Source organism: Barbatula barbatula, assembly GCF_947034865.1.
Source record: "Barbatula barbatula genome assembly, chromosome: 24".
NCBI lineage: Eukaryota > Metazoa > Chordata > Actinopteri > Cypriniformes > Nemacheilidae > Barbatula > Barbatula barbatula.
Window position 1 is genome coordinate 5,386,983 of NC_136787.1, and position 71,844 is coordinate 5,458,826.

The following is a 71,844-nucleotide window of genomic DNA, read 5'->3' on the forward strand; positions in this document are numbered from 1 at the left end:
AAAGATATTGAAACGGCAGATATAATAAAGTTTAACCCACCGTGTATAGCTACATGTAGTTTATCCGCAACAAATATAAAACAATGTTGTTCAAGCGTTATATCTTTTTCCAGGACTGCAGAAGAAACGAATTATTGCGTTTAATGGATGCTTGGATTTATTTATTAGTGTGTCTAGTAATTTCGCTTTTCAGTCGTCGTGTGTATATAAACAGTTTTGTTTACTTGTTGTTTTTCTATTCAGTAATCCTGCAGGTTTTGTTGAGATTAAACGGAGACTTCGGTGTGCGGATCGGCTGCGGGTGAGAGGAGGGGTCAGGGGGCGGGGTCAAGGGTGCCGGAGGAGGGGTGAGCGTTTAAAAGCCACAGCTCGTCCCGCTGTAAGGACATTCAGAACTGAGCGCATCGCAAGCATCTTCTCTATGATCCTGCGATTTTGATCCCCTTGAGACTTTTCTTGGCTAAATTTAAGACAACAATTTAAGATTCCAACATCAGAAAAAGCAAGGACCGCTTTAAACAACATGAGCAGCGACTACAGCCAAGATTACTACGAGGAGGCGGCCAACAGCACCATGTGTGACTTTGATGAATGGGAGCCGTCATATTCCTTGATTCCTATCCTCTACATGCTCATCTTCATCCTGGGCCTCACCGGCAACGGCGTGGTCATCTTCACCGTGTGGCGAGCCCAGAACAAGCGGAGAGCTGCGGATGTCTACATAGGAAACCTGGCTCTCGCTGATCTGACCTTCGTTGTGACCCTGCCCCTGTGGGCCGTGTACACTGCCCTGGGATACCACTGGCCCTTTGGCATCGCCCTCTGCAAGATCAGCAGCTATGTGGTTTTGCTCAACATGTACGCCAGCGTCTTCTGCCTCACCTGTTTGAGCCTGGATCGCTACATGGCCATCGTGCATTCCCTTACCAGCACGCAGCTGCGTACCAGAGGACACATGCAGGCATCACTTGCCACCATCTGGATCCTATCCGGCGTGCTGGCCGCACCCACGCTGCTCTTCCGCACCACTGTGTACGATGTTGAAACCAACCGCACCTCCTGTGCCATGGACTTCAGCCTGGTTGTGAGCCAACCGGGTCAGGAGGCGCTGTGGATTGCAGGCCTCAGCATCTCTTCCACAGCTCTCGGCTTTCTCATCCCTCTTCTGGCCATGATGGTCTGCTACGGTTTCATCGGCTGCACCATCACGCGTCACTTCAACAGCCTGCGCAAGGAAGACCAGCGCAAACGCCGGCTGCTGAAGATCATCACAACGCTGGTGGTGGTGTTCGCCGCCTGTTGGATGCCCTTCCACGTCTTGAAGACCATGGACGCCCTGTCTTATCTCAACCTGGCGCCCGATTCCTGCACCTTCCTCAACCTTCTCCTGTTGGCCCATCCATACGCCACCTGCCTGGCTTACGTCAACAGCTGCCTCAACCCGCTCCTCTACGCCTTTTTTGATCTGCGCTTCCGTTCCCAGTGTCTCTGCCTGCTGAACCTGAAGAAAGCCCTTCATGCCAGTCCGGCCAGCTCTCTTTCTTCACAGAAGACAGAGGCGCAGTCTCTGGCTACCAAGGTGTGAGGAGGCGGGTGGAGGGAAGAAGTCAACAACCCTCGAACTGTTACATCCTTTACATGAACTCAAAGGTAAATTGTTGGGGACAAATAGACATTCCTTTTATGTGACTTTGGGAACTCGAGGAACCGGCTTCCCCTGTCTTCCCCTGTCTTGGTACTGTGAACTGAGTCTGAAGAACCGGTGCCATGGATTTATCCTGGTGTCTCAAGCCGAGACTGGAGATCACGGAGGCACCTCAAAAAAAGCAGAACCCTCCGACAGCTGCACTCCAGACGTGCAGAACAGAGTTGAATGTATATGGGTGGGGGCTTTCTGACTGCCTTTGCCCCGCATGTGGGCGCATGGGTGCCCCTGGAGAGATTCATAGACTTGCGGGGTTGTGGGTGGTCCGTGGAAGGTATGGAGAGAAAATACAGCTCTTCTGACACTGCATGCATGATGTTTTTAACTATGCTCCTTGCCATCTTGTTTTTTGGTTATTTGTTTTTCGTCCTGTAAGCACTTGTTCAAGGGGCAGAGATAAGAACCCAGTTGGTCAGTCTGTCTTATCTAAGTCGTCAAATTAGGGGAGGAAGGGACGGGTGACTCACCCGAGAAGAAGTGTTGCAGCTTGATTAAAGACTTTCGGGGGGGACGAAAGCATGGAGGGGGGGCTCAGACAGACAGATGGCAGCCAACAAATGCTGTCGGGGAAGCGGGACGCCCAATTAATAGGTGGCAGCCTCGACAGATGAGATACCCTTGCTAGAATTTGCGTGTGAGTGAGCTAATGAAATGTGTGTAGTTGACTTTGATGAATTGTTTTTTATTTTTAAACATATTCTTGAGAAAAATAATACAACTGCTGTATGATGAATATATACAGTACTCTATGAATAAAATCAATCTTCTTTATCAAAAATATCTTCTGGTTTGCGCTTCATTTCTTAAAACCATTGCTTTCTGCTGGAATTTTTGCAACATTCCTTTACATGAAAGGTTTTCCTGTTAATGCCGGGCTGCCGTGGCTCTTATTGTCTGTTTAAAAATCAAAACTGGCAGGAAATGCATGTTGAAGGCTGAATTCCTTTTGTTCTTGGCTGACTCAAAGGGTTTGTGTTACTTAAACAGACACAGCACTAAGTTATGTGTTAATAGTATGTAAACACAAATATATACAAAAAAAGTAAAGCAAACTTTCAAAAAATAGATTTATTTAAAATTTAGATTCTTTATGCATGTATTATTCCAAATATAGAAATCAAAATAAATAAATATAAAATTATTTCAATATGACATGATTTAAAGAAAGACTATACTACATATACTGTATCTTTGTATAGATAATTTACAGTTTATTTGTCTTTGTCAAACCTTTACGATACAATCTGCATATAGGCCAAAAAACTGTTACATGTTTTTGGTACTTTGCCTGAAATTAGAATGACATTAATAGGCAAATATTCTTCATTTTCTAAACAGTAGTCTAATGATTAAGTCTTTCCTCTAATAAGCTTTATGAACATTATCATTGTCGGAGAGACTGTGCTAATCCAAATGGAATAAGGCCTAGTTCCAGTTTTTTTTATTAATCTTAATCTAAAAAACTAATTAAAAATAAAGTGTTTGTTATTAGTTGTCAGAAGTATCACAGTTGTGTTTAGTTCTTGTTTTGTTCTAAAGGCCTTTAATGTATCTATAGTTTTAACACAGTTATAGTGCAGTAACCATGCTTTTCTATTACCATAGGTTTACAATGTATAATTATGAATAAACTGTGGGGATTGTAGAAATAGGCCTATATTTGTGGTTATTATGGTTTTACTACAAATAAAACAAACAAACAAACATTTGGCTACTATAGAACCGTTTAAAGAGGCAAAGTGTGCCTTGAATTGTCATCATTTATTCCCCTTTATGCATATAAAACCTGTATATGACTCTTTGTTCGGTGGAACACAAAAGGCGATATTTTGAAAAATGTGTTTTTGTATTCACACAATGGAAGTCAATAGGGGTCAGTGTTGTTTGGTTCCCAACATTCTTTAAAACATCTTCCTTTGTGTTCTTCAGAAGAAAGAAAGTCAGACAGGTTTGGAATGACATGAGGACGAATAAACAATGAAAAATCTCTTTGGTTTTATTTAGCGAGTGCATGTTTTTTGGTGGATTGATATTGAGACCATTTGCATTACAAAAGTTTCATTACATATATCATGGAAATACGGTTATTGTATAGGACCATGCTTCACTTGTAGTTACTGTGGCTTTGCAAAAAAAAAGAATGAAACAGTTTATGTGGCAAGATACGTACCAAAGTATTTGCAAACATGTCCATTTTTATTTGTGTAGCATTCCACTGTATAAAGCAAAACACACTTATCTGAAGGTAACTTGGGGAATTAGAAACAAGACTTTGTCCAATGCAATATAAAGATTAACGTTAGCAAAACCCCACATCTGTAGAGCTGGAAAAACATGCAGCAGAATCAAATAGGAGGAACATAGGAGAGGAAAAGTGCCAGAATAGAGGATGTTTCTACTATGTAATAGATAATATATATATATATATATATATATATATATTTATATATATATATATATATATATATATAAATATATACATATATGTAGAAGTGGCCCATAGACAATGTACAAGTGTGTTTACGTGCATTTGCTAGCGTGTGTGTGGGCTTTGTGTTTATTTTGGCTTGTTTATTTGTTTTCTGTCAGTGTTATTTTACTCAGCGTCAGCAGATTTGCTTGTGTTGCACACATTTCAATAATGTTGTTCTTATTAATGCTCGTGAACATGTTTCCTTGCGACCAAAACCCTACAGCATTCGTATGAACCTGCATACCTCCCAATACCACCACATCTCCATGTGCCCAAACCACGAACACTAGCCACATCTTCCAACTTGATCTTTAATTCAAATTTACCACAGGAAAATAAATATTTCCAGACCGATGGATGATTCAATAAAGAAATCGGAAGAACATCAATAGAAGTTGGTCATGCACCGGACCTCCGTGGTTTTTTGGGGTCCGCCGCAAACACTGAACATGTTTCTTTGTCAACTTCATTTTTTTATATATTTCTTTGTGCTCTAACAGCTGCGGTATGTGGGCACAGATCACATGCTCGGCTCAAGATTGTCCGCAGGTGTCAAATTATACCTTAGGGTTTCAAAAAAGCCTGGACAATATTTCTAGAGACCTTTTCAAAGATGTCGTAAAGATTGAGAAGAGTAATTTAATCTCCCTGATGAATGTGATTTTCATGGTGTGAAGCTCACATGTGTTAAATGAGCCGCTTCTGTTCTTTCAAGTGAAACATTTACATGATGGAAAGAGGAAATCTGAGAGGCCTTTGTGTAGTCAGTAGAATGAAAAGAACATGAAATTTTGTTCATGAAATGCTTTGTGGAGCCTCTGGAGCTTTTGTGACTCCATTATATCCTTATTCAAATTGTCAAATGTCTGCATTCTTAAATATGATCTTAGGCTTTTCTAGAAAACGTGACTTGATCTACTTAACTTACTAAAAGTGTGAAAGTTTTGGTTTGTTTTGCACGTTCAGAAAGTATATTTCAGTCCGAGTGCACTTGTGGTTCTGCATTGCAACAAGGACTTCTGCAAAAGCTACAGCTGGTTAGACATACATTCATAAAGTCTTGCGTTTCTTAGAATTTTAAATATTGAACAAAAAGACCAAATACCAAGATTTTACAATTTGACTGTGCTCTATACAGCTACATCAGAATGAGGAAATGATTCATGTTATGGGAGGTATTGATGGATATACTGGATATACTACCTGAAGGTCACATGTTGGTGATTTCACACTTTTACCACTGAAGTTTCCGATTTCCGGATGCTTCCGCACACTGGAACAACCTTAAGCACTGGTACAGTTTTATAATATGTGACTGTAAAGAAATCAGAGATGTGTGAGATTATTTATGACGATGTGATCAGAATCGAAACTCTTGAAATGGACAGAGGAGAGAGAGTGGAGATGACGGTGGACATCTATGAAAGTTTGGATTTTGTAAGAAGTCATGAAAATACAGAGAGACAGCAAGCGCTTCAACACACAGGTACTGACACTCATTTCTCACTTGATTTATTGAAGTGAGAAAGAAAAGACAAATGTAATGTGATGTTGGTTATTTTCAGGAATTGTTTCAGTGAAAAACAGAAGACACAGATCAGTTCAAGTGTGTTTGTGGTTGTTGTGTGTTCTTCTGTTGACTGCTGTAATAGTGCTCTGTGTGTATTTCACCACGGACAGAAACCGCTTACTAACACACAACTATAACTTGACCAAAGAAAGAGAGAAATTATTTATAGAATACACTGAGAGACTGAATCAGAATAGAAACTTGACTGAAGAAGGAGAGGAAATGGAAAACAAGAGCTACAGACTGCAGCGTGCCCTTTCTGAACAAGGTAAACATGTGTCTACTTTTCTTTAAATAAACGGAGATAGAAAACGTACAGTAGCCTTTTTGCATGAAATTGTTTTTTTTTTTATCTAAACTTTTGTGTAAACAGATCAACGCTCTGATCACTTTAAATGGATTTACTACAACTTCAGCTTTTATTACATTTCATCTGAATGGAAGACTTGGAGTGACAGCAGAGACGACTGTAAACAGAGAGGAGCAGATCTGATGATTATAAACAGCAAAGAGGAACAAGTGAGAGAGATTTAGTTTGTTCATTCACGCATTTTTGAGTTTGTTTTGAACCACTCAGCGAAAAACAATTCATTCATATTTTTTGTTTTAATCTTAAAAAGTATTACTGATCTACCCCAACAGAGGTTTCTGGAAAATGGTGTGGCTGGTAACCGTTATTGGATTGGTCTGAGATATGAGGAGGGGCTGTGGAAGTGGGCAGATGGCGACATATTGACAACTGGGTAAGGGGTCGTTGAATGTAACTGATGATCAGCCATACAGTTTATCTACACTCAAACTAATCTACTAAATGAAAATCTAATGTGTCGTTGGTGTATGAGGTACTGGAAAGATGGACGTCGCAGCTGCAAGAATATTTGCTGTGCTTCTGCAACTTCATTAGGATGGACCGAGGATCGGTGTTTTCAAGTTAAAAAATGGATCTGCAAGAAAATTATTTTAAAATAGCTTGTTAATATATATCCAAACAGTGAAATAAATCCACCAAGGCTTTAAACAACACCATATGTGTTTAGAAAGTCTCAATATATTGTTATATTTGTATTAAAAAGCTTTACTTTGAAAGAATTTGTTTGTATTCGTCTACAATGTGTTTGTATTTGGGCAACTCCAGCTCCACATGACATTTCCAGCCTAAACTTGAAATATTAATACACGGTATTTAATCATTTAAAACGTACTGTGTTTTTGCCATTTGCCATGATCCAAGGTTTATTGAACCACCAGTTTATATTTTCATAAAACCTGAGAATAGCCATCAGAAAACATCAACGTTTATATTTATGAGGGAAATAAATGTGTATTATGGATGTGACAAAAAAGGACACTGATCCAAAAAACACAAAAACATGAATGGAACCCTTTAGTAAATCAGTTTGATAAAGAAAGATAACATTTGGATGGAATTACCGTGAATTAGATGTGTAGGCTGTTAAAGTATTTTTATACTTTTTTTGTTGACAACTGAAATCATTGTTTTGATCATCACACATATAGGCAAAAGTCAGATGATTTCACTTCCCAGAGAGGCTTTTGAAGGAAGTTTTTACTCCCTGCTGGTCAAATGAACAGCCGTAGACTAACACCCCTACTCTCCCTGTGACTTTACTGATAGAGACGAATCACATCTGATGTGTATTTCACTTTTTTCAATATAGCCTCTCAGCTTTAACCACAGCGCAGTTTAACTCAATTACCCCAGCTTTCATGTCCTTACTTCACCACATTTGCCAACAAACAATGAACTACACAAAAGCCAGTGCCCAAGTACTCACTTGTAGATATTATTTTTGAGTGGGGTGTCAGCGTTACAGGTTTGGTTTAGTGTCCCATTCAAAATGTATATACATTGTCTAATGATCTATTAGGGTCTAAATAAATGCATTCATGTAGCAAATGTTACAATCAAAGCAAAATGCCCCTAATGAACAAAAAAACTGATTGTAATGTAATGCACAGATGAAACAGATTTTCTCTTTGATAAGCACATGTCGCGCTGCAGAAACGGGTGTGAGCAGCACCATCAACTGATGCCTTGAGTAAACTAACGTTTCATTAACACAGCAAAGAACCGAGCTAACAGCGTCTCAAAACAACAGACTTTAAGGGAGATGAGCCATTAGTACACAATACACTCTTAGACTAATAAACATCACAATGTCACATGTTTGCCCTTGAGAAAAGCCTGGGAACCTAATGTTATTCATGAAACCGTCTTAAAAATAATTGTGATGTCTCTATAGCACAGCTGGCTGACACAGAATTCTGTGTTGTGTTCACAGTTGCCATTATTTAAGTCACATTCGCAGGCGTGACTTTTTTTCGACGTTCTATCTGCATATTGATACTGAGCTTCAAAGTTTTTGCTTTGCATTTGACATCGCAGATAGAACCCTTCATGTTTTCAAAACAAAAAAGCAAATGTACACAACGGTAAGAAAAGCCATCGCACAATGGTAATAAATTGACGCTGAAGGGGAATATGTGAATAACTACATTTAGACAAAAATGTTGGATAGAACCTTATCGTTTTAAACGTGATGATTTTCTTATTCCCTCTATTTTTGATGACCTACAAGGCCGGTGACACTGTTGAACCTTCAAGAATCTTCCTGACGCCTGTTATGTACAGTAAACAGTACAGCAAATATGGCTAAAAAGTAAGATTTGCAGTATTTCTTTAGATATTAATATTCAAAAGGAACGAAATTCATATATTTGTGTGCACACTTTTTTATTGGGGTTATGCTACTGGACACACAAGTTACCCCGAAGTTAACTTCCGGTCTGTGTTCGGTATAATTTGATAATTTACTTTATATTAACGTCAACTAACATTAATATTTGTTGGATATTCCTTGTTTTCAAACTACTTTCGTAAGCCTACTGGAAGTTAAGTTGTCCACATAACCTTTGTTTATGTTGTTGGCGCTAAAACTTTAAGCGTGTGTTTTGTTGGAACTTTATAATGTGACTTTAAAGATAAGTTTCTTGAGTTTTGTTCAAAGTCATTTGAATAAAAGTCTCTGCTAAATGAATGAACGTAACATGTAAATGCTCCACCACACCTGCATTACACGTCACACCCTAAGCTAGCATTGCTTCTGATGAATCTGAATAACAACAACGCCTGAATCATGCTTAAGCATTCATAGTATATTATTACCGGATATTTATGATAAGGACTGATAAAGCTAATGCAGTAGTTGTCAGAAGTGTTTGCTGAATGATGCTTTGTTGTGATTGTTGCTTTTTTGACAACGCCTAGATCATTCTTGACCAATCAGCATCCAGGGCTGGAACCATTCCTCATGCCATAAAAAAATCCCACCCTGAGAGAAAAGAGGGAAAGACCCAATCGAGACCCAATCCATTATAAATCAAGGCAACAAAGCAGTTCGGACAAAAATAGCTCTTGAGGAAACGTGTGAGGCGTTGCTGGGCCCGAACAATAGGAGTGAGGGTGGCTCAAGGAACAGCTTCAATCTGAAACCAGTGATGGATACAAAGCGGGAAAAATGGAGGGAAACAAGTGGTGACCCCCGAGGCGCTCGTGGAAGACTTGTGGCATCCTGCTGGAAACCCTGGTTCATACCTCCCAAACTCATCACATCATTTTGTAGAGCGAGACGGGGGGCGTCCGTGCACAAGATAGGGGTCACAGGGCGAGAGAAGGCTGGGGGGACAATGAAGAAGAGGAGTTCCTGTCCAGGGAAATCCTGTCTTTCAACGGCATCACATCGTGGTCGAGGGTTGTGTGTGTGTCGGGACCTCCTCAGATAAATCTGATAAAGCAGGCCACACCTGAGGTTTTATGATCGAACCCGAGGTCAAAGAGAGCATGCGTACGCCAGGAGCGGTCTATGGACACCTCAGCAGGGCTTTCACACACCGGAGGAAATCATCAAAGATTCTTCCTTTGCGAAACAAGACCAAACTGAACATCGTGGACACAGAAACACGTCGTCCGCATGCGAGATGCGATTCCACCGGATCCACCGGAGAGCTCATCCTAAGGGCACAAAGCATCCCTTCATGAGCTGCTCCATTCTGGCCATTGTGAGAGCTGCTTTTAGAGTCTTCTCAAGCTCTCTCTCTCTCTTCGGGCCTGTCACTGGAGCTAAATGAGTTCCCTGTCATCAGCTGAACTCACAGAAGGCTCAGCTGCGGCGGGCATTCAGAGGTGTCTGAGCTGACAGCTCTCTCCTCATCATAAACACTCGTGGTATGTGAATGAAACTTCAGCGTGTGAATAGGAAAACATCACCTGTCTGTCGGCCTTGTCTAAAAACAATGACACATTGAAATAGAGACATGGCTGCAGTCTAAGTGCCACGTAATGGGCATGAACAGATATTATAGAAGCACAAGCGTTAAACCTAGTCAAACAGCATATACACTGAATCACATGTGTTTATTAAAACACACATATTTGTTTTATTGAGAATGTTTTGGAGAAGTCAATATTTTGATAATAGTTACGCTCTATCTAACCACACACACACTGAATGCATTCAGGAAAAACACAATAAAATCCCCTTTAACTGCTTTTAAACAGTTGGATGCTGATGGCGTTAAACAAAACTAGATGCCACACACACTCTTCTAGACAGGTGTGTAAGAAACAACATCACACAAGTGACACTCACTGTTTGGACACTGTATTTTCTGCTAAAATAATACATTCACTGTGACTGGGTTGTTAACAGATCTGTCAGTTTGGTAGTTTGTAGATGGTTTCATCGGATGCACACGCCTGACTCAACGTTAACTTCCGGTGTGTTTGATGATCGGTCTGGCTGTATTAAATCTACAATTTGTTTAAAGGGGTCGTGTAACTATGTCCCTAGACAAGTAACGGATCTTCTCCTGGTAACCCAAAATAAAAGCGGCTAGACATCATTTTTAACTTGGTAGTTATTGTGATTTATTTGTTGTTTTTCTTTTGCTTGATTTCAGCAATAATTTAACGTAACGGAAGTTAAGTTTGGTCTACGAAAGCGTGCGCGTGCTGTAACGTTTATGTAGCTGCTTTGGAACAGTCTATAGACGGTTTCATCTTAACATCATAAACAAACGTTACAGCGCATGCGCCGTGACCCCAACTTAACTTCCGGTGCACATTCACAAACAATAGAGCGCCTGTAGATTATTTCCGATAACAAGCAAAAGAAACCGAGAAGAAGCGTAACTTGGCTAAACTTGTCTCTCCAATATTTTGATTTAGACTCCGATACCAAACTCACCGCTAGATGTCAATGTGCCATACGGTTTGTTTAAAAGCGCTCGAACTACAGGACCGATTCATTTATTAATTTAATAAAATGAACATGCAACAAAATTCAACAAATAATGGTACAATTATAATACAGTAAAATTATAATACAAATTAATATTAACATATTCATCAAATATAAATAGTTATATTAGACTAGCCAAACACAAACCGGAAGTTAACTGGGGGTCAGGCGCATTTGTTAAATACAAAATAAAGAATACTGGTACAAATTCATGATTTAATCCATACTTTTAATATTTCCATTAATTTGACATTTTGAACATTTGCAGAAATCAACCCACGAAATGTAAGTTCAGTAAACGTTGACGAGAAGCTAAAATAATTTGTTGTGAAACAACGACACCTGCTGGTTGACCTTTGAACACGCGATTTTCAAATAACCTCAAGGTTTCAGGTGTGTCTCCGCAAAATGATGTGATGTCTTTTTATGTGATTTAAAAATACTTAAATATGGAAAGACAAATACTTTTTTGCAAAACAATGTTCCTTTGTTGTGTGTTTTTCTTAATTACTTACATTTACATTTATGCAGACGCTTTTATCCAAAGAAACTTACTCAAGGCATACTTTTATTTTATAATACTTTATTTTATGTTTAAAATAAAAAAGCATGTACATGTAAGTTCGAGAAACTGTGTTACTTGAAAGTCTATCTAGTTACTTTTATAATGCTGATATTGATTTTTAATCATGGCAGGAGAGCCAGAAAGTTCAGTTGATTAGAATAAGAAAGCAGCTGCTGTGGCGTCATCAGCGATGTCATGCCGCCACCTAGTGGCGGAATGTGGTACTACCTGGAAAGTTCCTGAACCTGCTGGTCTCCCTTGAGCCATTGCCAATTGTTTTCAGAGAGAATCCTGGAGTCAAGGGGATTTCTTGAGAAGCACAAAACCTCTTCATCCTAATAATGTTTAAATGCATCTAGTGTCAAGGTATGGCATGTATATAAACAATTGCACACTGCTGTATAACCGAAGTTTCATATACAGCCAAAGAGGGCATTCGAATCTAAATACTGTACGCTGCAGGATGTATTACTGATATACTAAGTAAATGTTAGACAATACGAAAATGTATTATTTTAATTTTTGCATAAGATTTTCCAGTACATTCACATATATCTTTGTTTCATAAGGGCGACACTGATGCATGGAAGTCTCTTACTAGACGGTGTGTTTTAATAGTACCAGAAGTCAACCTACATGGGTAACATGCTAAATACCTTTCATTTCCTGTACTGGCCCGTCATATATCCGGTGATGATCAATGTCATTGAAGTTTCTGAGAGACACAATTTTGAAGTAGGTGCTTTAGTTTAACTGTAAGAGATCACAGATGTCTGAGAGTATTTATCAGAATGAGGGTCAACCTGAGACTCTGGACAGAGGAAAGAGAGAAGAGACGACTGTGGACTTGTATGAAAGTTCAGATTCTGTAAGAAATCAAGAGAGACAGCAAGCGCTTCAACACACAGGTACTGACATTTATTCATCACTTGATTTATTATATCCACTTATTTACATTATGTGATGTTTTTTCTTCCTGCTGTGTATCTTTTGGGATGTTTTTAAGAAAACAAAAAGGTCAAATTAAATCAAATATCTTTTAAGCTCAATATCGCAAATAAAACCTTCAAATTTTAAGGCTTCAAAATATAACATGATGGTTATTTTCAGGAAGTGTTTCAGTGAAGAACAGAAGACACAGATCAGTTCGAGTGTGTTTGTGGGTGTTGTGTGTTCTTCTGTTGACTGCAGTAATGGTGCTCTGTGTGTATTTCACCATGGACAGAAACCGGATGAGTCATGAACTCCAAGCTGCATTAGAAGGTAATTGTGTTTCTTTGTGTTTTAAAAGATAAAAAGAGATAGATAAGTCTTAAAAATTGATTACTTTTATGTCAAAAGAGCTGCTAATACGAGCACAGAATAGTAAAAATTTTTTTTGCAAATTCTAAGTGTCGGTAACAAGTTTTCTGACAAGAATGTTAAAAACTGAACTTTCAGTGTTTTGTGAGTGGTTTTGAAACAGACACAATGTTTCCATCGGCACCAAAACAACAAAGAGTTCAACGAAAATGAGTAGAAACATCACATCTTACAATTTAAGTCTATTATATGAAAATTTATTTGGGATGTTTTTAACAAATACATTAGAAACGTCAAAACATCACAAACGATTGTGTTTGCGTTTAGCCTAGTTTGGTAGTGACGTTGTAAATTGTGGCTGAGCTTTGCTTATTTTAGACTCATGTTTTTCCGTTCTGTTTGTGAAAAGTAGTTTTTTGGGTCACTCAAAGTTGTGGTGTATGCTGAACTCTTTGGTTAAATACCTTTGTAGATAATTTGATCACCAGACAATGTCCTTCACTATGCAGTGTGTTATATGAACAAGCACCTCTTGTGATACCACTCAGGTCCTCTGCATATATTTAGGGTTCAAATTTTGACTTTGAACAGAACATTACAAAAGTTTTTTGAACATAGGCCTTAGTTTAGTTTAATTATAGGGAGTAACTGGACGACAGATATTTAGGTAATATGTACAGTATGTATATTTATGTAAAACAATTGAATGTGTTTTATTTTAAATAATCTTTAAATAGATTTTGGTTAAAATTTGATGATATTGTGTGTAAAATAGTTACTTGGCCCTAATCATGCAATAGTGATGCTGTGAACAACACCAATGAAAAGTACAGTTGAGATGAACAGTTCTTCTGCTGTCTGCTGTAATGACTTTGTGTATATTTCTTCTTCTTAAGAAAATGAACATTTACTTACAAACACTAGCAAACTGATAGAGGAGAAATCTCAATGTCTACTGAACACCAGATATCTGTCTGAAGAAAGAGATCTGTTAATGAATGAAAGCACGGAACTGAAGGGATGGTTCACTGAACAAGGTAATCTCGTGTTTACTCTTCCTTGAACGTTAAAAACTATTTGTATTTGTATTTACAAACATGCACCAGTCTTATAAACGATAATCTACATTTTATTAGTTTGTTCCCTGGGAAACAAATGACTTTAGCGTTGGAGCCAAATGCCTAGTGGGCAGCGCTCCTAAAATAGACACTGTGACCCGAGTTTTCTGTTCCCCTTTCTCACCCTTTACTTTCCCGTTCTCTCCTCACACTGTTCTGTCCAGAAACAGCACAAAATGCCCATAAAATATGGCCCTAAAATGAAGAAAATTACAAGTCTAAACTGTTGTTTTAACAGATCAGCGCTCTGATCACTTTAAATGGATTTACTACAACTTCAGTTTTTATTATTTTGTATCTGAATGGAAGACTTGGAGTGACAGCAGAGAAGCCTGTAAACAGAGAGGAGCAGATCTGATGATTATAAACAGCAAAGAGGAACAAGTGAGAGAGAAATATTGAATGTGGTTGTGTTTATATGCATTAGTATACATTGGTGTTTGTATATATCACTGTTCAATGATGACAGGTGATCATACAGAAGATTACTAGCAGTAAATTTTGGATTGGTCTGAGTACAGAGGAAGGCGCGTGGAAATGGGTTGATGGAACTGCAGTAACAGCAAGGCGAGAGATCATTGAAATCTTCTAAGTAATGATCAGTTACATTAAAAGTTATTAAGATTATGATCCTTTGGTTTTTCAGTTACTGGATGAATGGATTCCCAAAATATTTTAGTCAAAACTGTGCTGTAACATCTTCATCATCATCTTCATCAGGATGGAGTGATTGTTTGTGTAAAGACAGATATGGCGGGATCTGTGAGAAGAGAATGTTCATCCAAAACTGAAAGTTTCAATTTCACTCACCCTCTTGCAATTTTAATCCTGGATGACTTTCTGTTTTCTGCAGAACACAAATAAAATATTGTGAAGAACGTTTGTAATCGAACAAAGGAAGCCATTCACTTGCATTGGTTTTGTGTCCATACAACAGAAGTGAATGATGAATGGAATCTACCAACATCTTTTGTGTTCTGCGGAAGAAAGAAAGTCAAGTTTTTAAATGACAATGATGAAAGAAGTTTTATTTTTGTGTGAAATGTCCCTTTAATCGTTGTTTGTTAACTAGTCAAGTTTGTATTGTTTTACACTGACGGATGAAATCAATAATATTCATTATTTCATTATAAAAGCCCCTTCAAGGAGTGAGATGATACATTACAGAGAAAGATATTTGGACGAACGCTTGTAAACCAACAGCTCTTGGACCCAACAGGCTAACGGTAGTCGAAAGTGTTCAACAGAACAAACAAAATATAAAGTAATTTTTCCTACTATGGTGGTCAATGGGGTCCAAGAAGTGTTTGGTTGCAAGCATTCGTCCAAATATCTTTCTCTGTGTCAAACAAAGAACTGTATACATTTTTACACTCAAGTAAATAATGACAGAATTTAAATGTTTGGGTGAACTATCCCTTTTATCAAAGTTATGGCCGGATCATTTAATAATTACAAAAATTTTAAATATCTCGTCCACATTTTCTGTCTTTGTGATATATATACAATTCATTTAGACATATAAATAATTAGTTCCTTCAACGTTTAATCCTATATAATAAAATAACATACAACCATAACACTGTTATTATGTTTGTGAGTTTTGTAGTTCAGTTATTTATATGATAAGATGATGGTGGACATCTATGATAGTTCAGATTCTGTAAGAAATCATGTCGCCACCCAGTGGATGAATGTGGTACTACTTGAAAAGTTCCTAAACTTCATGACCAGTCTGTATAAAGCAGCTGGACAAACTTCAGCACAAGATCTCTTGAGGACATTCAGCATATGTCAAAATCTGAGGAGATCCCGGTCGCCTGCATGGTGAAGAAAGAGGGACGTGACTTTGTGTTGACACTGAACACTAAAGACTTTTCTCCAGAAGAACTGTCAGTCAAACAGGTGGGAAGAAAGCTGCAGGTCAGTGGAAAGACAGAGAAGAAGCAGGAGGATGGGAAAGGCTGGTACTCTTACAGAATCCAAGAGTTCAGACGTGTGTTTGATCTGCCTGAAGGAGTGAATCCTGAGACAGTGAGCTGCTTCATGACTGATGGAAAGCTCTACATACAGACATCTGAAGCACCTGAGAGGATGAAGATCATTGACTGCAGTGAAACTGAACACAACACAGACAGAGACTGAAAACATTCACAACAACACCACTGAAGACTGAACCTAAGTTTAAATACAAAAATATGCAAATGAGAAACAAAGATAATTCTGTGCAGTTACCACAATTGTTGCAAAATAAAAGTACCTATTGTGAGATTCCGTCTTGTTTTGTGCTTTTTAATATATTTCAAATTGTATACAAACATTTCTGGCCAGCTGTATTGCCAGAAATACAATAACAAACGTTGACTGTAAAGTTAAACAATACTACATGTATTATATGTGGTTTGAAAACATAAAAATAAACCTTTCAATCAGTGCGATGAACACTTTTTTAAGGAATGAATGCTCAGTGCTCGCAAAAAAAATCCAGTTTTTTACCATGGCTGGGCAGAACAAACCCAACTGCTGGGTTAAATGATCTATAAATTCTGTATTTTAAGGAGGTTTAAAAGAGTGTTTTATGGTTTCAAAACAGTAACAGTGATTTATATGTGACCCTGGATCATAAAACCAGTCTTAAGTAGCAAGGGAACATTTTTAGTAAAAGCCAAAAATACATTGTGTGTGTCAAAATTATAGATTTGTCTGGATGGCCTGCTACAGTGCCTCGGATTAACTTCAAAGGCGATTTTCTCAATATTTAGATTTTTTGCTCCCTTTACTTCCAGAGTTTTACACTCTTGTATTTCCACCAGATATTATCTTAACAACCCATATATCAATAAAAAGCTTAACTATTCAGCTTTAAGTTGATGTAAAAATCTCAATTTCTGGTCACTTTATTAGGTTTTACACGGGACAGTCTTTGATGGAGAACAGTGGCCATTACAGTCATCGATAGTGACGTGGACGAGGAACTGAAATGATCACATGCTACCGCGTCATACAGGTAGCCTTCTATAAAGCCCAGGGGCTTCTAACTTTAAACAAGAGAAAGCAGCTCAGCAGTAAACAACTTCAAGGGAACTAGAGCGTTTAAACGTGGAAACTGCGTTTTCCTAAATAAACAAAATGAACCTATTTGTTATGAACTGTGACGGAGAACCCAATTGCAGGCAGCAAAACGGGGATGAAGGGGTTAACAAGGACTTTAATAATATAAAACAGAAAACAAAAACCCACGAGGGGGTATCAAGACAGTACACAATAACTTACACCATAAACTGAAAACTAAACACTCAACTGGAACTCAACTATAAAGACTAAACAAACACTCACAAAGACTAGCATAAACTTCAAAGATTCTGACACGACAAGGCTTAGGACAGGGTAACAAGTACAACGAACCAGCACAAGACAATGAACACGAGGATGTTTTAAAGGGAGACAGACAAAGGATAATTAACAAGGGCCAGGTGCGGGTACTGAAACACTCAGGGAAGGTTAACGAGGAAACGAGATGGCGGGAAACACTGCTGAGACACGAGAAAGCACATGGCTTTCTCACACAAAACCTAAGGCTATGCCATGACTCCGCTGCAAGACCAAGAATAAACATGACATGATAGCGGAATCATGACACTATTAGCTTGTCTCTTCCCGTTTCATCCTTTTAAATGTACACAGGGTAGATGGGAATCTAATGTATAAGGAATATCATTTTGGATGGATTCATAACTAATTGATTAAGAAGACATGGATCAAGTCCAGTAGTCTGAAACCAGCCACATCACACTAAATAACAATAAAAACAAGAAGTGTGCTCTAAGACTACCATTGCAGGAATATTTATTAGTAGACAGGGATTGTTACTTCATTTACAATTTATTAGTCACATACATCACTGCCCTTATGTTACTGTATTTATTATCGTTAATAGCAAACTTCAGTCGAGTTTCATTGAATTATTCTATTTAATTTATCTCATTCATTACATTATTCATTAATCATATGTATTCATTCATTTCTTTTATCATACACTTTGATTCATATTATTTGTTACATTTCATCCTTATTTTCAATATTGTTTGACCTCGTTGGGAGTTGTATTGTCTTGATATGAGTCTCCAATGGTCTCCATCTCAAGGTTCATAATAACATCAGGAGACAATATTTTCATACTGTTATCTGGCATGGTTAACAACACCTATTGAATCTGTTTCTAGTCAGACTAAGTTTGACAATCCTAGACTGAACATTACAGCACAACTGAGATGATTCAATTAATCATTTTTCAGTTTATTTAACATCACTTCGTCTCCTGCCTGCTGTTCTTCCCTTCAGCTCTTTATCTCCCTGGTAGCTATGTTTAGGTATCGACTCACAACGGAGTTGATATTCCCGGATTTAATAAATTCCTGAAGGATAGAGATCTAGTGAAACTGGACTCAAATTTATAAGATCGGCAAGCCATATTCCGCAGTGGGATCTATCACTAGCAACAAATTGTAAAAGACAAAAATTGAATATTAGTAAACAAAGATGCCAGAATTCTTTCCCTACATAACTTTAATTGTTGAAAAACATTTATAAAATAATATTTACACAGATCTATCAGCTAGCCTTTTTGTTTCAAAGGTCAGGGTTATGCAGGCAAGACACACGCAGATTTCTTCTATCATACATTTCCTTCATGAAAAACATCATGTCCTCCATTCTTTCAAATGTGAAAAGGAAGGGAGCCCGGATCTTGTCTTCATCCATTTCACCATTATAAAAAATGGTGTCAAAAAACAGATCCTTGTTATGGCCAACAAGGCATCATCCTCACTCATGCTTGTGATCTGTGGTAGGTGAACTTTCCCAGTAAATTGTGTTCGGTTCTCCTCCACCCAGTCACTGGCAAGCTGAATCCGTTTCATCACAGCAGAGTCCTATGTGCAAAAAGATAAGACATTTCAATAATAATGTCAATATTCAATTGCTGCTCAAACTCTTTTATGAAACAGGAAGGTAATTGCATAAATAAGTCAAACAATAGATAAACATATCTATGTACATACATGGATTCTCGTTGTTGGGGTGACCTCCATGACATCTGGCATAGTTGGGATGACCTCCATGAATTGGAGTGATCCGGTTGGATCACTTGTGTGTTGACAGAAACGTGACTTTAGAGAAAGTGTGCAAAAACAATACACTTTTTTTCCAATGTGTATTATTTATGACAAATTACCTGCATACAGAGGAATGCTCATAATGCATATCTTTATTCAAAGTGTAGTTATCAATATCTTACCTTGGCAGAGGAACAGCTTGTAATAACTGATGGCACCACCACCTCATGATTGCAGGCATATCAGACTAATAGATGCCAAGTGAAAATCTTAGTCATTAAATTTGGAATCACTTTTGTAGTTCATTTTGGTGATCAAATAACTAGAAATGGATAAATATTCCACAGTCAGTCCCTCGAAGCTGAAGTGGTGCACCCTGTTAATTAAGAGTGGACGTACAGTGGGCTATATAGTGTATTCTGAATATATTATAGGATGACATTTCACTGCTAATGATAATGGTTTAGATGCCAAGTTAAAAGCTGTAGCTCAAAGTCACTCAGGAAGGACATAGTCCAAATACAAGGTGAAATATGATTTGCTAAGTTTCTAAAACAAATCAATACACGCAATTATTACAACAATAAATCTGGAGCAGTCACATGTAAGAAGACAAGTTTAACATGCTATATTATACCATGGTCAGTCTCAACACTGGATTCTTATTAGCTGGAAGGTGTTGTGCATTTAAACAGTTTACTGCACAAGTAATTCCAGTCTAGTTGGCATAGACACATCATATTTCCAAAATCAATGACAGTTTTCTCTATTAATGGTGGCATGACCATGATAATCCATGCCTGTTTTCACATATGTGTGCTTCATTTCGGGTGCTTTTTCATCTCCATGTCATGCATTCAAATAATTCCCCACAGATTAACGTGACATGTAACGTTAGTTAGGTTCTTGGGTTTTTGACGCTAACGTTAAACTATGCACGATTGCATTTTCAGGGACTCAAAAATAGCTAAGAAAACATTTGCACACAACTAAAAGTATTTTTTATCTTTAAAGATCCTTTATCGCATACTCCCACTACCTCCAACTGTCTCTGACTCTCCGCCATCTTCCCATGTGGGGCTCATCAAGTGCTGCACAGCGGTGTAGTTCGAGGCTGAAGCTCCTCCTCGCTGGACGTCTAGAGAGGAGGAGCTACAAGAAAGCTCTGCAGCGAGTAGCCTCTCCATATATCCGGTGATGATCAATGTCATTGAAGTTTCTGAGAGACACAATTTTGAAGTAGGTGCTTTAGTTTAACTGTAAGAGATCACAGATGTCTGAGAGTATTTATCAGAATGAGGGTCAACCTGAGACTCTGGACAGAGGAAAGAGAGAAGAGAAGACTGTGGACATCTATGAATGTTTAGATTCTGTAAGAAATACAGAGAGACAGCAAGCGCTTCAACACACAGGTACTGACATTCATTCATCACTTGATTTATTATATCCACTTATTTACATTATGTGATGTTTTTTCTTCCTGCTGTGTATCTTTTGGGATGTTTTTAAGAAAACAAAAAGGTCAAATGGAAAAAAAAATCTTTGAAGCTCAATACTTTAGAATTCCAAGGCGACAAAATATAACATGATGTTGGTTATTTTCAGGAAGTGTTTCAGCAGAGAACAGAAGACACAGATCAGTTCAAGTGTGTTTGTGGTTGTTGTGTGTTCTTCTGTTGACTGCAGTAATGGTGCTCTGTGTGTATTTCACCACGGACAGAAACCGCTTACTAACACACAACTATGACCACTTAAAAAAACTGAGTCATGAACTCCAAGTTGCATTAGAAGGTAATTGTGTTTCTTTGTGTTTTAAAAAGATTAAAAGAGAAAGTTAAGTCTTAATAACTGATCACTTTGATGTGGATGTGAACTGATGAATGTTTTTAACAAATAAAACGTCCAAACATCACAAATGATAGTGTTTGCGTTTAGCCTAGTTTGGTAGTGATGTTGAAAATTGTGGCTGAGCTTTGCTTATTTTAGACTCATGTTTTTCCGTTCTGCACTTCTTCATTGCTCTTGTTGTTGGGGGCTGTTGCCACTCAGGTCCTCTGCATATATTAAGGGTTCAAAATTTGACTTTGAACAGAACATTACAAAAGTTTTTTGAACATAGGCCTTAGTTTAGTTTAATTCTGGACGTAACTGGACGACAGATATTTATGTAATATGTACAGTATGTATATTTAGGTAAAAAAATTGAATATGTTTTATTTTAAATAATCTTTAAATAGATTTTGGTTAAAATTTGATGATATTGTGTGTAAAATAGTTACTTGGCCCTAATCATGCAATAGTGATGCTGTGAACAACACCAATGAAAAGTACAGTTGAGATGAACAGTTCTTCTGCTGTCTGCTGTATTGACTTGGTGTATATTTCTTCTTCTTAAGAAAATGAACATTTACTTACAAACACTAGCAAACTGATAGAGGAGAAATCTCAATGTCTACTGAACACCAGATATCTGTCTGAAGAAAGAGATCTGTTAATGAATGAAAGCACGGAACTGAAGGGATGGTTCACTGAACAAGGTAATCTCGTGTTTACTCTTCCTTGAACGTTAAAAACTATTTGTATTTGTATTTACAAACATGCACCAGTCTTATAAACGATAATCTACATTTTATTAGTTTGTTCCCTGGGAAACAAATGACTTTAGCGTTGGAGCCAAATGCCTAGTGGGCAGCGCTCCTAAAATAGACACTGTGACCTGAGTTTTCTGTTCCCCTTTCTCACCCTTTACTTTCCCGTTCTCTCCTCACACTGTTCTGTCCAGAAACAGCACAAAATGCCCATAAAATATGGCCCTAAAATGAAGAAAATGACAAGTCTAAACTGTTGTTTTAACAGATCAGCGCTCTGATCACTTTAAATGGATTTACTACAACTTCAGTTTTTATTATTTTGTATCTGAATGGAAGACTTGGAGTGACAGCAGAGAAGCCTGTAAACAGAGAGGAGCAGATCTGATGATTATAAACAGCAAAGAGGAACAAGTGAGAGAGAAATATTGAATGTGGTTGTGTTTATATGCATTAGTATACATTGGTGTTTGTATATATCACTGTTCAATGATGACAGGTGATCATACAGAAGATTACAAGCAGTAAATTTTGGATTGGTCTGAGTACAGAGGAAGGCGCGTGGAAATGGGTTGATGGAACTGCAGTAACAGCAAGGCGAGAGATTATTGAAATCTTCTAAGTAATGATCAGTTACATTAAAAGTTATTAAGATTATGATCCTTTGATTTTTCAGTTACTGGATGAATGGATTCCCAAAATATTTTAGTCAAAACTGTGCTGTAACATCTTCATCATCATCTTCATCAGGATGGAGTGATTGTTTGTGTAAAGACAGATATGGCGGGATCTGTGAGAAGAGAATGTTCATCCAAAATGGAAAATTCTGACATCATTCACTCACCCGATTGCAATTTCAATCCTGGATGACTTTCTGTTTTCTGCAGAACACAAATAAAACTTTGTGAAGAACGTTTGTAATCGAACAAAGGAAGCCATTCACTTGCATTGGTTTTGTGTCCATACAACAGAAGTGAATGATGAATGGAATCTACCAACATCTTTTGTGTTCTGCGGAAGAAAGAAAGTCAAGTTTTTAAATGACAATGATGAAAGAAGTTTTATTTTTGTGTGAAATGTCCCTTTAATCGTTGTTTGTTAACTAGTCAAGTTTGTATTGTTTTACACTGACGGATGAAATCAATAATATTCATTATTTCATAATAAAAGCCCCTTCAAGGAGTGAGATGATACATTACAGAGAAAGATATTTGGACGAACGCTTGTAAACCAACAGCTCTTGGACCCAACAGGCTAACGGTAGTCGAAAGTGTTCAACAGAACAAACAAAATATAAAGTAATTTTTCCTACTATGGTGGTCAATGGGGTCCAAGAAGTGTTTGGTTGCAAGCATTCGTCCAAATATCTTTCTCTGTGTCAAACAAAGAACTGTATATGTTATGGCCGGATCATTTAATAATTACAAAAATTTTAAATATCTCGTCCACATTTTCTGTCTTTGTGATATTTGAGGTCTTACGCTGTTAGAATTATTTTAAATGTATAAAAACAATTCATTTAGACATATAAATAATTAGTTCCTTCAACGTTTAATCCTATATAATAAAATAACATACAACCATAACACTGTTATTATGTTTGTGAGGTTTGTAGTTCAGTTATTTATATGATAAGATGATGGTGGACATCTATGATAGTTCAGATTCTGTAAGAAATCATGTCGCCACCCAGTGGATGAATGTGGTACTACTTGAAAAGTTCCTAAACTTCATGACCAGTCTGTATAAAGCAGCTGGACAAACTTCAGCACCAGATCTCTGAGGACATCGAGCATATCTCAGAATCTAAGGAGATCCAGCCGGTCGCCTGCACGGTGAAGAAAGAGGGACGTGACTTTGTGTTGACACTGAACACTAAAGACTTTTCTCCAGAAGAACTGTCAGTCAAACAGGTGGGAAGAAAGCTGCAGGTCAGAGGAAAGACAGAGAAGAAGCAGGAGGATGGGAAAGGCTGGTACTCTTACAGAATCCAAGAGTTCGGACGTGTGTTTGATCTGCCTGAAGGAGTGAATCCTGAGACAGTGAGCTGCTTCATGACTGATGGAAAGCTCTACATACAGACATCTGAAGCACCTGAGAGGATGAAGATCATTGACTTCAGTGAAACTGAACACAACACAGACAGAGACTGAAAACATTCACAACAACACCACTGAAGACTGATCAGTCATCTGAAAAACTCTGAGCAGAAGTTCAACTGAACAGATTTGAACTGTGCTGCAGTTTAGCTGACGAACTTGAGGTTTATATACAAAGATATGCAAATGAGAAACAAAGATAATTTTGTGCAGTGTTGAACAATTCCTCAATGTTCTGCGTGTTCAGAATTGGAGAGAGGCCAGTCAAAGTAAAATCTTGAAGTTTATTGATCAGAAGATTCAAAAATACAACAGCTGCTGGGTGGGTAGCCTCAAACGCACACGTCTCACACAAAGAAGCGACGTCTTACAAAGGACCCACCCCGAAGAACAATTTTACATGGTATTTATAATCCTTCTGGTGTCTTTTATTAGCTCGAGAAGCTAATGTCCTTTCGCTGATGTGAAATCCTGGGAACACGTCCAATCCGCTTCCTCTCCTTTGTTCTGACACTGCTTGTCCCGACTATTTGTGGAGACCCCATACCTCACCAAATTTCGACGAGCTCTGCGTAATCTGATCTTTACACACACACACATATTATTTTGGTACAGAAAGTTCACTCCAAATAAGTCCTTTGGTTACCTCACACACTTGTTATATTTCTAACATATTATGCACAGTTAATGATCAATAATGAAATCATAAAGCATATTAAATGTAAAAGCACGTTTAAACCATAATAAAAATCACAATAAAAATCCTCCAGCAGTTACCACAATTGTTGCAAAATAAAAGTGCCTATTGTGAGATTCCGTCTTGTTTTGTGCTTTTTAATATATTTCAAATTGTATACAAACATTTCTGGCCAGCTGTATTGCCAGAAATACAATAACAAATGTTGACTGTAAAGTTAAACAATACTACATGTATTATATGTGGTTTGAAAACATAAAAATAAACCTTTCAATCAGTGCGATGAACACTTTTTTAAGGAATGAATGCTCAGTGCTCGCAAAAAAAATCCAGTTTTTTACCATGGCTGGGCAGAACAAACCCAACTGCTGGGTTAAACGATCTATACATTCTGTATTTTAAGGAGGTTTAAAAGAGTGTTTTATGGTTTCAAAACAGTGATAGTGATTTATATGTGACCCTGGATCATAAAACCAGTCTTAAGTAGCAAGGGAACATTTTTAGTAAAAGCCAAAAAGACATTGTGTGTGTCAAAATTATAGATTTGTCTGGATGGCCTGCTACAGTGCCTCGGATTAACTTCAAAGGCAATTTTCTCAATATTTGGATTTTTTGCACCCTTTACTTCCAGAGTTTTACACTCTTGTATTTCCACCAGATATTATCTTAACAACCCATATATCAATAAAAAGCTTAACTATTCAGCTTTAAGTTGATGTAAAAATCTCAATTTCGAAAAATTGACCCGTAAGACTGGTTTTGTTGTCCAGGGTCACATATTTTTTATAAAATGTATATACAAAATGTAAAAACTATTATTAGTGTTATTAATAATAATATTTCTTTACTTATGATCGCTTTGCAACAATGACAGTTGTCAAAAGTACTTTATACATAACATTTCATTCAATTGAAAATGCCTATAAATTATTTTTTATTTCGTAATTTTGAAATAACCACATGCACAATTGCTGTTTTTATTCATTTCTTATAATCACATTTTGTAAAATAAACTTTTAATTTGCATTTTATGTTTAGTGAATTAGTAGAAATTGTCAAAACCTGTGCCCTAAATTACAGTAAACAAGTGGAAAAACTATACGGTCTGTACACTCGTGTTTTATGGCTTCAACCATAGAGACATGTAATCTACACACGGTAAAGACAATCACTGGTATCATAGGAAAATAACATGATGACACCTTGTGCATATATTCCTAGTGCAAATAAACAACATTTGTTATGACCAGAATGGATTGTCTTGCAATCGTGTATTTGTTGAAACTACAAAAATAATACAATGCAAATGATATGCAACTTCTCATCCCATCACTGTTCTTCCTTCCTTTTAAGGTATTTCCTTTCAGCAGTGAATTGCATCCGTCTAAACAAGAACTTCAATGTGAAAGTAAAACATCTAAAGGAAATGGCATGATGTTTTGGAATCCTTCACATGGTTTGATCTGATCACATGATATTGTTGGAAACCCCATATGTGGTATTCACACATCCCTTACATGCAAGACTCCCAATGCAGAACCATTAATAAATAGCATTCATCATTATTTATAAACCTATGTTTTTCATAAAAACAATTGAATTGATCACAAACGATGTGATAAACAATGCTTTCCTTGAAACAAATGGTGTGTATGAATTTAAGGCTGTTGTTGTTGCTGTTGAGCGCTTACACAACAAGTAGGCTTCAGTTCGACAAAGCCACTTTCACTGTTATCAATCTCTGTCCTTGTACAAAGTGTACACAGTACATCTTATGCAAATCAATGCTGGTCACTTTATTGGGTTTTAAACGGGACAGTCTTTGATGGGGAACAGTGGCCATAACACAGTCATCGATAGTGACGTGGACGGGGAAACTGAAATGATCACATGCACCGCGTCATACAGGTAGCCTTCTATAAAGCCCAGGGCTTCTAACTTTAAACAAGGGAAAGCAGCTCAGCAGTAACCAACTTCAAGGGAACTAGAGCAGTGAATTTATACAGTCGTGCACTTGAAACCGGTCGTACACTTGACGGAACGCGTACTGTAAACAGCCTCTACTCGTTTGAAAATGGCGATGAAAGGTAAAACTGTTTAACTGTGTCAGTTTCGTTAGTAAATATTAGTTATGGCAAATATTATTTATAGAATAAAACAGGCTTTATTAACGTTGTCATTAATTCACTTTCGATTCTGTCGTACAGAACAAGCCGCTGTCACCGAGTGCGCGCTCCAGCTGCGCAGGTTTGGAGATGTGTTCAACTGGAAATACAAGCTTCTGGAGCTCATCGTAACACTGAAGAACTTACAAAAAGACGACAAACGCTGAGAAAGACACCACGGGAAAGACAAATGAATTGAAGAACGTCATGTAGAGAGGATTCATTCCCGACGGGTTGCGCGCTTTTCTGAACCCGGCAACAAAAACCAAAAAAAGGTGACGAAAAGGATGGAAAAAAGGACGAAAAAGACGGGGGTTGGACGGTTTCCGGGCATTTCGGTGTTTCAGAGGATTTTCGGACTATGTCGGCAAAAATGTTAGCCTATTCATTCAACGGGCTTCATGGTCGACGGCCGACATAGATTTATCCCGGACTTCCTTGTTGTTGGGACTGTCGATAAACGACGAGCTCTCTTCTTATCGTTGGGACTTAGTCTGCACGCGGGAGCTTTGAGCCTGAACTCCAGCTAAAGCTCGGAAGCCAAATAACTCATCTAGTTGACTTATTTATAAATAATGTTTAGAAAGGTGTCTTTAATATAATACACAATTATGTAACCATGCCATTTTAAGCGCAGAGGCCTGTAGCCTATTAATCTACATACTGTATCAGCTTCCTGAATGTATCTAGTGCAAAAAGCGACATCTCACTGTTAAATGCTTTTACGCGTTACAGTTAATTAAAATGCAAAATGCAAAAGTGTGTCTGCTCCTTATTACAAACATTGCTCAGGTAAATTTTGACATGAAATTGGGGGTAAAATGTTTGTAGCAAAGCTAAATGCAGTTTAAGCCAAATGTAGCCCAATTGTCTGTGCTAATAATACTATGAAAATAATACAGTAATTTATAAATATTTTCACATTTTTGTAGGCCTGCATGTCATGTTTACGAAAACCGATATGGAAATTTTGGCCGATAAGGGTACTTCTTGAACATAGGAAGCCGATACCGAAGCTAAATAATATAACATTTTCTTACACTGAAAATATTTTTTCTCTCCTGAAAATCATGGACCAAGCCTACTTTAAACTACTGTGATTAAAGATTCTTTAATTCTTCTTTTAAACTTTTCTGGTAAAATTTTTATTTAGTAAACAAATTAAAGATGTTCTTCCAGAGCAACCAAGCAAGGTGTTCTAAAAAAGCCACAAGTCTACAGGTCTCAAGACAGAAAGCATTCATACACCAGTCGGTTTCAAACAATATGCTATAATTTTCACATTCATTAATATCAACAAACGACATCAACGACGTTTTGCTAATAGCGGTATTGAATGATCATGACAAACACCGTACTGTACTGGATTTTAACTGTGAGTAAAATGCAGATGAAGTGGTTCAACTAGAGGAAATTATTCATAATTTATTGGCTATAATATATATGCCTAAATTGAATTATCGTCCGATATAACAAAAAAATTCAGTTTATCGTCCGATAATTGATCATGCATCCCTAATAAAAAGCACTGCCTGCATTATTAATATTACAATCTGAGCACTAAACTTTACCTCAAATTAAGCTGAAATGAAAAAAAACGAGGACAATTTATATTCAATATCCCTTTCAGGCACTTAAAGATATTCCTTTATTATATGGTAAAAAGCAGATGTACAAATCAGGGCATCCATTTTACACCATCTCTACATTGACAGCTCGACAAGCATCTTTAAATGAACCATGTCAAACAGGAATATCCCTCCATTTACTTCACTCAAGCTCTTGAAGGACAGGAGACAAGCAATCGACACCTTACATGGCAAAACATGATAGACGATTCGGAGAACTATTGAGCTAATAGCTGAAGAACAAAATAAAAACGATTAAAATAAATGTACACAAACTGAAAATGAAAGCAGAAAGTACAGACTACGCCAAAAGCAAAACAGATGTAAAAGGTATGCAGTGTTCACTAAATGAAAGGTCTCGGTGTAGCCTTTCAGGATGTAAGGGCACTGCAAGCTCTACTAGTGTTTGACTGGCCATTCTTGTGAAATGAATGTCATTTGTGAGGCAACTCAAGTCCAGAAATTTGGATTGTTTGTGTTCAGTGTGTCCTCGACCTGTGGTGTAGTACAGCATTAAGCCACATATTGTCACAATATACTAATAAGTAGATGTGAGTCTATAGCTTTGGCCACACTGGAATCTTGTACTAGATATTCTGATCACTTAAAAAAAAAGGAAAAGGCTGTAAGTACTCAATCAATGATTTTAAATTACAGTCATTCTACAGACGATGAAGTAAATCATCAAACTAAAGTTTTTTAACCAGAACATTAGCACACATGAGATTTTCTTTAAGCAATCTTAAAGGACTTTTGGAAAGAAGATTTGCATGGAAACATATCTTTATAGCACTAGAGAAAAACAGATCCTTTCAGAATTTCAGGATTGTGAAATTATTTATTTTCCTGCAACTCAAAATCTTCCCCATATCAGGTTGCAGAACTGCAAACATTTTCTACTGAAACAGGATCGTTTCATTTCTAATCCCTGCCAGTGAGGAGCCACAGATCATCATGCCTGGATACTCTGAAGTAGTGGCTGTTCTTTTCAATACATGGAGATTATTGTTAAATTATGGATTAAGATTAGATTCATGGCCTTAATTACTTCAACACCTTCTTTTTGTTCTTACATGATCTCGGTTTATGATCTAAGTTCATGAACTACAAGAAGCCTCACAGTGAATTGCAATCATGTTGCAACTATTGGCCATTGAATAGAGACAGGGTAACATCTTTGTGAGGGTCAGAGAGAGATCCGTGACTATGAGAAAAAAACTGTCCCTTCTATCGTATAATCATCCTTATCTCCTTCATAAACTGTATTTCCATCATAACCATCACCAATATAAGTCTGAATCAACCAAGCTTGAGACCAGTGGTCCGAGTCCAATGCTATGAGCACAAAGTCAAGTCCATTTCTCGCTATCCTGGAGGTTCATTTGGTGAAAGCAGCAACTACCGCCCACAGAAGCTCGTTGGCGCCCGATTTGGCAGCCTCCGCCTCGGGATCAAGATCTAGAAGCAACCGCACCCTCTTCATGGCCAGATCATACTGGTCATCCAGCAGAGGAGCAAAGGCGTTCTCTAGAACATCAGAGGAATGTGCCAGAAAAAGTAGCGCTAGCATGCGCTTATCCATTCGTTGGGGCTCGTTGACCCATTTCTCCAGGATGGACTCCTGGACCTTGCGAACCAGCCGCTGCTTGACTGTGTTGTTGGTGAGCGGGTGGGTAGTCATATCAAAAAGCAGGAAGTTTTGTTTCTCAGTGGTGAGGACGCCTTTTTCCACCAGGTTCTTAGCCAAGCGCTCGCGCACGTTTCGCAACTGGTAGTGCAGCTTTAACGGATTCCAAGTTTCACCTAAAGAACACGAGAGAAGCTTTAATTTTTTTTTTGCTTTCTGGTTTTATTATATACAATTCATCGATTCGGACTATAAAAATTACCTAAAAAAAAAATGCACCTACGTTTTAAGACCCATTTCAAATAAAAACCCACGCCCCATTTTTTCACTTGAAAGAGTTATATGACAACATTAAAATAAGATGAGAACCGCATATCACGGTGACTCGATAAATAAAACATACACCTACAATACAGCTGCCCAAAAAATTTAACCACAACTCACCACTTAGCAACTCGATCCAGCTCTGAACCGTCTCTGGAGGCTGGGTCTCTTTAATATGCTTTAACGCCTCATCCAACATCATGTCTCCGGTAGGAGCATCGGATTTACATAGAATCTAGTCATCAAACATAAATATTTAAGATAAACTGTACAGTGTTAGGACAGTCACCAAACTTCACAAATGTACACACCTTTCTTGACAACAGGCTTTTCCTCCTCATTCCTGATGCTTCCAATTGCAGGCGTCCACGTAAGGCCAACTCGATCAGCATGCAACCCCGAAGCCCAGATGAGATGCAGTCGTTCCAGAATGATGTATAACCCTAGCCAAATAATGAGCAAATCATTATTCTGGTCCTGCGATTTTAATAAAATATAAGCACGAACATGATAAATATTATACAATTACAATAACATTCACAGAATATTACTCAATTGTCTCATGTATTTTTACATTTCCATTACCAAAGACAATTCCATTTGTGTGCACACTTGACAGTAAAGCTTACTAATTGTGAATCATATAACAAGTTAATTTAACAGATTTACGTAAGGATTAGAAATAATATTAATCTGAAATATGACGGAAACAAGATGATAAAAAAAATACAAACCTCTTGAATTATTTTTCTATTGTATAGAGATCCATGTTACAGATTTGAGCTCAAGAATAAATATTGGAAGATAAAATACAGATTCGAGATATTTTTGTTTCTCAACATTTACACCCTAAAGATTCGGGCATGATTGACTATTAAACTGGTCAAACATCAGCAGGGTTCGGACTAACATGCAACTTGCTCTGTTTGATATTTTCTTTGGGATGAGTTTGGTCTACTCTTACATTATCTATATTAACGATCAGACACATTGAAAGCGCTAACCGCATTAGACACCCCTGCATTTAACTTCTGCTACACTAAAAGCTGCGGCTAGGATCCATTTAACAGGTTTGACAGTCAGTAAACGCTGAAGGGTTTTATGAACAGTTGTTCTCAATCTGCTGTATTACAGGATTTATCTAGTCCTCGTGTTACCCGCCGCTTCCAGGCTACCATTTGACCAACAAACAAAGCCAAAAAGTCACGTCAAACCTCTCGATCCTTCAGTCCGAGGAGCAACACCTCTTCCATTAACGTCAGTCGAGTTTCTTTGGAGTCTCCCTTGTCTTCGTCTTCCTCTTCGCCGCGGCGAGAGTCGTAATCATCGTCTTCCGAGCTCCTCTCCTTATCAGCGGCGGCGTTACGCGAGGCCTCGGTTCGTCTCTGCACTAGGCCCGAGTTTCTCTGCGTTAGGGACGTCATTGTTTCCGGAAGCCTTAAAACACTCGCGTGTTTAACAGTCCTTTAATTATACATCAGTCGGTACGACAATGACAATATGCAAGCTATTCTCCGACACTATAACGGTTTCATTAATATACTTTGCGTTGACGTGGATGTTTACATGCATCCGGGACGTTCCTACTCTTATTTCCTCATTCAATATGGCGGACGTTGGTGACGCAAGCACGCATAAGCGCCAACGTCAACATCGCACGTCTGTACACGGCAATGTAGGCTAAAGAGTTTATTTTAAAAAACAGATTACGCTTTTCAAAAATGTTTATGTTGTTTTTGTGTTAGTTAGCAGTATCTTCTTGAGTTGTTATTACTTGACGAAAACAACCCCACTACACTTTGATTGATATTGGAATGCACAATAAAAACATGATTTAAAACATGAAGTTTGGCATCTGTTATGGCAAAATAAACCAACATTTATAAATTGCATCCTTTAGATCGTCCTAAACTGTTAAAATGATATTGAATATGTTATGTATGTAAAATCATACAAACCTCATTACAAAAACGACCAAATTGCAACTTAGTGAAAATAAACACATCTGAGATGCAAATGCGCAGAACTATACTGTTGTTCTGCTAAATGTGTTTTCGATTAAGTTAATGCATGCCGTTAATATTTCATGAAACGCGTTTGTGACAGTTTTCACCGTAGTGGGCGTGGCGAAATGAAGAGGGGGCGTGGATTGCAGCAGTAATGAGATATAATATTCGCTATTAAGTATTCATATCTGACGCTCCAGCACCTTGCGTAGGATTCACATCAAATAACTGCTTAAAGTACACTGCACATGACACGGAAATACTTGTATTAGTGTCTTGCTCCAATACAGTTTAAACGGTCTTGCTTTTTAGATTTTAATTCAATTTAGAAGATAGCGGCACGATTGCATTGGCTTTCTGACATGGAAGATGCGCAGAAAAGTAAGTTCATCATTTTTATTTTTGAAATGCATTTACATTTGCAAGAAATAATGAATTTGCAAAGTAGAACACAACGTCTTTTTGTTCCTGGAAGGAAATGAGGTTACTTCATTTTGCGTGGGTTGTGGGCATCAGATCCTGGATCGGTTTATCCTGCGGGTATCTCCTGATCTGGAGTGGCACGCCGGGTGTCTGAGATGCGCGCAATGCCATCAGTATCTTGACGAGTCCTGCACCTGCTTCATCAGAGACGGAAAAACCTTCTGCAAAGAGCATAGTAGGTGCGTGCCTCTGTTTAAAATGAATTAACGTGCATCACACATTCATAGTCTCGTTATCATGTCCCTTTACATTAGTCTGTAGTACTGTATTGCAGCTTATAGCTGCTCAGTTTGTTACTGTTTTGTCTAGATGTTTGTAAACATCTAAAAATTTAGTTTAACTTTGTGTTCCTGATATACTGTACAGTATAGTTTAGGAGAGAAACCTTAATATTTTGTATACAAACATTGCAAGTTGGATAGAGAAAACATTGGGAGGTATATTGGTAGGTCAAAAATATTATTCGTGATTGAATAGTACTGAAAACATTACAGTACTTGACAAGTAACCTTCTTAAGGGCACAGTAACATAAGTTAGAAATAAATAATTTTGGTATGACATGATCATTATATAAAGGAATATTTAAAGAATTTGATGAGACAATTATGTCAATATGTTACATTGCAAATGTACATGTAATGTAATAACGTCAAACATTTGATATCAATTCTGTTCACTCTGTTTGTTTCAAGTTGTTACCTTTTATCGTCTTTCAGATTATGTCCCCGTAAATGTGCGAAATGCTGCAAAGTCTTCAACAGAAATGAGTATGTTATGCGAACACGAGTAGACATTTATCACACTGAGTGTTTTCGATGTGAGAGCTGTGATCGCCAGTTACTCCCCGGAGATGAGTATGTTCTGTGGGAGGGTCGACCGCTCTGTACGGAACATCACGAGTTCTTCCACCGACTGACTTCAAATGATTTACATTACAAAACACAGGACACTGATGTGTTCGGTAAGTCTGGGGACTAAAGAGATCATCTTGAGGTATGGATATTTTGTCGCTGGGTTAAAGTACACATGTCTATCGCAGAAAACAGCAAACCCACATCACAGTCCAGTTGTCCATGGTCATCAGCGCAGAGGAGGTCAGAGAGAGCCACCCGTGTGAGAACGGTTCTCAGCGAGTCCCAGCTCCGCATGCTGCAGACCTGTTACAGTGCTAACTCCAGACCTGATGCCCTCATGAAGGAGCAGCTGGTGGAAATGACGGGCCTCAGTCCCCGGGTCATTCGGGTTTGGTTCCAAAACAAGCGATGCAAGGACAAGAAAATAAGTCTTATGATGAGGCACACGCAGAAGCAGCGCGAAGGCCATCCAGTAAATGTATTTCTTTCTTGACCCAAGACAGCCTATTTTTATTAAAATGTGAAATATATGAAAACGCGAAGTGAACATTTAACTATTTCAAGTCTCAAACCTAAGCCTGGTTTATTATTTCATCTTTTAGGATGTTTCTATGGAGCCGATTTTGGGTGCTAGTCCAGAAAGTCAAGACAATGACATGTTGGGAAACCCATCGTGGAATCTCCTGACCAACTTCATTCTGCAAAAGCAGAGCTCATTCCATCATGTGGTAAATATAGAGACAAAAATTATGGTTTGCCTTTAATGCATAACTTATCTAACTTTTAGATCATTTTGTGCTGTTGCTCATTTGTTTTGATTTGGTTTCCAGCTTTCTTTATCGAAGGAAGTTCCCCGTTCTGGCGCAGGTGAAGTTGTGTCAATATCAACTCAGTTACCAGACACACCCAGCAGTCTTACTGCAAGTCCCACAGGGATCAACGAGTAAACAGTATTTACGAACAGAGCAAAACTGTGAGTTCACCCATTTCCAACATAAACACAGCCACTGGATGACTTTAAACACTGTGAAAATAAAATGTGCCAAACATCATTTTCATACAGTAATACGAGGAGAATAATATATGTGCACTTATTATGATCTATTTCTGCATTTCTGCCTGGTCTCAACAATATTATGTATTTTTACTCATTTTAGCATATCGCAGCTGTCCTTCTGTAATCTCCATATTTTGTGATATTATTTTACCATAAATCCTTATTATTAGTCACACTGTAAATGTGTTTGCTGTAGTTATGACTATATTATATATATTTATATTTTTCTGTAAGGATAAAGACTTGTTAATGTTTAATGATCTTTGAACAAAGTAAATGACATAAATGTAATTCTACAGTAAGTTACCGGCAAACTGCTGCACCCTTTATGTTTGTCACTGGGTTTTGTTAAAACCAATAAAAAGTAATAAAAGTGCTTATCAACTTTGACAAAAAAGTATTTAATCATTGAAAAAGGACAATGTTTTTAAATTTCCTAAACAACAGCGAATTTGGACATACCAGAAGAACAGTGATGATATTTTAAACCTTGTGTGGTGTTGCGTTTCTTTATACTTATAAAATAAACTATGAATCTGTTTTAAACGCATTTCTTGGATATCATAGAAAATGTATTGTTCTATAATTTATTTATTTATTGAGTTGTCATTTGTTGCCATATTTTAAATCTCTGATGTTTTGTTGTTCGGTTTTCAATAAAAAAGTACTAATTTCTTTTGCTAGATGTCTCTCGTCCTGTCTTGATTTTCTTTCTTGCACTAAACATCTATAGGGCCAGATTTACTTAACAGTGCAAAATAGCGCAAGAGCGCAATTTAAAAAAAAGCGAAGATGAGAGTGGAAATTTCTGTGAGTTATTTACTTAAAAGTCCCACATTAGAACACACAGGAGCAATATCTCATTTCCATCATGACCAATGAAATCTACCCAGAGCAGCGCACATTAGTGCAGGGTTTAAGACTTGCTTTTTTAGGCGTTAAAAAGGCCGCAAATATTCTTTTAAATACTCCCCTACTATAAAGTTTGCGTCTGAAGAGGAAACTCGGTTGGAAACTCCTACAAATGCATATGCAATAAGATAAGTCAGCGTGTCTTTAAACACCACAACATTGGACCCTATTGAGTTCCATTGTCCAAACAAAACAAAACACAAAAAATCTTCTTTTGTGTTCCAGAATAGAGTCATATACAGGGTTTGAATGACAATAGGGTTTATAAATGATGACAGAATTAAAATTTTTGTGTTGACTATTACTTTAAGATCCAATTGGCAATATTATATTATTATACATTGACTATATAGTCCCCTTAAAGGAATTGTTCACTTTCAACATACATTGACCTATTCCACGTAATTACGTATTACGTGAAGTCGTGAGCTTGCTTTGCAAAACAAATTTGTTTTTTTAAAGCATATACGTTATAATTTTTGCCCGATCGTTTTGCTAGAATAAGACCCTTATTCATCGTCTGGTATCGTTTAAAGCCCTTTGAAGCTGCACTGAAACTGTCATTTTGACCTTCAACCGTTTGGAGTCTATTGAAGTCCACTATATGGAGAATAATCCTGGAATGTTTTCATCAAAAACCTTCATTTCTTTTCGACCAAAGAAAATTATACATAAAAATCTTGGCTGACAACAGGGTTGAGTAAATGATCATGAAAACGTATGTTGAACGTTAACAATTCCTTGAATCTCTTTCACTTAACACCCAGTATAGGCATGCTGGCCTACTGTAAACATACAAAACACATTCTCTGACCATTAACTGTAGTTTGCCCTTTGTAGCCCTTATCAAGGCCCCGAGAGCGTTTAATCTGCATTCTAAACAAAGATTAAACTCAAAGAGATGGAATAATTCCACCCACCACCACTAATCAGATTCAGATAAATAGAAATAATAGTAATTTCAAATGTTATCATGTTGCCTAACTTTACCTGCCACACATGCCTATGAATCACAAAGGGAGCAGATAACACATGAAAGTAATTTCAGATAATATTTTGGTTGATTTTAAATGCAACTTCAAAGGAGTGATATCAAGAACATGTGCATTGGTGGAATTGTCAAATGAGCTGAACAATTTCCCAGAAATCTGTGTTCCGTGTACTTGTACCAGTTAGCATGTAAGTCTGTAGTGAATTGTTCTATTGGACCGGCACAAAGGATCCTTTAATGTTGGATGCATGTTTTGAACTGTCAATCACACAGCATATAATCTAAACAATGCCTCCACTAATTGTCCTCATTTCTCGTCTGTTGACCAGCGTTGAAATGAAAAGATCTTGTTAAGAGATGATGCTTTATATCCTTGGTCTGGGCTCTCAGCCTTTTGTGCTCTAGATCAAATAATGAAAGAGGTGCTGCACTTCAACGAAGCAATTCATCCCGGCAGAAAGAGATGAATTAATGGAGAAAATCTCTGCTTTTTGCTCTCAGTGCTTTTATCTGTGCCCCTGCCTGTTTTTATGTCAAGTTGCTAAAAAGAGTGTGAAATATCAAGCCTCCACCGTATTATCCACGTCTTTGAGAAGGTTTCATTAAAATGCTAATTTAGTGAATGTGTCGTAACAAGAAAAGTACATCTGCTGTTAGCATGGCATGGGTTGAAACACCAACCAATCATTTAGATTTGGTTTTAGAATGTGCTCTTTGCATGCATGACTTCCGTGATTCCCAGGAAGAACACTATAGGTTGTTTCTGGTTGGGGAGAGCAGAGAGAAATGGAAAAATAAGAAATGGTTCAATTTAGCAGATGGGCAATTCTGTGAAAATATCAAACTTACCATGAAAAAAATGTGTTTTTACCACAGTTCTTGCTATGGTCACAGCACAGATATTACCATTTGGTGGTACAAATAGCCTAGAACTATCTCTCTTCATATTTGTAACGCGTTTGGTTTATTTTTAGTGCATGATATTTCATAGTCAAGTAAGTGCCATTGTCTGCCAGTGTCAGGATTGTCACATCCATAACGCTACATATTCCACATAAATGGACACATGAAAATTTAAATAAAGTAACCATTTTATGTTCTATAAAGAGGCATCTTCTCCATTCATTGGGTGTTATTGCCAGGATTGTGTATTTAATTTTTTTACAGAAATTCTACAAAGTTTGTCGTCTCCCAAAGACTGCATTCTTTTTTGTCACATCCATAACGCATGTTCATTTCTCTTTTTTTAAAATAGATTTGTTCACAGACTGACATTTTTTTATGTTTTGACTCTATGAACAAGGATATAGTAAAATATAAACATGGTTCAATATATTCGTAACACATTCATTCTCTTAGCATTTTTATGTCACGTCCATAACGCGAAATGACACATCGGCATAACGTTGGAAGTGCCCAGATGCTGTACATTGCGGCACACAGCAGTGGTATATAGATGTGCATTTGTACCGTATTTTAATTTTATAACAGATTTTTAACTTATGAAACTATCTTTTCAAACGAACTGAACTGAAATATATGAAATAATGTTTTTATAATTTGATATAATAATTGATTGCGATATAACTCCACCATTGTCTGTCAGTGAGAAATAGAAGACCACAAAAGATGAACATATCTTAATGTCCTTTATGTAAAAGATTAATAAACATTTAGTGGTTTTTAACCACACATAACTTTCTTATAGTTCTCACACGCTGTTTAATATTGCTTTATTACTACAATATTCATACTTATGTCTGTGGCTGAAGCGATATCTGAAGTGGTTGGTTCAGTATATAATGCATATTAAACTTTACAATAAGAAGAGGTTGAGTTCTGGGATCAGATACAGCAATAAAACAGAGAGAATAATGAAACCAAGAGAAACTGTAAGCTTATTTCATTTCAACAATTTCAAAATCATGTATGACTAATTATGTCTGTGATGAAAAAAAGAGAAAAGTCCTTTCATGCTCCTGTTACTCATAAATAAAAAAGTACCATTCCAAAAACCCATAGGAAGTTCCATATGGAACCTATATTGACTGTAAAAAACTGGGTTATTTTAAACACAGCTTGGGCAAAAAGAGACAAACACAACTTTTAAAAACCTCTTCTGTGTTGTTCCAACCAAAAGTATACTGGGTTGCTTTAACTAAATTTTGGGTCAAATATAAACATTTTCATGAGTGGTTTCCCCCAGCCTCTAGGTTTTTCCCTTTTTTACCCAATGCTGTGTGTTCAAAATACTACTTCTTATCATACAGCAAGCTTTTTCCTTCAATGGTAAGTGAATTGTATACTAAAACTCTTTGTGGATGCACTATATTTTGAAGCATTCATCCTTGGTATAATCAAATCGGAGTGCATTAACTTATTTTCTCTATTTCTCATTTGTTGGATCAGTGGGTGAATGAAAGAAAAAGATCTTGTCTGAAGATGCTTCTTTATACGTGTGCACTGAGCTCTTAACCCGCACACAGGCACCTTTGTGCTCTTGATCAAATAATGAAAGAGATGCTGCACTTCAACAGGCCAATTCATCCCGGCAGAAAGAAACACATTACTGGATCAAATATCTGTTTTTTGCTCTCGCAGCTTTCATCTTTGCCCCAATGAATTATTTTATCCGGTTACTAAAAGAGAGAGAAATACGAGGTCCCTAAAATAATTATATATTCCTTTGACCAATCCTTTATTTAGATTTTCAAGAGTTTATTTTCTAATTAAATGAAAGGAAACTACATCCAGGTGTTTTTTCAAAAACATGTGATTCTACATATGATTAAATATTTTTGAAGTCGCTTTAAAGTTTCAGCAACATAAAAGTTGTGCTTTGTTCAAGGACATGGAAACAGCTCAAATATTATTATATTAGTATTTTCACTCACAAATAGTTTTAAGCCAGTTATTTATGTATTATTCTCCAGCTAGACAGTAGGAAATATTATTAATTTTGCCATTATCTGTACTAAAACATTTTTGAAGAAAAATATCTATATATATGTAGACAGTATATGAAGAGTGTGGTGCCAAAATCATGTTGTTTGTTATGTTTTCATGTTTTGTTGTGTTAGTTAGCTGTGATTTTTAGTTATTATGGCTTATATCGAAACAAACCATTTGCAGTTTGATTGATATTAATTGGAATACACAATAAAAACATGATATTTTTTTTAAACGGCCTTATCTCATTTTGGAACCAAACTCTTATATATATATATATTCTGTATATGGACAAATATGTAAAGACAAACACCATGCAAGTCTCACTTTGACCTAAGGAACATGAATCTGATCATCTGATAATATAAATTGTGCATTTTGGGTGACCCTCATGCTTGTAAGCCCCTTTAAATCCACCAAATATGGAAACTTTATTTTGAAAACACAGATTAGGAAAAGTGATTTTTCACACGTATTTATTGTGTTAGTAAGCTGTAGCTCTATCTTTTTTTTGTTATTCTATAATTGAAACAACCCAACTGAGTTTAAATAATATGAATTGGTATCCACAATTAAAACATGATTTAAAAAATTCAGATAACAGAGTTCTGTTTTTGCAAATGAACTCTTTTACAGTTTGTTCAACTTTAACTCCTTCACAGGTTAATGTTAAAGGAACTAATGTTTTTATGTTTATATAAGACCACGTGTTGTATTATAAGGTTGGTAATCGATTAAAAAACATGTGTTTCTTTTACCAAAATAAATAAATAAAACATTCTAAGAAAGAAAAGGAGCCTATGATCTTTTGAAATGTTTAATGAGATCTGACTGCAGGTTATCAAACCTCTGACACACACTGTAAATCAACGCCAGTACTTTGGCAAGAAATGAACATTTGTTAAAACATCCTTGTTTGAATTTTCTCTCCGCAGTTTACCATGTAGGTGGTTAAACCTTTTTTCTAAATGATTAAATGATTGTATCAAATAAGTTAATAAGTATAGGCCTACGGTGCCCCTACACCTGGCAACACAGGTGTCCATATAGCAAAGGCGTCGATTCGGGTGTCCATACCAATATCATTTATATATAATCACTGATTTGCATCTGTGTCTTGTGTTCTTTACCTAGTACTTATTTTATTCAACATGTACTTTTCCAGAAATCATTTAATTGAAATTAAACATATTTTACAACCGCCGTTTGTGGACGACAAATGGTTAAATCTCGTTCTCTGCAATGAGTCTTTGCTTGTTTGAGTCCCGCCTCTCTAACCCAGCTCGCTTTATGATTTGCTTTGTTCTCTCGCTAACATGTGACGTAGGCTGCTTTCCTTACGAAATATGGGAAAAGTTGCATCACATAATGAGTCAAGGACAGGTTCTTTCCAATGCATGACAACAGACTGTTTCATATGTCTTTATTATTTAAAAAAATGCGCATAAATCGTGATGTTAATCCGGTTTCTGCGTAATCTAGTAAATAGCTCATGTGTTCTGCGTGAGGTTTATGATACGACATAATGTGAATCGTGAACCCGATATAAAAACTGGACGCAGAACATTTTCTCAATTGCCAATGTTTAATGATGGCATTTTTAATCGTTTTAGTAATCTATAGCCACGTTTTCCTCAGTGTTCATATATTTAATGCATTCATGCATTATTTTGTCAGGTCAGGTGACAGAAGCAGTCTCGTCATGTTGTCACAATAGTGATGTTAATAATGACATAGTAGTATGTTAGTTGTGAAATTCAGTACTGTGACAAATCTATACAGCAGGGGTTCTCAAAGTTTACATTCAAAGGTCCGAATCTGAATTCTTTTCAACGTCTGCGGTACAATTGTTATTACAAAACTTTTTATTTGAATCAACTTGAAAATTGATTTAAAAACAAATCAACGTGATGAGTTTAAATCATGTTTTTATTGTGTTAGTTGTATTATTACTCAATCAAAAGAACCCAACCGCAGTTTCATTTTAATTTGAATGCACAATAAAATAATTGTTCTTGTGGACAAGTTATTCTATGCAAATCATCATATTCATGATGGCGTCATAATCGTACTTGCGTTTTGCATCATATTAAGGTTGCACTGTTATATATGTCTATTAAGCACTTAATCATACATACATAAGCTAGTTTTAATAATGTTGGCATTCATACGTATGTATATAAAAAGTAGTATTTAGCCATCTGGAGGAAATCTGCTGGTTCCGTTTTTATTTACAATGCCAGAATTTCCATTGACATCACAAAATGTAAAAAAAAACTAACAAAAAACGGACCTGTTGTTTATTTGTTGTTTTTGACTTACGGTAAAATATAAAAAAGCTTTAAAATATAATATTGTTTAACTAAGTCAAGTAAACTGCACTATACTTTTGTGACAATGCAGCCCAATTTTATTTATGACACCACCAATGTAAAGATCTCAATTTCGCCCTATACTAGTGAGTACTGCTGTGTCACGAACACACCGTCTTCTGTGTAATACATATTGCCACCCACAAGATGGCAGACGAAACATATGCAACATTCGACATAAGCTTAACTTTACACAAGATGCTGATATGGTACTCAGAACTAAAAAGGTAAAGGTGTTATGTAATGTTTTAATTTGAAATAGTTTAAAATTATTTCTCAGATGAATGTTCGCTCAAAATGAAATAAAATAAATAACATATTTATATAAAAAAGAGGAATTAAAGTTATTAATTCTAGTTATTAATATTAGTCTTACAGTCTACTCTGATATGTCCAAAGTCATTCATGGGAGAGAAAAGGAAATAAAGAAGAGGGTGTGTGAGATCTAGAGATCCAAAGATCCAGAAGTCGCATCTCTACAATCCCTTGAGGAAACAATCCCCTAAAGGTATTGAAATATGTCCTGTATAAACACAGTCCTGTGTAAACAGTCACATCCAAACGCCTCCCTGACCATTTTGGTAACATATTTGTGTGCCTTCCAAGAAGACAAAGTACACAGACCTTTCTCTAAATTAATTTATGTGACCACGACGATGCTCAAATATTTCCTTGAAGTACATGATGTATCACATTCTGGGCTCAGAGATAAAGATGAAAGATATAGATCATATGGTAGACATTATAAAACTGAAAAATGTTGGTCTTGAATACTGATTCCCAGGTAAAATCCCAGACAGCAAAGATAATTGATTCATTGTTTATTCAACATTAAATAAAATAATCTGGGATGCATGATAATGAAAGAGTAGTTCACCTATGAATGAGAGTTATTTCATCATTTACTCACCCACGTCATTCCAAACTTTTTTCTTCTGCAGAACACAAAATAAAATATTTTAAAGAACCATGAAATTGACTTTCAATGAAAAGTTCACTGTTGTCTTGTTCTGTTTCAATCCCCTGCTGTTCACGTCATTGGTGTCAACAACCAGAACGAATAGCCCAATCCTTTAAAGTAAAGTCTAGTAAGATTGTCAGATACTACAGTGTTCCCTTATGAAAATAAACAGCCATTGTAACCACAATTTAAGAGGGGTGTGACGAGACACTTATCTCACGAGACACGAGACTGGGCTCACAAGAACGAGATGATCGATATTTTTATACTTTTTTAAAAAGAAATCCTCAAAGATGAAATTGTCTTTTATTCACCTTAACACAAAATGCATCATAAAATCAGCTTGTACTTTTTGAAACACATTAAACTTCTTTTTTAATTAATTATATCATGAAGAAATAAACGATATGTTAACACAGCAAAATGTTAATCCTCCTTCCTCCACTGGCTGAACCCTCATAACCTTCAGAGAAACAGTTAAAACTTCATAAGCACATCATGTTTTATGGTAACACTGCACATATATAAGAGACAGATTATCAGTTTTTAAGTGTTTTGCCTGTGACTACAGTATATATTATTGTAATATATAGTATGCTACAGTTTACTTTGCTGTAATATGCTATAATATTGTTTCATTTGGTCACACTCATCTCTTGCATGTCATTTTGTCAAAGCACAAGATGTTACTATGGCCTTAAGAGTTTACCTCTGGCCTACAGCAGCACTCTGTGCTCGACTGCCATGTCTGAAGCAAGACACGCCCCCTCATTAGCATGGCCACAGAAATGTAGAAATAAATAAATTCAGAAATGAATAAATGTGAAAACAAATAAATGTGAAAATGTAAAAAAAATCGAAATACATATATATTAGCATAAATGCATTAAAGAAATACAAAAATGTACAAAACATTTATAAATGTTTAAATAAATAAATAATATACGTTTAAATATAAACAAAAAAAATCATAATTTATTGTTATTTTTAGAAAATTAATTTCTGTATTTATTTATTTTCACTTTTTTACATTTCTTCATAGATTTATTTTTGTATTTATTTATTTAAAATTTTTGCACGATTGGGATTCCATAATTAACTAGCTTTAAAAAAAAGCTAAACATTTTTTCACACGGAATACAGTATACCACTTGAGCTTTATTGACAGGAGCTCTAAATCATTCCAGAAGGGGTCAGCTCTCGAGACCTCCGCTCCTGTCCATGTTGGAGTCATTTCCTGGCTCATGCATTAGACTTTGAGCCCCCCGCGTGAGTCTGCAGCCAGCGCCCCTCTTTAAGACAACACCGGCATGCTGTGAGATTCTCTTACCCCAAACATCACTGCTCGATGAGGCACTATTCTCCAACTGTGCACTCAGGATGAGTCAAACACATCAGGAGCTTAGGTATACATGCAGTGGCCTCTAATGGCATACGTTCTGTCGGTTCACAAACCGTTGTGAATTATTTATGATGAGTCAAGAGGACACCAAATGCAGGAATAATGGGCAGCTTTTCAAAAAGCTTTCCCCTTGTCCATGTAATCTTATTGAGAAGATCTATGAAGAGATTGAGAGACCACTGTACCATCAGTGTATCGCTGTAACTACTTCACTGGCGAATCTCTGAAGGCCTTTCCTTGTGGGTTATATTTAATTGTAAAAGTAAACTTTAAAAATAAGAAATAATATTGTAAATTATACACTTATAATGATCTCTATGGAAATATATGAGCTGCTGGAGAGCAAAAGTTTGACATCTGAGGAAAAACAATTAAACATGTGATTTTTATTTCTTATGGCAATGCAAAAAAAGTGCTTGTTACATTATGTAACGTATCGTATCCTTAGTAGGCTATTTATTTGTTGTATTGCATCCGTTTTGCAGCATATCAAAATCTACTTAAACATAAGGACACCTGAAGGTAACGACAGTAAGGTTTTTATTTTATTTTGATTTATGATAAATATTTTATTGTATATTATTTGTATAAAACCTATAAAACCTATAAAACATATATTTAATCATTTAAAATACAGTGTTTAATTAATTCCCTGCAAAAACAATGAATTTGGACATCTGAGGTTTTGGAAGGACAGCAACGATCTATATTTCCTTTCAAGGTTTTAATGCTAAAATGGAGTCTAAAGTCACAGATTTGCTAAAACGTTCTAGACTAAAACAGTGTGTTTTGCAATTTTTTGATGGAAAACTGTAAAAAAATTGATTCAATTATATAATATTTTATGCAACTGAATACTGGTAAGACTATTAGACATGGGCTGCCAAGTTTCTTCTGTGGGGTTGGGCTACATATAAACTGTTGCTTTTATTCTTTGGGTTTAAAGTGATCTATTTTGTTTACATAATTTTTAAATAAATAAAAGTTTAAATTAAATTTAAATAAAGATTAAGTTATCTATATTAAAAAACAGATTACTATCACACAGTGATTTCTAAGAAGAAATTGTGTATAATGCATAACAGTGCCTGTTAAATATGTAATTTGGGTATTTTATTCAAATTTTCAATGTCGGGGTTAATTGGCTAGTTTTGGGCACGTTGTGATTGGCAAAAGGGATGGTTTGGTTGTGCAGATCTGGCAACCCTGTACTCCGGACAACCAAGCCATGCGCTTTTACGTTACTGAAAACGTTTATGATTAACTCTTAAGTCTTTTTATATGTTTTCATGATCATCTCACAAACCTTTCCTAAATACTCCACTGGTTGTGCATTAATCCTGGTGGCATGTTTTACAATGCATGGTAATGCACCAGTGCCAACTATCACTTTATTATAAAAAGGCAAGGTCACATTCCATTTACTTCGTAAACAAAACCAACCACATGGTTTATGGCATGTGCTCTCATTAATGTGGAAAGTGAGACAAAAGGGGAAACAGGCAAGCAGGTTTGTGCAAGCATTTCAGATGTCATCGGTCCACATGGGACAATAAGTGGAAGCTTGATCCTGTTACCCTGTTTTTAGAGAAGAACAATCATCAAAGCCTGATGGAACAACAATAGCACTGATGTAATCGAGTGTCTGACTTTGTGTCGGTCAATGGGTGTGTTTAGAAAGTGAATCAGTGATACGTTTGATGCAGTGGCTGCACAAGACGTTCCTTTTGATTAAATGAAAACCTGTGACCTTGTCCTACTCTGGCATTCAGTCACCACATAAATAAAACACAATTCTTTTCCATTTGCAAAGCCTCATAAAGCAAAACCACTTTCATTTCAAAAGTTTGATTTCAGTGGTTTATGTTACGATCATGCAAACTCTTGTACGAACATTCAGGTGAAAGACCATTTTAGTTGATATTCCTCCTTGGGTTACATATACATTGGGCTTAAATGTTTATGAGCGGAGGCTGTATAAAAAGTATCACTATATTGAAATTCAGCATCATCTTGCGGTGAGGTTTCAAATTGCAACCAACAACTCACACCACCTCTTCCGCCTCCCTTTCAAAGCACTATGGTGGCTGACACGGGGCTAAGATGTCGTTGCGTTTTTGTTTTTTTGCCGAAGGGGAGAATCTTTTTACAAAAAAAGCTCTGCAGAGTAGTTTGTCCATTAAGGGTTACTGTAGAAACAACATGGCGAACTAAACACTGAACCTTCATGGCCCAGATATACTTCGAGTAAAATTTTCAAACAGATTCCTTCTGTTTAAATGCAGTGTCCTTCTTCACAATCAGTAATGAGGGTCGGCTGGCACCAATCAGACTCCTGCAAGAGGACAGAGAGGGGCTGCGTCCGAAACCATCCTACTTCCACACTATTTAGTAAGCGAAAATGAGTATGAGTCATGAATAGTATGTCTGAAACCTCAGTATGCAAAAACAGTAGGCGAGAAATACCCGGATGGTCTACTTACTACTTGAGCCGAGATTCGTGAGTGTGGATCGGATGGACACTTATGTATCCCATGATGCCACGGTAGCTGAGCAACGGTCAAAATTATTAAAGTTAATCAAATAAATTAAACCTCAAGGCGGACGTCCGTTTTTAATGTCAGTACCAATAAATGAATTTCTCGTGACTAAACTATGTTTTTTTCAATGCTCAAGTGTAGTTTGTTGTTAATGCGTCAATAGGTCAAAGAGCATACGGGTCACATGACGATAAAACATGGCGGACGCAGTATGTACGAAATGTATTCATACTACTCCAACTCATACTATATAGAACGTATTGTTTTAACTGCTGATATGTAGGTACTTACTGTCACAGTATGCGATTTCGGATGCAAACACAGAGACAAAAGAAACAACACTTCCCAGCATGCAGCAACACTTACAACATTTCACCAATGCTTCCCTTCCAAAAATAAAAGTAATAAATGAAGAGTTTTCTCATTTTGGAACCAAACTCGTCAAATTCACGTCCAAGGACGTAACATAATTAACATAAATGCAGTTTCATTTTCTGCGAATTGACATTTTTACATACCTGAAATATGTGAAAATTCTGTTAAAACAATAAAATCTCATAAAATTACAGTTTTTGTGTGAGGTCAATTGGCTACTGGCGAGTTTGTTTGGCCATTGGGCTGGTTTTGTCATGCAGATTTGGCATCCCTGTCCTAGACAATCAAGCCAGCTATTAAGTTTCTCTGACATTCACATTCATGTTTTGATAGTTCCAAAAATTTCAGTGCAAACTTCATACAGACACCTTGACAACCACGGACTGTAGCAATGCTTGGGCAACCACCCAACATTTTTCTTGCAGCTAGTTTTGCACACACACTATTGCATAATGTAACTCATGATGTTGACAAAATACACCCAGATTCTAAGCATAGATATGTGTTTTTAAAGTAAAAACTCAAAGAAAGTTACTGCCAAACCACACGACCCTCCCTTTTCCCCTTCCCTCAGAAGAAGACGTGCAGGAAGTTCTTAACAATAAGACCCCCTCCGCTCAAGACTTCGCACAGCTTCTGCAGTGAGAAAGAATAAAAACACAACAGGATCTAACTAACCTACCGTGTCTGATAGTTAAACACATGTTCACAATTAATCTAGACCAGGTGATGTGCAACCGAGGTCAGAAGAAAGAGCAGAAGTCACTGCCTGGTGGTCCGGCTCAAGCTGACCCAGTGATGGTTTCTGTCAAGTGTGTAAGTGGGGCCACATGGTCTTCCAGATGTGATGTAGTAACGTGTTGAATGGCTGGTGGGGGGTGAAAGAACACGCGAGACCCAATGTGATGGATCTTTACGGTTATGCATAATGTGATAAACCCTTCGCGATGATGCTGTGGTGCTATGAAGTTAATGTGAGGATTGCTTTTCACCAAAAAGGGCGACCTGATGACCTCAAGCAAGTATATCACCATATCAGTTTCATTCTAGGGGACCTATCCTCGAGACCCTCGGTGGACTAGGTAGCTATTTTTTCTTCTGCTCTTGTCACCTTATCTTCGCCGACTTTGAACCGCACCAGACATGGGAAACTCTTACAGTCCTAAACATGATTATCGAGGGGCTCTTTTGGCTTCTTTGAACTCTGAACTCGTACAATTGTTGTTGATTGGCTGAGCACCTGCTGAGATCTGTCAAACAAGCAGACGGTGAAGGAATATCACGTTTCTTGTAATCAGTGTAAACATGACCATATGGATTAAAGTTTAGAAGTGATGGTATCATAACTGTCAAGTGTTTATAAAAGCAAATTTAATGAGAACATGGACAGGTTACATTTCGCTATAAAATCAAGAGGAAAATCACCAGAGTAAAGATTTTTTTTACTTATAAGGTAACATTTGTCTCCTATGGAAACTTAAGTCCAGGCAAAGTCGAAAATGATCATCACTGGAAACTCGATTAAGTCTCAGAGCAATTTCTATACAATTACATTATCCTCAAGGGAATCGAGAAGCTTATATTCGGACTATTAACATTCTTCACATTATTTTCATGACAGCACATTTATTCCTTTAAGTTGACATTACCATAATGAAGCCTGGTGGTTTACTTTTGACTCATTTTTCTAAGTGGTGATTCTGATGCTGTTCCTGTAGCTCAGGTGGGCGAGCAATGTGATAGCAGCGCAAACATTGTGGGATAATTTTGAGGTAGTTTTTGAGAAAAGCGACTGTAAAATGTATAACCGTTCTCTAATCATAAAATAAAATATGATTTTTTTTAAATAAATAAACATAAAATAAACATGACTGTGTGTACCACAGCTATTTACATAACAAATTCAGATGTTTAAGATATTTATTTTCATGATTATGATCATTGTAATGAAAAAATGAAACGGTACTAAAAAATTATAGTTTAATGTTTGATTTTGCTTTGAAACTGCAGACAAATAGTTTGAAGGTTATGTTTCTTTGTGAGCAACTATAACTATACCATGAAGTGTATGATTCACGTGATTCTCCTTATTATTTTCTCTGACGTTCATGCTCCGACTGGCCTAAACTCATTAAAATGTTAGTAACGTCTTGATCGAAAACAACTTAACATCTCCTATCTTAAAATACATCAGTGCGATTGTTTTGTCTTAAGAAATGTTATGTTGTAAAGTATGTTTTTATAAAACGCCTTAAATATCCTAATAGGCCTAGTCCTGGTTTAGGCCAATCCCTGTCCGGGAAATCGCCCCTAAATGTTTGAAATCTGCAGAATTTGTGTTCACAAGTTGCAAACAACTGTTTGACAGGGGGAGGAAAAATGCTGGCGTTCACAGAATTCTACTGAAGGTTCAAACAGACCCATGCCAGACCAACACAGTCACACAAAAACAAACCGGTGTGAAACCAACAAGTAGAAAGGTGCACGTGGAACTCTTTAGATTGCCATTCCGCACAATCAAAACAAATGAAATAAACTTCAACCTCAGAATCATTACAGGGTTCGGGGTTCAGTTAACTGTCATCACATGAAATGGACAACCTGCCGCTCGATGCTTTGAACATCTGACTCTGTTTATCTGTGTGGGTGAAAATGCAAAATTCCTGATATTGCTTAATAACTACAAGGGTGTGGATGGTGTAAACCCACAGAAAAATACGGCTATAGGTAAATGTCATGCAAGAGAAGTTAAAAAGATAGATTGACCTATTCCAAAACCTGTATCGCTTTGTGTTTCAAAAAAGATGGAATTGTTAAAGAATGACTTGGCGTTGCTATTAAATTCAATAGAAGAATTGAAGACTAGGGTTCTCGGATTGTTATCAAAATCATCTGAAGCCACGTAATAGTTTCCTGCGGACATTCTGAAACTTTATTTGTCATTTCCTGATAAAATGTCCCTCTGCAAAGTCAAATGGCTCATAAAAATGATAAACCTTGACAGGTTATTATGTAACCTCGACTGTGATCTGGAATCTAGAAAATAGAATTGAGCCCAAGAAAAGAACAGAACATGGACTTAAAACAGACATATGACTTCCCTGTTTATGACAAACTGGATTATGGTGTTGTAAGGGGACTCAGTGTCCTCCATCAAACATATTTTCCCTCACATTAAGAGGAATTTATTATTTTAACCCAATCAGACTGACATCTTCTATTGCTTGTGTACAGTTTTCCGCTGAGCAAATGACAGCCTAAAAGCTTTTCTTTGCTACCAAGTCACTAATCAAGATCGAGCTGTGTCCAAAATAAACAAACAGGCCAGAACATTTTTTCGAGACGTTTTTGTTCCGTGAGGGTGCAAATCGATTCCATGTTTCTAGGACCTTTTGTCATTTTCATTAATAAAATCTTAAACGGCACTTATTATTATTTGAGTTAGATAACAAAAAGACAAATCTCAAAAACGTTTCTGTAGATTGAGGTTTTGTTATGGTTATATAGACAACATTTACATATCCAACGACATTGCAAAATGTACAAGACTTTAAAAACGTGATAGATGTGGCAAAAAATAAATGGCGGTCAGTAAGACAAAAGGTGACCAGTTGCAGAAGTGAGAATGACCAGTTGCAGAAGTGCGTGACCAGTTGCAGAAATCACTTTCGTTTATTTTCAACCCCAGTTTGCGAGTCATGTAGTCATCAGAAAACCATCACCCCAGTTGACACCCAGACATTTTTGTCTGTAGCCAATGAATAAATAATCTAAATAAGTAATGCAATGTACATCTGTACATACATTTCTCAATAACTTAACACCGTAGCGCCAAATAATACGCAATAGACTCAAACGTCAAATAATTGAAAATCTAAGTGTCCAAATGTTTGGCAAAATAGTCAGTCAAACTAATTTCCTTCAGTCAGTGGGATCTGTTTGGGATATCCATACCTATAAGTTGTCCGTGGGATACATTTGTCCTACAGTGTGTGTCCTTTCTCCTGTAACTAAGAAAGGCTTCCAGATGGGAGTGGCGTAGGAAATTGATTTAAAAAAGACAGACAAAAACACTAATCAGCGTTTTCCTGGAACGTGATGTTGGGAAGATCTATAGAACAGAGGAAGCCAGAATAAAGTAAACTGTGCATATCTCCACAATCGGTATATCGAGAACTGAAGGTTTGATGGACTCTACTGCTAAGATTTCAGGAAGAAGCCCCCAGACCCCATACGCGCTAGTTGGATGAGCAGTCTGTGTATAAGAAGCAGACCTGGGACCACACTAGTGTCAAAATACCAGTAAAGTAAAAAACAGAATGAAAAACTGTTTATTTCACGTCTTACAAAGCTGGGCAGTAAAAAAATAAAAAATAAAGATTTAGCCTTGTATTCAATATCCTGCTGTAAAACATGAAATCAGTATAAAAACACCATCTTTCACCCTAGGTTCAAAAGTAAAGTGTGAGACTCCAAAATCGTCGGAGGGATGCACTGTACTTGACTTACAGAGGAAATGCCCTCTAGCAGCCTCTCTAAATAACCGAATCAAGTCTTCTCCAGAGACTCACTTGAGCGTCTGCGCTTCCAAGGGAAGGAGCCTCGTATCCAGGCTCTCACGCGGAACAAGGATGATGCCTTGTGGAGTCTATCAATTCACACTAGCAGCTGTTCTAGGTACGTTAATGTTTAATTGTTTGTTATTCGGTCTGTCTTAGTTTACAAGTGTTTCCTCGTGTCCAAAACCTGAGCGCGAAAATGAATGCGCTGCATGTTGCATTGCAGAAGGCTTTATACAGATGACAGCCCGTGCTTTTAAATGTGTCATAATTAATCGTGTTCATCGATACTGTGTAATGTATCACGGTTTATCATGATCATACGTTCTCGTGATCTTGTGCAAGAACATATATGCGCGCATTTTGACGCGGAGCATAACGGGATCCATTTGCGCACCGCGCCATGCCCACACTTAACCAATTACATATGCGTTTCAACTTTGTTTTCTTGTACACTGCACTTTAAGTAATACAGCACTGTGTTTTGAGATGTATGTCATTTAGTTATTTCGCGTAATTCGTTGTGGAATGCGAGCTGACATCATTGGCATCAGGTGGGAAGACTGATGGCGATGTCAAGACCTTATCAAATGTGGTTTGCACAAGTGTGCGTGCTTTTAAATACATTCATTGCTCGTTTTTAATTACAAAGTGTAGCGCAATATACTCATTTTAGTTTATGAAGAGGACATATTGCAGTTGTATTAAGTTATTGAGGTTGTTGGACTTTCAGTCGAAGCCGAACCAAATGGAGCCCTTAATGTCTTCTTGTGTTCATATCATTCTTGGGAATGCATGTGATACAGACTCGTGACCCGCTGTTAGGAGTTGAGTTGAGGATGCAGCTGCTTTGGTTTACTCTATCTTATATTAAAGATGCGAGAATATCACACATTGCTCCATTCCTGAACTAAGGTCTGGTGTAATCTCTATAGCCTGCCCACGGAGTGTATGTATTGCTCCTATTGTTGCATGTATTTTATCGTTGTTTAAATCATGGCGACTATTGTTTCACAATATTTTTAATAATGCTTTCATACTGTACCTTAGTACTGTAATACAGGCATATGCAGTGCCAGAGTACTGAATGCTTACTGTATTCATGCACAGTAACACATCATTTACATTGTGCTGTATTGTAGAAATCCCATGTTTGGCTTTGAGAGCATCTCCTCAACAGCCACATGCTGTACTCGCTGTGATTACTGGGATGACAGCACGTGAATTTCTAAAGCAGGTGTTTTTGGTTTGAGTGCATCTGGATTCACTCAGAAGTGTGAAAAGAGAACGTATTACTGACGTGTGTAACAACACATACTGTACATACAGAATTTACATACTGTACATCAACACCCGTCGCACAAGCATTGCAGCTTAAAAAGTTGAAGGGCATATGTAAACTATTGGGTCATTTAGAGGGATTTGTGTGGGTTTTGCCGAATGTAACAAATGACAAATTGTTAGAGATGTGAAAGGTAGGACTATACATTTATACATTTTTGGGGGTAAATGTATAAAACAGATGTATCTAAATATTGACGTTAACCAATAACATTTGCAAATGCAGTAAATTGAAAATTTCAGTTTGAACACACACATACTGTACATGGTCAAATACATGTTATAGCAGCTGGGCGCCAGAAAAATACAGTAAAATAGTAGTTTTAATGTCAAATTACATGTCTTTCCTGTAAACTTGCAGAATTTTACTGTTATTTCACAGTTTCTACCGAATTTAAAGATGTGATAAATCTGTAAAACAGAACATTTTTGTAAAAAATAAGATTCTGTAAAATATTTTTTACAGTGTACTGTATACACAGACTGGCAGATGCTATAGTAGTCATTCAATGTTGAGATCTTCCTGATGCACTTAGTTTGCCTCCATAAGCACTACATCCCTTCTGTGTGTGCTTATAAGCATGTGCTCTGTCTTGAATAAATCATGAATTCATTGAATACTTAACAGATTCAAAAGGGCAACGGGTTTATGCACCCCCCTGGATTGATGGCATCTTCATCAAAGGCTCATTAAACTTTCCTGTTTCTATTTTATTATGAATTGATTCATACTTTACACATCTTATATGGCTGACCGTTGCTCCGTTTCAACTCTTTGCCCTTAATTTAATAATGCGCACCAAAAATAGAGTCATTAGGAGATGAACATTCCAGCTGAACTAAGCCATCTGCCACTCCCCTCCTCCTGGCACGCAGATCTTCGGTGGTATAAATCTAAAGCACTTACTGGCAAGTGCTTCAAATGTCCCAGAAGACCTTGCTCTGAACTGTCTTCTTCCATACTTGGAAACTTGAAAAAGACATTCCGTTATGTGTAGACAGGGGCCGTTCCTCGCAAAGGAAAAACCCTGACTCATAATTATGGTAGACAGTGGACATGGTTTGTGTACTTGGTTCATCATTTCCAGGGCAGGCAAATTAGCTCTGTGGGTTGATGGTGTCCGGCATTGAGTTCAAGAGCACTGCAGATAAATTGCGAAAAGGGTGGTAATGGAAAACGTCAACTGGTGTCTGTTCGGTAGATGCTGGAGAGGGTAGTGGGAAATTGCTTGAAAATTGGCACAAAATGGGCAATTTCAGTTTACAACGAATTGCTTTTATCACAGTAACAGATGCAATTTTTGTCTGGTCAACATCCAACTACAACATGGCAACTATTCAATTTTGAAAACATGATACATGACTACTATGCAATCTGAAACGATTCTTACAAATTGTTAAGATCCATCCCCCACAACGTTTTTCAGCTATTATGACATATTCACAGGAAATATTTTATTGTTCCAGGGTATTTTAAACACAATCTTGCTTGGGAAAATGCCTCTGCCTCTTTTGTGCCAACAGGCTGTCAAAGAGTACCGTCAAAATACTACCGGTTGTTTGGGTAAGCTTACGGAAGGCAGCGATTGGTTTATGGATTTCGACAACACAGACTCCCTCTCAGGCTGGCACTGTTTACGTCCGACACATCAGATAGAGCAGTAGCTGAAGTTTCCATTACATCTGTACATACTTAGCATCCCGAAGTTCAAAAATACCTTCAGCTTTGATGTGCAAAGCCTAATCGTGTCTTTTGTTCTAAGTCACCAGTAAGTGTAAGTGCACAAAAACGCTAAAAGATTTTAAGTTGTTAAGGATATCTGAATGGAGGTTGGTTTTAAACTCTATCTGCCGCTCAGAGTGCTCTGAGGGGACGTGTGCTTATTGAGGCAGCCTCTGATTTGTCAAGAAACAGATGTTAAATTGACTAAGTGATTTGTCTTTCTGTCTCTCTGATGGATTTTCTTTGCAACTAACCTTGTTAAAACATATTTAAGTGATCTCAGTTTCTGTTTAAATATGTTGCACTTCGTTCACATTTAAAACAGTCAACCGCCATTTGTGAGGTCATAGACGGACTTGAATAAAAAACACAGGAAGTAGCACTTCTGAGAAAATGTTACACTTGTTTGTTAAGCTATAAGAAAGATCTGTTGAATTTAGGGACTGAGCATACCTCTTAAACACTTCTTGCATGTGTCTCCTGGTCAATCTGCTTGTTTTATTATCCATCTTGGGTCCAATATAAAAAGGCAAAACTAATGCTTCTGTTATAACCGTTAAATAATATAACCGATCTTACGCCATTCGTTCTGGTGTCATTTCCCTCGCCATAGTAGGAACCATTTTTTATCTCTATAAAAGATTGACGTTTGCACATGCACTAGCAGACCTCCGTTACACTTCGATCGATCAGCATGTTTTTAACTGATAAAGTGAAGCTGAAGCCATTGTTACTGTTTATTGCTAAAAGCCAAAGCTTGTAAATACACGTGCACTGAGAGTGGCACCGACCAATCACAATAGCCTGAAAAGCGGAAGCTTGCTGATATGGTAGGGTGGGACATCTTCACACACACACACACGCACACACACACACGCACGCACGCACGCACGCACACACACACACACACACACACACGCACACACACACACTCTAAGCGGGGAACCAATCACGACAGACCTGCTCAGCTTTACCAATCAGAGCGTTTCGGAAAAAGGGACTTTATTTAGAAATCCAGTCATTTTGTTAGAAATTACTATTGTGAACAATAGACTTGAAATATATGAAATATAAAGCGTTTTTAAAATTAGAAACATGAACATCCATTGTTACTCACCCAAAAAAACTAAATAAAAGCCTAAAAAAAGCTAAAGAATGGCTCCTTTAAGGGTAATAAGCAATGATCTCAGATACAGATATTCTGTCATGATTCCGCTGTCATGTCATGTTTATTCTTGGTCTTGCAGCCGAGTCATGGCATAGCCTTAGGTTTGTGTGAGAAAGACATGGCTTTGTTTTGATTCTGACTTGCCATGTGCTTTCTCGTGTCTCGTCAGTGTTTCCCGCCCTTTTGTCTCGTTAACCTTCCCTGAGTGTTTCAGTACCCACATCTGCCCATTGTTATCTCCTTCGTTAGTTTTCCTATAAGATGCCCTCATGTCTATTGTCTTGTGCTCGTTCGTTGTACATGTTTTCCTGGCTTGTACCTGTTTCCATGTCATGTGCCTGAAGATTACCTTGCGCCTTGTTTTGATGCATGTTTAGTTAGTCTTAGTTATTATAGCGTTAAGTATTTGTCTTTTGTTTTATGCCCCCTCGTGGGAAGTCTTTGTTTTCTGTTTTTGATTCGTGGCTCAGTTGAGTTTTCCCCCCATCGTGGGTGTATTATTTGTAATTTGTTTTTCATTAAAGTCTTTGTTAAACCTCATCGTCCCTGCCTGCAATTGGGTTCTTCCCCTAACCAAACCGTGAAATATTCATGTCAAATGCTTAACACCGGTATGTGGGTGTATTTTTTTGGTTATTTGGCACCGTGATGAATATACCGCAGAAATATGATGGTCTGGATTTTTTGCGTAAATTTCATTTAGCATTTTTATGAATTTAATCAAATTATACGGAGTTATTACACACAAAAGCCACACAAAAGGAAGTGACCTTTTTACTTGCAACATCCATGTGCAGATATTGACAAGACTTCTTTAACACGAATCAAACTGATGATGAGAGTTTCTGGTACTGCGGAAGCGGGCAGATCACAGGATTCATACATCTGTCAGCTTCTGCTTTTGTGCCTCTCATAGTTAGCGTTAGAGGTGGGGCTTTATTATTGCTTTTGTATAATTCATATTATACAAATTCATGTAAATTGGTCACTTTGTAAAAATACCAACCCAACCAACACCAAGTCAGTACTAACCAACACAAAAGTTGGACCAAAATGGATCATTGTGTTTGAACAAATGTTTAAATGTGTTGTGCTTAAGTGGATATAATGTGATCTTAGGGATCTTCTTCACTGATGGACTGTGACATGACAGAAAAAAGGCTCATGAAGACAAACATTGTTTAGCTTTTTCAGTGCTACAAATAGTATAATACAGCAGATTGTCCCATGTTAGGGCAAGTGACTGTCACATCATCTGGCCCGAAACTCCCTCAAACTGACCCTGGGACCTCAGGGCAACATTTGCTGCTGAAACCTGTAAAATACTGAAATGCCCAGATGTATCAACACCTGTATACACAAGTATCCGTTCTCTCTTCATATATCTGCGCTGTGAGGTTTATGATGTGAGAGAGGGGTTATAAGGGTCATGGTCTTTAGCTGGGTCTAAATGTATCATTTCACCTCGTCGTGCCTCGCAGTTTTCCCTGAAATGGTTACTACAGGATTTTCCCCTATTATGTTTCATGACAATGGTGCTCATTTTAGGGTAAGATGCTTCAAACAAAAACAAATGCTTCCTGGAATGTTCCTTTTTCTTAATTTCTTAAAACAACTGCCAGCACCCAAATCACACTATTGCTTCGTGGAATTATCAGTTATATATTCCAGGTTCGATATAATGTCAAGGGAAAGTTAACATTAGTTTGTCTGTTAATAAATCTATACAATAGTATTGTAATTTCACAGATGGGGCAAGAGAAAGTTTATTGTGAATTGTTCTTGTTGAAGTGGCATAGCACAGTTTACGCTGATCCATAAGAGCCTCAATAGTATGTAAACAGTATGCAGAAACATTTATATCATAGGACAAATTGACGTTTTCAACATGTGAGTGTGTGTGAAACGTTGTGTTTCCCAGGGTCCATCTGTGCAGTGTTGAAATGTCACTGTATACACATTATATTTGGCGTTTTTTATGCAGAGCTAAATTTAATCATAATACATTTGGCTCATAGAACTGTAGGGTGGCCTACTGTAGCATGTTTAATCAAAGTGTACGTTTTTCTTGACATTTTATGAAATTAAAATGTATTATGTATACTGTACAAGATGTATTTTACTTTTAAGGAACAGTCCATTCTGTGCTGTAGCTTTTCTCCAAGTGCACCATAATGTTTATCTTGAACTTTGCTCTCTGCAGAGACCTCTTCCCAAGACACGCATACATCATGCACATCCAGCGTAACTCAGTCCATGTACATGATGTTGAACACACTTGACTTTGTCTTAATTTCAGATGGTTCATCTGTAAACCGACAGTCTCCGGGAATGTTGGCATTGTGCGCAGCTCCAGGAAGTGAGCTGGATAATGTCTGGAGGGGAGAATCGAACTCCCCTCCAGCGGGACGTGAAGAACAAGCTAACTGTTTCCAGAGCCTCGCTAACACATGACATTCTGTGATTAGCCACGGGGGATGTTTCGGTTCGTTCACATGCTGCGGAGATGTTTTCCTTTTGGATCAGGGCGGCGGTGTCTATTAGACCTAATGCGCTATAATGACGAAAACATTTATTTCATGCCTATATCATAAATGACTAAAAACTCAGATTATCAGCTGAATAAAAAGTTGAATGTTGATAGTTTATTGTTAATTTATAATGGAAATAATACAATTGGATTTAATATAAAACGCTCCTGTACACATTAAAGAAAGAGGCATATCACTGACTTTACACTACAATTACGTTCAATGGAAGTGCAAAAATAGGAAGAACCAGGATATTATTTAACATAACTCTAAAACGTTTTAGCTCCTAGACCATTTTTGGATGAACTATTCCATTAAATTTAAGGAGAGCTTAACATGAAAAGGAAAGACAGCGTATTTTTTCCATTCAAATTTGACATAATTTAATTTATGTCTTAATAAAAATGCTTATTAAATCTGAATTACTGGTCTGTATTCAATCAAAACCTCTCTTCAGAAGTCTCGATGCATTTCCATGGAAACACATATAATTTACACACAGTGTTTTCCTACTGTACATGATATTGCGATCATTTCTTTGTCTGAGAAGCAGGAAGTGACCTGCTTTGCTCGCTCTGTGTATTTTTAGTCTCAAAATATTTCTGTGAGATATTTGAACGAGAGTGGCCCATCTGTGCTCCGTGTGTCTGGACCCGTCAGGAACTCTGTGGGAACGGGAGTTTTGGGGAGTGCCGGGGCGTGTTCGTGTGTGAGTGTTTGTACAAAGTGGGCGTCCGACAGAACATGATCAGGGGTCCTATCCCACTAGTGTGGGGGAAATCTGGAATGAAAGCTTCCGTAATCAGCAGGGAGCATTATGTCATCCTGTAGGCGGACTTTTACATGACCCTTTGAAAGTGCTGGTCCTCGAGGGGACACATGTGAACGAGCAGAATATGAACAGGATATTGGGCCCGCACAACATTACGGTTAACAGAATGGATCTTCCCTATGGATCACTTATACAGTTACAGTTAATTATTAAATATTTATAAAGTGCTGTATAGAAACAATTTGGGTATGTTGTTTTCAATACTATAAGGGGGCTATTTCTGTTTCTATGGCAACAGTGACTTGTCTGAATGGGGTCTCTATGTCTCCAGTCCCCTACATTTTGTGCATAGAATATGATTGATGATTACCAACACCATGTTAGGGTGTTGTGGATGGTCGCCAGGGTGTTGCTATGGAGGATCTAAGGTGTTCTGAATACGTTTTGGTGCATTGGAGGAGCACACGCACAGCAGACAAAAACTGAATACAGCTGTTTCTATGAAGCATCTTAAGTATGTTCATAAGTATGCTTGTTACGAAGTTGCACATCACGTTGCACATTGCAGGAAATCACACACCACGTTGAAGAAGAGTTTTTTTTCTTCCTGCAGCCATAGATATTGTGTATTTTGATGTTTTTCTTAAGGTTTAAACTTTTGAGTTTGAGACCAAAAAAGTTAGAGAGCCATTGTGGTTACGGGTGATCTTACACTCTCAGCTGTTGTCAAAAAGGGACAAACCCAGCCATCGGGTTTAAATTCATCTAGAAAATGTTTATGTTTGACCCCTAAATGGGTTCAAATGGAAAAAAATGTTGGTGGTTGCTGGAATTTCTCATTCAACTTGTTTTCATTTAACAGACTCAGTATTAGGCAACAAAGAAACTGCATATCTTCTGCTTTGTCATGGGTGAACATGTGGGAGCCAGACAAGGTCTCGCAAAGGCGTCGTTTCTCAATATCACGAAGAGCTCTCACTGCCAAATGTGTCGATGTAGGATGTCTTAGCACAGATAGATCCAACACATCTTACAAAATGAATCACACTTTGGCACTGTCATTTGACACGATTGGACCTGAATACAGTGTCATTTCAGGGGCTTTGACCTTTGCTGCAATTTGAGAATGGAATGTATCACTTCAAAGAGCTTTTAGATTCAGAACGTGTATCTAGTTTGTGCAGAATTATTGTCTTCACATCTCTATGGATACCAAAAACATTTTGATGATGTAGCGTGATGATGTCAGCATGATGTGCAGCTCCTACAATAACAGTTGGATTATAGTTACATTTTTCTCTAATTATGCAAGTGTCTATCATGCTTTGATGAAGAAAATGTGTAATCTTTTGCATGGAACGCTTTTCACTGCATGCGCGTGCAGAGGATGTCCTGTCGAACATGCAACGCGTACATTTACATTCAAGACATTTAGCAGATGTTCAAGTGTGACTTTAACAGGAAGTACCTTAGTTTCATGTGTCAGACCTTTGTGTGAGTTTAAAAAAAAAGATATATTGTTTCATATCTGAAAAGAATGTGTTTGCAAAAGCAGATCCTCCAATGCAGTCCTGGAGGTGTGACGTGGTTTCTTCATATTTTCCCATGTTTATAATGTAGTTTGGGGTTTGTGGTCAATAAGGGGTTATGAGCTGCTTTTAGCGTGCTGTTATAATTTACAGCTAGAATGCTCTTTGTAGCGGCTAGTTGGATGTTTGCGTTCTCAACACAAACAATGCAGTATGAGTTAAACACCAAAGATTAATACTTTAATGATCAATATGTTAGACGTTTGCATTAAAAATGTTAAAAAACACTTGCACAGTGTTATGAGCTTTGTTTAGTTGTGTACTTGTACCCAATGTGTTTCCAACAATGTTTGAATTAGATCTGTCACAATATCAGATTTTCCCCACGCAGTCATCATGGCCAATTTTCGCGGTATCTATAGGTTTTTTACATGATTCTTTGTCAAAAACATATTCAATTTACCACATTTTGAAGAACTTCCACAGTAATATAAGACAGCTGGAATACTTCAGGTGAACCGACACTTATATGTGTTTCAACCATTTCACCAATTCAACCATCACTTTTCACACAGTTTGAACGCGGCGAGAGTAGAATGACATCCTATAGCTGTCAGTTTACCAGAAATGCAAGGGCTGGCAAGAAGCATTACTTTTGAGTTGCTCTTGCAATACTTTGATGCCAATGCTGCATGCAACAGAACACAACTTATGGCAAAACATGTGGATGTTATAGCATCTTGCATGCCACTCTGTTGTTGGTCCTATCAAGCCACTCTCTTTGCTTAAGTTGTGACATAACAGTGAATGTTATGAACAGTGTCATCAAGCATTGTAGCTTTGTTATTGTGTTGCAAAAATGACATATTCAATATTTAAGATCAAGAACTACATTATGTATGAGCATTAATAACAGTAATGCTTTACATAGATAGCAAAAATAATCATTGATTTAATGTTAAAAGGCATCGTTGCTTTAGGATAAATTCTGCTGTTTTCTGAGAGTAAGAGATCACTCTTTAACCTTAATCTTGAAGTATGTTCTTGGAGATCCATGAATCCATGTGTCTGGGCATCTTCCCCAGTTGTGATCAATGAAGAAAGGCTTCATTGGCCATCTTAAATCAGATGATAGAGGAAATATCTTCTCAGACACAAATCGATCAGGTCTGTTGGGCGAAGGCTTGGGTTTGTAGACCACAGCAGGTGGTGAACTGATGTTTCTGTGAAAAATCTCATTAGCACGAAACAAACTGAAATGAATAAAACCAGATAAAACTGACCCTTTTTTCGCACCTGTCCCTGCGTGTGTCTGCGTGTTTGCATAAACACTGTGTGTGAACAGATTGTGGTGTGTTTGCGAAACGTTCGCTCGCTATGTGCTCGGAGCGCATCCTTCATTAAATCTCAGCAGGAAGTTTTTCCCTTTTCCTCTCAGATCCACATCACAAACAGTCACTTCATTAAGAGAAGAGTCAGGTTCAGACCAGGGCCTGTTTGTCTGTGTCAGAAGATGGACATGGTCAAGGAGGAAACCAGCTGTCCCTTTGCCTCTCGGTGTCTTTGTTTACAGTGTCAGTAGATTGGAAAGGAAATTCATGTTTATCTAACTCGCAAATACGACTCGCAACAAAAAAACAATCCCTCTGGCGTCCTCTGATAAGCAGGGTTCTTGTTTTATTATTTTGTGTCTGTTTCCTTCTGAATCTCATTTGAAGACAATTGTTAGACTTATTTTTGAGATGCAAAACACTTAAAGGGACAGTTCACCCAAAAATTAAAATTCTGTCATCATTTATTCATCCGTGAGTTGTTTCTTTGTTCGGTTGAACACAGAGAAAGATATTTGGAAGAATGCTTGTAACCAAACAGTTCTTGGACCCCATTGACTACCATAGTAGGAAAATAACAATAGTAGTCAGTAGTTCCCCACGCTGTTTGCTTGAAATATCTTTTATTGTGTTTAACAGAACAAAGACATTTATAAAGCAATTTCCCCCACTACGGTAGTCCATGGTGGCCAAGAACTGTTGGGTTAGCAAATATCTTTCTCCGTGTTTATCAAAACAAAGAAATGTATTCAGATTTGGAGTAAATGATTACGGAATTCGATTTTGGGTGAACTGTCCCTTTAAGAAAGCTAACATTTGCTCACCTATTTAATCTCATAGATGTCTATAAGAAATAATTTAGATGAAATTGAAAATGTAATTCGTGCAGTCTCTTTTTATGGGTTCTTCATATTTAAATGTTTATTCTTTTCCAAATATATTGGTCGTGGGTAAAGACAACAACTTTAAAGTCTCCCCCCAAACAAACCAGCAGTCTTTCATTACAAACATTTGCTTGTCTCTGAACATATTTCTCTCTCAGCATCTTCTTATTTTTCTGTTTCAACTTCTTTGATCTTGTCTACTTCCACTTCTTCGTATTTGTCTTCATCGTCTTGAGTTTCCGTTTCATCTTATTTTCAAAATACATTCATCATGTCTAGACTGCAGAAGAAATGAATTGTTTATCTGTCTTACAAATCCAAAACAAACGCTCACACTTTCTTACATCTCTAATGAGTGCTGTATGATCCTTCATACTCTTCTCCAGTTTCCTCTTCGACGCTGGTCTCTCCAGTTTCTTCCTTCTCTTGCTTTTCCCATACACATTGCTTGTGTCTCACACATCTTAAGTGTATAAATAGTCTCAGATGGTCACCCATCACACATAACCTCTTCAAAAGCAAGACTCAATGGAAACAGGGTTTGGATGCTTGTCTGGAAATCTTTCACTGTTAATTTGCTTTTGGACATTCTAATAAGGCGTGTCAATGGACGTATACAGTCTCTTCTGTTTCCTCTGCCGAGTCTTCTGGCATTAACAGAGAACATAAATCCCTCTTTATAACGTGCAGTGCTACTCCTTACACTGGCCTACGTTTCTTTCATTCACAATTCATCAGCTCGAAACATGACGGTTATCGACGATGAACATGAGTGGGCACAAATGGCTTTCTGTTTGAATGTCTCGCTGTGTTCTCAAACATATCCATAAACTTTCATCGCCGCAGTGATTTGTTAATCTTCACAATTCCCTCCCAAATTCAAGAATTTAGTAAATCTTGACTGAAATTCCATTGCACACAGCATGTGAAAAGACTCTCTGTGGCCGGGGTACAATGAAGCATTTCAACTCTATATTTAGTTCTCCTTTAAAATACAGTACTGAAAGACGGACTCTGGTGGTCTTCGTGAAGAGAACATTGTCCAGAAGGTCAGGACCGCTGTTCTGCATTGCTCCGTGAAATTCCTCTGCCCACTACTGTATGCGTGTATTGCTCCCAGCAGATTTAAGATGTTTCGTTCTCACACAACCGGGCAAACACGGCACAACTGGGAGCATGTTTAGGACCATAGGAAAAATATTATGGAAAAGAAAATAGAAAACTGTTTGTTTATTGAACTAAAATATTGTATGTTTGTAGGCATAATTCCATTCCGAGTAATAAATAAAAATTATAATAAACTGGAAAATGGTTCTTCCTGTGGTAAACATCACTATTCCTTTTCCTTTTCCAAACCCCCTATACCTAAGTAATGAAAACAGTGGGACGTTTTGCTAAGTTTATTTATCCATCCTCAAATTGTGTTAGGGATACTCGGTTAGACCTTAAAACATGTTTGAACAAACGAATAATTGTTAAGCAAGTACATACAAGGTTAGTTTCCCCTTACATTACCTGATTCACAATGATACACTTTTTTGACAATTTGATACATATTTAGACTTTATATATTTGAGCTGTGGGTCGGATTTGTGTGAAATATCATTTGACAACACACGTAAAGATAAATATAAAGTAAACCGTGATTTTAGTTTCAAACAGAGATGGCGATAGAGAGACAAACGTTATTGGTTTTAGTTTTAAAGCCAGAAAAACTAAATTGCATACAATTACTTTGAAGGAGAGACTATGGCTGTTTCTCAATATATGTTCCCCAGCATTCTTGCGTACTGTACGTCATCCTCAACTGCCAAAGTCTAGTCCCAATACTCAAGAACGACCTTTATCGAGGGACCATGATATTAAAGAGACCTTGTGTTGGGCCTGGCAACCATTCTGAACACCCTATCAACCACCCAGAACACCTTAGCAACATGGTGCTGGGTTTTCTCCCAAAAGTTAATAACCTTATCAATTCAAGATCTGTGTAAGGAATAAAATCACCCCTTTGTCATAGTAAACAAAGCCAGACAGTGATGTGCCATTCAGTAATGTGTGTTTTTCTTTGTAGTAGTGCTGCCATTCTTGTCGTGTTTCAACGTGGATGAGAAGAACAGGATGTCATTCAGTGGACCAATGGAGGACATGTTTGGATATACCGTCCAACAGTTTGAGAACAGCGAGGGAAAGTGGTAAGTTTGCTTATTGTTTAAAATAACCATTGAAGTGTTAAAGCCATGTGAAGTATGAGGTGTGTTTATGCTTCAAATAGAGGTGTGATGTATTTTACTTGCATGACTTGGCCAAACATAACTACACTGGCTCGACCAGCCCTCCTAAAAATAATGGTGCTAAATGATGCTAAAAAATGGGTTATTGGAATTCAGGGCTATACCCTTTGAAATATTTTTGCGCCTGGCCATTTTAAGTTGCATTCGCCATAAGAACTATTGAAGTGACATGCAGTAATCTGTCCAACAGACATTGCTCTTTTAAGCACCTTGGACTGAATGGTTCTTCTATGGCATCGCTGTACAAATCCTTTTGTAGCACCTATTTAAATAAAAGTGAATATCATGGGTTTAAGGTGGGAGTAATGGTATACCATTTTATGAGGGATGGCTTGAAATTAGTTTAGAAAAGTTCATTATTTCTGCTATTCTGCTGCTAGCCTACACGTATTACACACTTCACCTTTAATAATGTGACTATTGCATTTTAAACCTTGATTCTGTTATTCGCAGCCAGGAACATATAGTTGTATAATTGAACGATCCATTGCCAGAGGCATTTCTCTTAGCTTGCTTTGGTAATGGTCCTGCTTTTATTTTAATGAAGAAATCTAGCTAATGTGCTCCGGCCTGCTAACTCCATTAAGTATACGGCCAAATGGAAATGACTCCCTATTGTATAAAACAGTTCCCCTCAGTGAAGTCTGTTATATCAAACATCTGTGATCTCTCTCTCTCTCTCTCTCTCTCTCTCAGTTGGCCTACCAGCACATTTTCACACTGCTTGTAAAGGTTTAATCTCTCTCCTCGGGAGAAACCCTGAGACAGCTTTATATAAACTTCTTGCAGGTGGTCTGATTCACTTATGCAGGAAATCTTGACAATGGTCTCCTCATGGGCAAGTAGGGTTGTCTACCATAAACATATCTTACAATACTATACCAGCGGACGTATCACGATACCACGTAGCATCGTGGTACTGTGCATTGTTGTGGTAGTTCATTATTTTAATCTACAAAATAAACCCAAAAAACATCTGAAGACGTAGATCTAGAGGAAAACAGTCACAATTTTGAATACTTTTTTATTATATGTATAACTGGCTGTATAGCTCGAAGCACTCAGCAACCTGCATGAAAACCGTGCAACCCTGCGGGTCATTATATTGAATGTAAGATTTTATGAGTAAGATGATATCACATATTGTACTCAAAGTATGAAAGTCCTACAGATTATCATGAAAAAATGTTGAACATTAAGAAAAATTTGCCAATGGTACCATTAGATAATCGAAGTTCTACTTTACATCTCACGACTTGCGAAAAACAAAGGCAACACAAAGCCATCTGATCGAAGAAGTAAGCTGTCATGTCTAAATCTGTTGCAATAAGAATTCATCACGATCGTCGTAACGCTTAACTTTTAAAAGTATGCGAAGATCACGGCATAAACTTATAATCATTGTTGAACTGTTTCTGCTGGGACAATTTTCGTCTCTTAACATTACGTGGCACAAAACAGAACGTGATTGGCTGCTTTACCCTTCAGTCCTATGGCCTCGTGGATGGGCCAAAGAAATGTGACACATAACTCATCATTATAAAAATGGGGACGTCAGGTGAAATGTGGAATCAGACCCGTGATGGGATAGTAATGTAAAAGAACACACAATCTGTTCAATGGAAATCGTTTAGTTTTGAGAAAAGAAAGAAGGAACAAAATCCCACCGTTTGCATGGTGTACAAGAAGACAATAACACAAGGTCATATCTTTCATCACCTCAAACAGCATTCGCAACCTAGTCAGCGAGCACAACATTAGCAAACAAATTCACTTACTATCTATTAACATTCTAAAACAAACTCTTTAGCTGGTGGATTATTTTAAAGTACTATTAGTACATCTGAGCCTCAAAAACTGAAGAAAAAGTGTAAAATATAATGTTTGTTAACTCAGTAGACTGGTAAGTGAAATATGAAGAAGGAAAGATTACGCAGGGTTCTGTTGTGTCCACTACTGTGTCAGGGTCCATTTGGCTACAGGAATGATAATGACTTGAGTTGTTTACATGCTTGAAGAAGGTTTGTCTAGCTTTAGCTCTGCTGTCAAAAACACCATTCGAAACTGAACCCGGCGCATGTTCTCTATTTAGCTAAGTGCACTCATATGGACCACAGAAAGTAACTAAACATAACCATGGGAAAAAATAACACAAATGTTATTGCGTTGTAAAGTACATCAGTTACAAACAGTCGCATGGGTTTAAATGCATCATATACAGTATCTGTCCAAATCACGTATACTTAAAAGTGTTTATTGTTCTAGTGACAGAAAAGAGAAAATCGTTGCTTCCCACTGACATTTCACATATGTTGTGTTGAACTGTACTATTACAAATAAGCGATGTGCATATTTACGTTACGCTTTTCTTCCCACTGGAAAACTGGCGAATCATGTCAACAGCACTTTGGCTCAGCGAGCTTCCACTTTCTCACAAATCCCGAGGGTTTTTCTTGTGGTTGAAGTTAAAAGAGCCTGCTTACTACTATACTTCCCTTCTTCTTTTTTCTGAAGGGTTCTGATTGGTTCTCCATTGACCGGACAGCCGGCAAAACGGACCGGAGACGTCTACAGGTGCCCTGTGGGCCAAAACAGAAATACTGGTTGTGAAAAATTCCAGTTGTCAGGTGAGAAGACTCTTTGTTAATGTATATTTTGCCATCACAACTTCTGTAAGTGATTTTTGTGGATTTTCTGTGTACTCTCTGTCTGTCGTTTATCTACGGATTGTTGACTGTCTGTGTTTCGGTCGGCCTGAGAAATACCAGGAAACCTGTAACAGGAAGGTCTAACAGACATTACCTCAATTGGCCTGAAATTGTGTCATACTTCCTGAATTAGCACTTTGACAGCTTCAAACAGGCTACTTATAGACATTTTTCCAAAGTAGGCTACACCCTGAACCAACACACCGCTTTGGTTTCACTTTAACTAAACAGACAAAATAAGCTGTGCAGAACCTTAGAATGATGTTAAGTAACCTTTCTCTTCTTCTTTTTTTAAAGTAACACTTCCAGCGAAGGGAAAGGGTACAAATACACTTACATCAGTGCATTGCTCAAAATCATCATGAATTCATTATTGGTTTACAGTATTTGGCTTCTTAATACATTTTCCTGGTCTCATTGCATGATTCATCCGAGCATGCTATCCAAGAAAGCATGTTGTGACATGACATCAAAACAACTGCATCTTAAATAATTTGATGGCACATTGATGGCAGGATATTGGAGTTAATGTTAACCAAAATAAAAAAATGTTATGGTTAGGGTTTGGGGTAAGGTGAGGATGTTGATAAAAGGCCAACACATGTTGCCCTAGAAACATCTCTGACTTCATTTTGAGTTTGCGATTTCTGTCTGTTCCCACCTTTCTAAATTCAAGAACGGGTGCGATCATTTCATTTAAAAGCATTTACAAACCGTTGTGTGAGTGCTAAGAGTTTGATTGATACCACACGAGTGTAACAGATGCACCGAGGAACCTTACAGCTGGAACAGCTGTGGACATTTTTCTCCATTCTAGAGACGTTATTCTGGAAATGAATGAAGATTGCTGTGGTGCACAACACCGGTCCATACTGAAACTGTTTAAGAACACTTTTGCCAACTTATGGCTCATTTACATTTGTTTTTATACCTAAGACATACATTATATTACATTTAGCAGATGCTGAAACTACTTGAAAATAAGGAAAATAAGCAATTCACCCCAAGGACACAGCAATCTTAAAGTTCCGCGATATGAGCATCGGTGCAGGGACTGTCAATAGTGTTCGCCATTAAAACCATTTACTATAAACAATTTTTCTCCATAACTTGGTCTTAACTGGATATTCAGGAGGAACGGAGTGTAAATGATTTGACATATGCGTTTGAGAAGTTAAAAAAATGACACGCGAGATGGGAAAGATGTTTAGAAGCAAAGTAAATAAGCGTTTTTAATAAATAAACCTAAAAATCATACATTAATCATATGTTGAGTTTTAGTTTTAGTAGACTTTGATAGAAATGTGTAATTTTCTTAAGCCCGTAGTGTTTTCATCTGTGTGTGTGTGTGTGTGTAACCTCTTGAATGTCTGACTCTCAGAGGAAGGCTACAGACAGGAAGTGATCCAACAAACATTTTAATGTGTAATCTACACATAATGATATAATCCCTCCGCAGATAACTCAATGTTGCATGTCTTCTCCCATTGCTCAAGGGCTCTACCTTAAGGTCCGAGACATCTGACAGGAATTCTGACTCTTAACAGACGGTGCTTGAACTTCTGCCTCCAGCTTTATTATTTACTATAATTCCTATAAACTTTAAACATTAAAAAACAGTTTATTATCTTAATCCTGGACATGTTGAAAAAATGGTACTGTTTAAATTTCTGGGCTCGACAGACCAAAAAAAGAATGTGTCTGGTTCACATTTGCTTTTTCATGTTTGTGAGGCAAAAACTTCGTTCTCTGGGATATTTTCTGCATACTTGCAAAACACACGAGCTAGTAAACACACAAGGGGGGATTTTTTTGTGTATTTGTTTAAATGCGCTTGCTTTCTTATTTATTTTTGTAACAGAAAACACAACAATTCCGAACATACATGAACTCAAGGAAAACATGACGATGGGAACAACGCTGGTGGTTAACCCAGACGGCGATGGATTTCTGGTAGGGAACATCTGCCCATTTGTCCGGTCTGCAATGTTCATTCATTGTTTAACCACTGTACTTACCCAATAGTGCATGATCAGAGACTCCTTTCAATTATTACAATTATTACAGCACAGATTTATTGAAACAGTTCTTCCAGTGAATGTTTGTACTTACAGACCCATAATGTAACACTATGTCTGTTGTTTGGTAGATCAGATGTTTATCATCTGTCATTGAAAAATACGAAATGATACCAATGGGACACAAATCCTGAAGGAATGCTAATGGAATTTCAATGGTAATTTGGAGCCAATCCTAATGGGATCAATGGGAATTATCTTAGATTTATTCATTTCATCCACATGATACTCTATTTTAGATACTTGTCTGATCCATTAGGATTGAGAGCTCAGCTAAATCTCAACAGTCATCGTTCTGTTTTTATAAATTGTGCTTTCTTTTTAGGCCTGTGGTCCTCAATATGGATACATGTGTGGAAAGCAGCAGTACATCACAGGCATCTGTTCTAATGTGAGCTCCTCCTTCAAAGTTCTCAACTCCATCGCTCCATCTGTACGAGGTACGACACAAACACTCTGGCACACGCACATACTTGTATGCAGTATGTTGTTTACATTGACCCCAAACCTAACTATCCTAAACCTAACCACCATTTATGTTTTTTAAGGAAGTGTCTCCTTAGAAAATTCAACAATTGAAATGTGAAGTTGAAAATGTTGCTGTGATTTAACGCTGTGGCAACGCATTTTCGGTGACATCATAAGCAACCTCTCAAAATACCTAGAAATAATGATCTGTACTGTTGTGTCATTATTATGGTTTTACTCAGTATTGGTTGAATAATGGTCCGAAAGAGGGTGACTATAAATACCAGTTAGTTTTCCATGAGTAACATCTATTGGAACTGAAACATGAACGCAGACTTTGCTACCTCAGTTCAGAAGTCCACTACACGCCAGTGACGTGATTCAAGTATACATTAGCACATTCCAGCCGTGTAAACCTTGGGTCGCTTTTCCTGCCCCGCATAACCATTTTAGGAGAATGTTTAGAAGAATTGACGTCCCTAAACACACAGCAGAACCAGTGACTCATCATAAACACATATACATAGCGCATGAGGTATCATATCAACAATGAATCTCTTCGTGTCCGAGACGGGAAAAACTGTATTAGAACATTATTTATTACAGTACATGACTACTGTAACAGACACACACTGTAAATGGACATGAAATATTAATTTCATATATTTCGATCGTGGAGTCAAATTAAAATAGTTAATTATACAATTAATATTATAGTTCAATATTATTTTGGTACAGTGGCTGGAAAAACAGCATAGGCCAAGGTTAGTCATAACTTTCCGTATGCCAGTGGAAGGTCAATGTCACTTTCAATTGAATGCCTTTCAAAGGGTTTGATTCCGAATGTTTCATGTAATGTTTATGTAACGTGCACAGCTTCAGTTTGGATTTTTACTGAGCTGTGTAATATACAAAAGGGTCCTGTTTAAACCAATGATGGCTTTTGGCAGTCAACCGCCTCTGGGGATTTTACACATGTGTATAGTGATATGGATTTTTCTCACTAGTTTAATTGTAATGAAGGTGTTTGAGGTTTATTTTTGTGTGTGTGTCATGTTTCAGAGTGCAAGCAGGATATGGATATGGTTATAGTTCTGGATGGTTCCAACAGCATTTATCCCTGGAACCACATCACTGACTTCTTGGTCAAGTTTCTACAGAACATTGAAGTTGGACCTGCCCGGGTTAGTTTTTCTAGATATTCCAATTATTATCTTGATAACCTGCGGTTTGGAGAGAATAAAATACATATCCACAGACTA

The 71,844-nt window shown here is 37.3% G+C and overlaps 7 protein-coding genes and 1 long non-coding RNA gene across 8 annotated transcripts in view; 7 read left to right on the top strand and 1 right to left on the bottom strand.

Moving 5' to 3' along the window:
- Positions 1–390: 390 nt before the first annotated feature.
- On the top strand, positions 391–2,476 carry aplnrb (apelin receptor b). The gene has a single exon (XM_079447918.1). It carries the CDS (start codon positions 524–526, stop codon positions 1,583–1,585), a length of 1,062 nt encoding a protein of 353 aa, XP_079304044.1. The 5' UTR covers positions 391–523; the 3' UTR covers positions 1,586–2,476.
- A 2,964-nt stretch (positions 2,477–5,440) lies between these two features.
- On the top strand, positions 5,441–6,831 carry LOC306889943 (uncharacterized protein). Its single transcript, XM_079449343.1, has 4 exons — positions 5,441–5,664; positions 5,744–6,016; positions 6,122–6,267; positions 6,391–6,831. The coding sequence occupies exons 1-4, from the start codon at positions 5,511–5,513 to the stop codon at positions 6,493–6,495; spliced, it is 678 nt and encodes a 225-aa protein (XP_079305469.1). The 5' UTR covers positions 5,441–5,510; the 3' UTR covers positions 6,496–6,831.
- A 5,933-nt stretch (positions 6,832–12,764) lies between these two features.
- Positions 12,765–14,428, top strand: LOC306889324. The gene is made up of 3 exons (XR_013786197.1): positions 12,765–12,897; positions 13,833–13,973; positions 14,293–14,428. It is a non-coding gene; the product is annotated as an uncharacterized lncRNA (long non-coding RNA).
- A 5,889-nt stretch (positions 14,429–20,317) lies between these two features.
- Positions 20,318–23,340, top strand: LOC306889854 (asialoglycoprotein receptor 1-like). Its single transcript, XM_079449194.1, has 6 exons — positions 20,318–20,580; positions 20,774–20,959; positions 21,565–21,705; positions 22,025–22,170; positions 22,256–22,353; positions 22,433–23,340. Exons 1-6 carry the CDS (start codon positions 20,442–20,444, stop codon positions 22,584–22,586), a joined length of 864 nt encoding a protein of 287 aa, XP_079305320.1. The 5' UTR covers positions 20,318–20,441; the 3' UTR covers positions 22,587–23,340.
- Positions 23,341–26,626: 3,286 nt separating this feature from the next.
- On the top strand, positions 26,627–27,466 carry pmaip1 (phorbol-12-myristate-13-acetate-induced protein 1; the record flags this gene model as incomplete). Its single annotated transcript, XM_079447818.1, has 2 exons — positions 26,627–26,639; positions 26,760–27,466. The coding sequence occupies 2 exons, from the start codon at positions 26,627–26,629 to the stop codon at positions 26,882–26,884; spliced, it is 138 nt and encodes a 45-aa protein (XP_079303944.1). The 3' UTR covers positions 26,885–27,466.
- Positions 27,467–27,842: 376 nt separating this feature from the next.
- Positions 27,843–31,965, bottom strand: golph3b (golgi phosphoprotein 3b). Its single transcript, XM_079448975.1, has 4 exons — positions 31,511–31,965; positions 30,608–30,739; positions 30,417–30,531; positions 27,843–30,148 (listed from the first exon to the last, which is right to left on the bottom strand). Exons 1-4 carry the CDS (start codon positions 31,718–31,720, stop codon positions 29,724–29,726), a joined length of 882 nt encoding a protein of 293 aa, XP_079305101.1. The 5' UTR covers positions 31,721–31,965; the 3' UTR covers positions 27,843–29,723.
- Positions 31,966–32,664: 699 nt separating this feature from the next.
- On the top strand, positions 32,665–34,587 carry isl1b (ISL LIM homeobox 1b; the record flags this gene model as incomplete). Its single annotated transcript, XM_079447819.1, has 7 exons — positions 32,665–32,683; positions 32,778–32,960; positions 33,503–33,513; positions 33,624–33,747; positions 33,826–34,112; positions 34,243–34,368; positions 34,471–34,587. 7 exons carry the CDS (start codon positions 32,665–32,667, stop codon positions 34,585–34,587), a joined length of 867 nt encoding a protein of 288 aa, XP_079303945.1.
- Positions 34,588–51,705: 17,118 nt separating this feature from the next.
- The window catches only part of itga1 (integrin, alpha 1), a 38,240-nt gene continuing 18,101 nt past the window's right edge, over positions 51,706–71,844 (top strand). The window contains exons 1-6 of the mRNA XM_079449131.1: positions 51,706–51,876; positions 65,109–65,229; positions 67,843–67,955; positions 69,898–69,989; positions 70,440–70,554; positions 71,645–71,766. Of these exons, the coding sequence (XP_079305257.1) occupies positions 51,831–51,876; positions 65,109–65,229; positions 67,843–67,955; positions 69,898–69,989; positions 70,440–70,554; positions 71,645–71,766 (609 nt within the window). The 5' untranslated portion in view covers positions 51,706–51,830. The remainder of the gene's footprint in view (positions 51,877–65,108; positions 65,230–67,842; positions 67,956–69,897; positions 69,990–70,439; positions 70,555–71,644; positions 71,767–71,844) is intronic.

What these genes read in the sequence shown, in the direction of transcription:
- aplnrb (XM_079447918.1), top strand. Translation starts at nt 524, where the DNA reads ATGAGCAGCGACTACAGCCAAGATTACTACGAGGAGGCGGCCAACAGC.
- LOC306889943 (XM_079449343.1), top strand. Translation starts at nt 5,511, where the DNA reads ATGTGTGAGATTATTTATGACGATGTGATCAGAATCGAAACTCTTGAA. An exon ending in GCAAGCGCTTCAACACACAG is followed by an intron (nt 5,665 to 5,743) that starts GTACTGACACTC and finishes GGTTATTTTCAG; the next exon opens with GAATTGTTTCAGTGAAAAAC. An exon ending in GCGTGCCCTTTCTGAACAAG is followed by an intron (nt 6,017 to 6,121) that starts GTAAACATGTGT and finishes TTGTGTAAACAG; the next exon opens with ATCAACGCTCTGATCACTTT.
- LOC306889854 (XM_079449194.1), top strand. Translation starts at nt 20,442, where the DNA reads ATGTCTGAGAGTATTTATCAGAATGAGGGTCAACCTGAGACTCTGGAC. An exon ending in GCAAGCGCTTCAACACACAG is followed by an intron (nt 20,581 to 20,773) that starts GTACTGACATTC and finishes GGTTATTTTCAG; the next exon opens with GAAGTGTTTCAGCAGAGAAC. An exon ending in ACTCCAAGTTGCATTAGAAG is followed by an intron (nt 20,960 to 21,564) that starts GTAATTGTGTTT and finishes CTTCTTCTTAAG; the next exon opens with AAAATGAACATTTACTTACA.
- golph3b (XM_079448975.1), bottom strand. Translation starts at nt 31,720, where the DNA reads ATGACGTCCCTAACGCAGAGAAACTCGGGCCTAGTGCAGAGACGAACC. An exon ending in TCGGACTGAAGGATCGAGAG is followed by an intron (nt 30,740 to 31,510) that starts GTTTGACGTGAC and finishes TTATTTGGCTAG; the next exon opens with GGTTATACATCATTCTGGAA. An exon ending in AAAGCCTGTTGTCAAGAAAG is followed by an intron (nt 30,532 to 30,607) that starts GTGTGTACATTT and finishes TTTGATGACTAG; the next exon opens with ATTCTATGTAAATCCGATGC.